Source organism: Cenococcum geophilum (assembly GCF_001692895.1).
Source record: "Cenococcum geophilum 1.58 unplaced genomic scaffold K441scaffold_6, whole genome shotgun sequence".
NCBI classification, from domain to species: domain Eukaryota; kingdom Fungi; phylum Ascomycota; class Dothideomycetes; order Gloniales; family Gloniaceae; genus Cenococcum; species Cenococcum geophilum.
The window spans coordinates 1624094-1696182 of record NW_027137564.1 but is presented as its reverse complement, the minus strand read 5'-3'; the positions used below and the strand labels follow the sequence as shown (position 1 = coordinate 1696182).

Below are 72089 nucleotides of genomic sequence, written 5' to 3'. Positions count from 1 at the left end.
CCCCTTCTTTAGATCCGGTCCCTTAAATCTGATCCCTTAGATCTCTTAACATTATTGTACTTTTTTATTTTTCCTTATACTAACTTTTTAATTCTATAAGGTCTTTATTTTTTTTAACTTAACTCTATTACTTATTTTCTTTACTTATTATAGTAATATCTTTATACCTTTCTATAGTATTATATTATATGCAAACTATATAACTAGTAATAGCAATACCTAATTATTCTATATATAGTTAATATAATGCCTTAGGTACTATTTTAGCGTCTAATTTAATCTTTCTGTTTAACCGTCTGTCTATAGATAATATACCATTAATATTACTGCATAAACCCCTTATTCCGCTAAGAATACCTTTTAAAATGCTACTATAAATCTTAGATCTCTGTCTAATATAATCTTTATTAATGCTCCGTATTTTATAAATACTTTTTTAATATAGATTCTAGCTATATCTTTTATTAAGATTTCTTCTATATATGCTATAAAGTAGCCCTATTTAGTTAACTTATCTACTATTACTAGAATTACATTATGCTCCTATTTAGTAATAGGATCTTTTAACTTTAGCAACTTTATAATAAAGTCCTATAATATAACCTTCTATAGTCTCTCTAGTATCTTAATAAGCTATAGCTTTCTATATAGCTTATACCTCATTAGCTTATTTCTTTAGCAATCTAAATATTCCTTTATAACTTTTCTTGCTAATCCTTAGATTCCTTAAATAATATACTCCTTTTAGAGTTATAATACTAAGCTTATAGCTCCATTATATCCTTATATTATTCGCTAATAGAAATCTTTAATAAATTCTTCTGCTATACTCTTTAGTATATACGTTGCTTTTTAGTTTTTATATTACTTTAAGTCTGGATTCTTATTCTATGCTTTTTGGATTTTTTATAACTATGTACTTTCTAGTGCCTTATAGGTCTATTCTTAAGTCGCTATAATCTTTAGATAATTATACCTAATTAATCCGTCTTTATCTTTTTATAATATAGCTCCTAATAGCTTCTTAATATTTTATAGTTTACCTTACTAAATATATCTACTCTTGCATTTTCTATTCCTTTAGTATATTATATCTTAAAATAGTATTTTATAAGCATCTCCGCCTATCTAACTTGTTTTTAATTAAGCTCTTTTATTATTAGGAACCCTGTTAGGTTCTTATAGTCTATCTTAACTATAAATAGTTTATCTATGCCTTATAAGAATACTTTCTATTTTTTTTAAGTGCTATAACTATACCTAATAACTCCTTATTATAGATATCGTAGTTTAGTTCTTCTAAAACTAAAAGAGTTTGAAGCCAAACTACTACACTAATACGAGATCCGTGTACTAGGGGACCTATAGTAGTTTCTAGGAATTTAAATCAAACGAGATTAAGTAAATAGAAAGCTCTGGCTCTACTAAGATTTCTATATTAAAAGGATAGCTAATTAATTTAATATTTAACCAGGAAGATCTCCTAAGTTACTACTTTCTGCTAAAGAACTAATTCCGCCTAACTGGCAGACGAACCCTTAAAGGACACTAGCCTACTAGTAACGGGTTAGTTCTTTTACACACCTCGCCGTATTTAGAAGGCCTAATATTACTAAGACGCATTCTAAACTGGCTAAATTCCTTACTAATCCAAATTAAAAATACCTTGACGTGGCAAACTAAGCTATTGCCTATTACCTTGGAATAAAATCAACAGCTATTAAATACTCTGGTAAAGTATTCGGAGCCTATATCTACTTTAGAAACCCTAAAGGAGAAGATGCTACCTCTTATAGAGCATCTAACGCAGTATTTATAGACTATAAAAAGACTAGACGGAGCTCTTAAGGATATCTATTTATCCTATTTAAAGGTCTAATTAATTAGAAAGCAACCCTACAGCGATCTATTATACGCTCGACTACTAAAGCAGAGCTTCTCTCCCTATCTACTACTGCCGTTAAAATTATCTGGTGGTAATAATTCTTTAAGGCAATCGGCTTTAATTTAAAACGCGAATTTACCCTACTATGCAATAATATACAGACTATATGCCTACTTAGACAGGACATACCAAAACTCAATACTAAGCTTCAATATATCGACGCCTATTAGCACTAGCTTAGATAGGAAGCCTAAGATAAAAAGATTAATGTACGATAGGTTCTTATAGACAAAATGCCTACTAACGGCCTTACCAAAATCTTACCTCGTTAAAAGCACGAAGCATAGATAACGCAGTTAAATTTGGTAGATATTTAACATCAGATTAATTAATTCTACTCGCAATATCCGCAATATCCGCGATATTTACAATATCCGTCACGGTTACCCTATCTTTTTACTACTCCCAAATTGTATCTAAATTTCCTATTTTGGTATAGTTTTAACCTTTACTTGTTTTCTATAGCTTTAACTACACTGTTAAATTTAGGGGGGGTGTAACCGACTACTGGTACTATACCGAGACATAAGACTGTAGCCTAAAAGGCTCTAAAACATTATTAGCACTACTCTTATATATCTTGCATATCTTATATACGGCTTAAATAAGTTAAAGATTAAGTTATAGACCCTATAGTTAAGACTCTACATTTATGTATATATTTCACCTAATTTTCATAGATTTAGAATTAAGTTGTTTACTTAATTCTCCTATACTGCAAAGCTTATATAAGAGGTAGTAGTAGCTGCTTTAGCTAAAACGGCGTTTATAGAATACCCCCCTAAGTTACTAGTTAATTTTATTTATAGAGTATAAAAAAGGGACGCCTTTATACGCTTTATATATAATTAGTTAACCTAGAAACGAGTTCCTACTAGTAATAAGGACTATACCCTTAATAATTAAGGACTCGTAAGGTAAAATAATAAGGTCTAGGTGCTAAATTATATACTACTATAATAGGAGATCCTTAAGCGGAATTATAACAATCCTATAAGCGGCCACTATAGTTTTAACTATACTTTTAAGGTAATTGCGCGAAAGTATACTTTAGAATAGCCTTACCTAGGACCTCCGTAAATACCTAGATAATTATAATACCTACTAACGTTTTAAATTGCGCCGCTATAAACCCTATAGTAAGCTGCAGCCTCTTTAGGTCCCTACTTAAGCCTAATAGCATTATTTATTTAACTTTATTACGGATTTCCTAAAGTCTAAAACTCCTAATAGTATAGAGTATAACTCCGTCCTTGTCCTTATAGACTATTTTATAAAGCTAGTACGTAAGATAATTAATACTACACAACTTGCAGAACTCTTATTTAGAGTCTTTATATAAATAGGGCCTTTAGATAATATTGTCTCTAATAGGGGTAGTATATTTATAGACGAGTACTAAAGCACTATGTGCTACTATCTCCGCGTTTAATATAAACTTATCACTATATTTAATCTATAGATAAATAGTTAGATAAAGCGTTAAAACTAGGAGCTTAAGGTATACCTACGCATATTTACAAACTGGGAATAGTCTAATTAGGCCTCCCTACTTAAAGAAGCAGCCTTTGCCCATAACTTTAAGGTCTATACTATAATAAAGCGTTTCTCTATTAAGCTTGCTTATAGTTAGCTACTAAACATCCTAGATAGAGTCCTAGATAGCATCTAAGACGCCTAGTAAGGTAGGGAGGGGTCTAAGTTAACGAATGTCCAACTTATAAAGACGTATTTATAACGCCTGCGCCTTATATATAAGGTAGCGGCGGCGTTAATAATATATGCCTAAAAGCTTTAAGTAAAATACTATAATTATTACCACCTGGCTAAACACTTCGCTGTTAATAAACGAGTCCTATTCTCCTTTAAGAATATCCATATAAAACGTCCCTATAAAAAGCTTAACTATAAGTTTATAAGACCATTTTAGATCCTAGAGCGCGTAGGGCAGCAAGTATATAAGCTAGAGCTCCCACCTACTATAGCACGGCTTTACCTAATCTTCTATATCTCCCTACTAAAGCCTTATAGGTCACGCCCTAGGTTTTAACCCCTAGTAGTAAAAGAGCTTAAGAAAGGCAGCTAGGAAGTAAAAGCAATTATTGCCTACTAGAATTATACTAGATAACTATAGTACCTTATTAAATGGCTAAAATGGCTAAATAAGTATAATAAATGGAAATACGAGATAGAACTTAAGAATTATTAATAATTATTAGACGAGTACTATAAGCGGAATACCCTAGCCTTATAGTTAAAGCGTGTTATAAGACGGGGGTAGTAGCTACAGAGCGTATATATTTAAGGAGTCTATAAGACATTACGCGATCAATCGTAAGGGTCGAGGGCGTAAGGAGGTGATATACCTACGCGTAGCTAATATAAGCTATATATAAGGTATATGCGAGAGCACGGGGCTCTCCTATAGAGGCCCCTATGGTAGGGTTCCGTAACACTACCCCCCCTCCTATAGAGGTGGAGCTCTAGCGACGCTATGGTTACTATATATATATAAAAGGGACACTTAAAGTATAGAAAAGAAGAAAGGGGGGTATTGCTAAAGGCTTAAAACAATGTTATATAATAAGGCTTGGCATCCAAGAATCCGACTAATTAAATAACTTTAACTACCAGTTAAAGTTCCTAAATATCTTAACAATATTCCGGTTACGTAATTACACTTTATTACAATCTAACGGCAATCTAATGGCAATTTGCCCTTACGTAATAATGTATAACGGTTTAACTCTATAAGGGCTCCTATAGAGGATTAAGTATAAAATCTCTGCTTAGGCCCAGTTTCTATAGGTTCGCGTAGTAAAAGTCGCTAATTAGATCCTTTGCATTTTTAAAGTCTTTCTATAGTTGCCATTCTGGCTAATCTATATTAAATCCTATATATATAGCTCTGTAGTAAAGCTATTATCCTCTACCTTTACTAAGGTATTTAGAGTTAATAATTTATTTAACAATCTACTCCTTAGGGTTCTTGTCTTCGTTCTTATCTCGGATTAGTACTAGTAGGGGTTTAGGCTATATCTACCCTAGTAGGGGGTTAGACTAATAGAGGTGTAGTAGCTATAGGTAAAATATAGGCTATATTCCGCGGGTAGCTAGGGTAGATAGGAGTTCTAGCTTATATACAGCTCCCCTATTAATAACTTATTTAATTAGATAGGGGCTAAGGTTCTTATAATCGAGTAACTTTATAGGCCTTTATATAGAGATATTGCGTGCATTTAGCTATACCTAGTTGCCAATACGTATCTCCGGTGATGGCGTTCTATAATAGTTAGCAAAGTAGGCCTACTTTACTTAAGCTTAGGCCATTTCTCCCTTGTAGTAGTTAAGTAGATTTTTTACACGGTCTATATACTAGTCGGTAAGTAGCATCTTAAGGCGTTTTCTATATAGCAGTTTCTTATTAATAGGTTCTAGTAGCTCTATACTAGATTAGGGGTAATAACCCTTATTCCCCAAAAACGGGGTAAGTCCTATAGTGGTTAAGACGTAGTTATTTACTATAAATTTACCTAGTAGTGTGGTGGTAGACGCGGTCCCTCTCAGATAGGAAGTCACAATGCTGTCTATCTGTCGGTCGGTTAATCGGTCGGTTATCAGTCGTAATCAATTAGTAGGAAAGCAGTCCGTAAGAAGAAAGGAAAGAATGTATTCCGGTAGGTCGTAATAGAGAGAAGGAAAGAAGCCGAAGGCTTAATATATATACAGGAAAATGCCAAGGCACTAAGTAGTGGTCCATTTTACCCCACTACAGTAGGAGGTAATCTATCCAGTTATCTTAACTATAGGTAACGACCTATTATAGGTACGCTTTTATATTAGTATTAGCGTTTTCCAGTTACCTAGTAGTTTTATAATAAAAGGATATAGACATTTTAACGGAGATGCTAAGGCGTTAGCAGATTTGTCTCTATATATTAGAGTTAAATTATATACCTTAGTCGGACGTAATTAAGTTAGGTAGCCTATATAGTTAGTAAATTTCGTAAAGGAAAGTATTAGTAATGTCGCTGACGGCTACGCCTTCGGTTAGGACGTAGTGGCGCTTTCTTATAAGTCGGTATATTATTATAAGGATGTTCTTATAGGTACGGCCATATTATTTATAGGGTAGTAGGTTAATAATGAAATCTATAGTAATATCTGCCTATTATTATATAGGTACTAGTAAAGGGTGCAGTAATCCTTAGTACTTTATATTAAAGGCCTTAGCGCGCTTATAGCTATAATAGGCGCCTATAAAGCGTTTAACTAAGTCTATTATTTTTAGCTAGAAGTAGTATTAGCTAAAAAGCTTGTAGGTTCCTCCTCTGTCTAGGTAGCCGCTTAATTAGAGGTCGTAAGCTATTTAGATTAGTTACCGTTATAGATTTTTTAAGTTGGAGATAAATAGGCGGCCTCTATAATAGAGCCTATTCTCTTTTACTTCTAAGGCTACTATATTAATCTAGCCTAAGCTTTAGAGGTTAGTAGGTAACGTATAAGCGCTAGCGGTCTTTACGGCAATAAGTTAATACAGTAATAGGTTAATAGAGGTGTTATATACTGTAGTAATAAGCTTATTAATTTTAGGAGGTAACTTTAGTTCTATAGTATAAAGCTAAGGTATAGTTAGCTCTATTATAGGTAGTATACCTAGGGCTAAATTTCGTGCTTTTAGAATTATCTATTATTAGAACTAATTATAGGGGTTATCTTTAAACTAAGGAAGGTCTTATAAGCGGCGTATTAGGCTATTAGGTTTAGTACCTTATACTCCTAGTTTATATATAATTTTAAAGTTAAAACTAGAGAGGAACTTGTTCTAACGTACTTAGCGTTAGTTTAACTACTTTATAGTTATAAAGTACTTAAGGTTATAATAGTCCGTAAGGACTTCTATTAGCTAGTTAGGCTCTACTAAAAAGAGTTCTAATTAGAATTTTTTTTAAACGCTTATATAATTGTAAGGAGTTCTTTATTATAAATCTTATAGTAATACTCTTATAGTATAAGCTTAGGTAAGTAAAATGCGACCAGGTAAAGGAGACCGTTACTACCTATTTAGGAAAGGATATCTGCGTTAACATAGTCTAAGGAGTTAGTTTTAAAATAGAGTTATTATCCTAGTGTAAAGTAAGCTAGGATAGGTGCTTTAGTAAAAGTATTTTTAAGGTCTTAAAACGCCTTCTCGTATTTAGGCGTCTAGATAAAGCGTAGGTACGTTTTTCTTCCTTTTATAGAAAGGCCCTTCGTTCGCATTATTGCTATAAGTAGTGCTACTACACCTAAGAAGTTGTATATAAATTTCTAATAGAAGTTAGCAAAACTAAGGAAGGCTTATACGTCCTTAATGCAGTTAGGGGCTTACTATTTAGTAATTATATATACCTTCTTAGGGTCTATATAGACACCCTTAGTAGTAATAATTAGTTTAAGGTATTTTATTTCTGTAACTAAGAATTTACATTTCTTTAAATTAATATAAAGTCCTACGTCCCTAAGGCGCTATAGGACCTTTTAAACATATTTAGTATACTTAGAAGGGTTATTGCTATAAATAAGTATATTGTCCAGGTACGTAGAGTAGAAGTCATTAAGGTAGTCCTATAAGGCGTTATTAATATAGCTTTAGAAGGTGCCTAGGCCATTATATACGCTAAAGGGTATAATAGTATATTTAAATTAGCCGAAGGGTAATATAAATGCGGTTTTCTATTTATTACCTTCCTGTATTTAGAGATAGTTAAAGGCAGCAATAATATTAAGCTTAGTATAGATTTTGGCTTAACTAAGCCGCTTAAGGGTCTTATGTATAAGCAGTACTAGGTATTAGTTTTTAATTATAATAGCGTTAAGTCCTCTATAGTTAATATAGAATTAAATACCTCCTCTTAGCTTCTTAGCGAGAAGGATAGGGGCGGCTATTAGTAATATACTAGAATAAATAAATCTTTTATTAAGGTGCTTGTTAATATACTTTTTTATAACTAAAAGTTTATCTTTTAATATTAGGTAGGGTCTCTTATAAGATAGCATTTTTCCTTATTTAATATTAATAGTATAGCTATTAGTTTAATATAGGGGGAGTATATTTACGCCCTTTTATAAGCATATATCAGTAAAGTTATAGTACTTCTTAGGGAGGAGCTTACGGAGTTCTTTATTAGTAAGTCCTTTTTTAAGCTTTATAAACTTCTTAAAGTCTAAAGATAAAAGTCCGTAAAGTTCTATAGGGGTGTCGTCTTCTAAAAGGTTAACTATGTCTATCTTATTACTATAAAGGACATAGTCCTATTCTTTATTAAGCTTATATAGTTATAATTAGGAAGCTATAGTAACGGTCTAGCCTTTTTTATATACTATATGGTAGAAGGCCAAGGCACTTATATAGTAGTAGTTAGTTATAGGTGGGATAATAAGGGGTTCCTTAGGTTAATATCCTGGGGAGTAAATAGAGGCGGTTAGGCTATACCCTAGGTAAGTCTCTTTATAGTATTTAGAGTTAAAGGTTACTTCTCTCTTCTTCTAGTTAATAGTGGGGTTATATTATTTAAGCTAGTTTATTTTAAGGATAATAAGGTAGTTAGTAAGTGGTATAATATAGGCCTAGAGTTCTTCCTAGTGCCTATTTATATCTAGGTAGAGTTATATTATATAGGTAATCTTCTATGCGGTATAACTACCGTTAGTAAGTTATAGGGCGCGGGCTTTAGTAAGGGGTAAGGTAGGTAGGTTATAAGTACATATAAATTAGGTATCTATAAATTTATTAATAGCTCCGTAATTAATTATAGAACGGCATTTATATTATTTTTTAGCAGTAGTTCCTATTATAGGTAAAACTATTTATTTCTATCTATTTATCTTTATTAAATTATCTATTAAGTAAGCTAATATATAGATCCCTCCGTTATTAAGGCGTTCTAACTTATAACTTAGAGTTAGGACTTAGCGTTTTCTACTTCCATATCTAACTCTACCGCTATTACTACGTTTTTATCTTAAACGGTGGTGGTATATAGCAACGTATTTAGTATTTAGGGTATTAGGTTAGGTATTAGGCGGCAGCTACTAAACCTAGCTATTAGGTAGTTTAGGTTATCGCGATAATAGCCTTTTTAATAGTATCTATAGTAGCGTCCTAGTTTCCGGAGTAGCTTATACTCTCTATCTAAGAGTTTTTATAGGAAGGTTAGTATAGAGAAATTGATATTAGCTCCGGTAGTATTTAAGGTAGTTAGCGTTAGTAGCTTAGTATATATAGGTTTAGTAAGCCCGGAAGGCTTCTATAAAAAGGTCTTAGGGTAAAGGTTAGTAGTAGTAATCTAATTTAGTTATCGTTTAATCTTCTATAGAGTTGCTACCATATTATAAATATTATTATAGTTATAGCTAGCGGCTGCGTAACTAAGGTAATAAGTAACTTCTTTAAGGAGGTTCTCCTGGTCTTTAATATTATCTTAAGTAAGGGCTCTAGTATATTCCTAGAATTTAATATAGAATTTATTAAATAATTTAGTAGGGCTTATCTTTAGGGTATGTAGTTTAGCTTAGCTAGTGGCTAATAGGTTATAGTTATAGTATATTAGGTTAAGATTATTAAGGACTTCTTAGTAAGACTGCTATTTTTAGGGGCTGTTAGTCTCCTATTAGGCGAAGAGTCTATTAAATAGTGTACTTTTTATTTGCCTAATAATATAACTAATCTTAGTATCTTCTGTAGGGAAAAGGTAGGCGCTCTAACTTGGTTTTTTGCGGATTTATATCTTCTAGTAGCTATATTTCTTACAGTCTCACTAAAAGATTAGAGGATTAGGGTAATATATATTAAACCCTACGGTAATAGCTTAGGTTTAGTTATTATAGCTTTTATTATTACTACTTTAGTAGGGGTTTCCGTTAGGTAAAGTTGCTAAGGGCGTAAAGACTTAGGTAGCGTTATATATAGTAAAGAGGTATTTAGCGTTATTATAAATATACTTATTAAGCTAAAATTATAGGTATTTAATTATACTATCTTTTTTAGTAACTATAGCAATAAGTGCTATTTTAGCCTTCTTTAACTATTAGACGTCGCGTTTAAATATATAAAGGTTATCTTTAGTCTCTTAGCGTATATTATTAGCAGGCGCCTTATAAGCTTATAGGTCTTAGATAATATCGCGATTTTAGGTAGTACGCATCTCAGCTTATATAAGCTTTAGGTAATAGTTCTATAAAAGGCGGTGGTATTTATTAAGTTCTTATACTACTATTTTTATAAATATCTCGACGTCTTATATTTTAATTTTAATAGGTAGTAGCCCTTTTACTTACTTATCCGTAGTTATATAGTTAATAAAGGATAAGATATTATTAATATCTACCTTATTAAGGTTATTATAATCTTTTAAGCCACTAGGCTTCCCTTTAGGGGTTAAAGCTAGGGCTAATAAATTAAATTCTTCTAGGGTTAATTAGCGGCGTAGGTTAAGTATAGGTATTAAATTTTTCTTTAGGTTTAACATAATAGCTAGTAAAAAATATTATCTTACTATTATAGGTTCCTTAAAAGTATAAAATAGGGTAATTTATAGACATACTACTTCTAGCAGCGCCTATAGTATTATAAAGGCGTAGAATTAGTTATAGGCTAAGTATTGGTGGTAAAAAGGCGCAACGTAATGTTATAAGATGGGGGCAGTGGCTACAGAGCGTATGTATTTGAGGAGTCTATAAGACGTTACGCGATCGATCGTAAGGGTTAAGGGCGTAAGGAGGTTATATACCTACGCGTAGCTAATATAAGCTATACGCGAGGTATACGCGAGAGCACGGGGCTCTCCTATGGAGGCCCCTGCGGTAGGGTTCCGTAATAAGCGTAGGTGAAAAGTAAGTACTGCTACTAAAATATAACCTATACTAAAGCGGGGCAGAGGATATCCTAAGGGATTAAAGAATAAATAATGTGTGTGGTAAGAACTATAGTATATATATAGGGTAAAGTTTTAATTTATTAATATCCTATATAAGCCACACTTCAATATAACCTAGCTATACTAGTAATCAATAGGCGACTCGTAAGCGACTTATAGGCGAGGCTATAACGTATACTAGTAATAAAGCTTAATTTAAAAAGCATACTTTCAAGATATAGTCCGTTACTCTATACTAGCTTAGTAGATTATTTATATTCGAAAATAGGCCTATTTATAACTAGGGTCTATTTAGCTAAAGTTTATAACTTACTAGTAACCTACTAGTAATAACTTATATTAATAACTTATATACTATTCTATATATATACTATATAGATAACGCGTAAGGCTAAAGTATAGGTTAGTGGTAGATTTGTAACCGACTACTGGTGCTATACTATTATCGACCTAGGTCGGACTTGCTTACTACCATCTTACTACCTTAGCTACTTACCCCCGTATATCTTACCATTTAGCTACTTACCCTTATATACCTTACCCCCTTTTATCTTATTACTTATACCTTCCTTATATATTTATATCACTTGATTTCCACAGATTTATAATTAAGTCGTTTACTTAATTCTTTGCACTGCAAAGCTTACAGTTATAAGCCCAGATCGTACTACCTGCTAAGTAATTAATCTACCTATTACACCATCAACCTACTACCTTATTTAAGAAGTTACTACTTTTACCACCTTTATAAGTGTTTTAAGCTTCTTTATTTGCTAAACGGACGGATAATAGAATATTAATTAAATTAAATATCGAATATATCGAACATTAATTACGTCAAACATCGAATATATTAAACATCGATTAAACCAAACCAGTGTGGTTTTTAATATCAATACTGCTAATAATATTGATCAATATTGTTACTAATTAATATTAGCGCGTATTGGCAAATATTGGCGTATTTATAATATTGGTACAGATATTCTTAGCACCTCTTAAAAAATTTTACACTGCAATATTATATATATAGTTATTATAATAATGGCTTCTAACGCGGGTTTATTACTTTTTATACCTATATTAGACTCCCTTAACATAGAGGAGTTATTAAACTCCTAACAAAAGAAGACCTCTAAGCTATAGGTATATACCCGGCCACTATATAAAGATAAGGCTATATACTATTAGAGAACAAGGCTTATATACTGTAAGCATTATATAGAGATAGTATATTGCTTAAAGTCTACTACAAATTTTTGATATTACTTAAAGTCTAAGTATAATATCCGTTCTAAAAAGCAAGAGGGCCCTATTCGTACAAAAACCAGTACTTAACTTTATAATCTCTATATACAGCTCCGCGATACAGAGTAGGCAAATAATATTAATACACTTATCCTTTAATCTGCACTTAACCGGGAAGCTATTACTATAGCACTTATTTTATTAATAACTGTATAAAGGCTACCATTTCAAATCGTTAAATGGCCAGAGTTCTACGCGTTTTGTTAGGTCCTTAATTTAAAGGTTAAGGGTTATATTATAACGACTTATTCTATAGTTAATAAAATAGTCTGGGATATATTTATAATATAGAAGGACGTTATATAAAAGAAGCTTTAATTAGTAATATTTAAGGTTTACCTTTTACTAGATATCTGGACGTCCCTAAACAGATATCTTCTACTCGGCGTTTGCGTATACTTTGTTAATTAAAATAAAAGACTATAAAGAGGCCTTTTCATACTTCGTACGACACTATTATATAGTAAAGAGGACTAGTTCTAAACGCTGCTTCTAATACTTTAGGACTACGGTATCGTATAGAGACTTGGTGCTATTGTCGCTAATAATATATCTATAAATAATGTCTTATGTTATACGATCTAAAAATATCTTTAGAAAGATTATAATATAGAGTAGAAATCTCTATACTAACGAATTTAATATAATAGCCATATTATCCACCTCGCTATTAAGGCCTTCCTCTTCTAAGACTTAGTTTAAAAAGATAAGCTTTTATTATACGATATTAAAGATAAGAAAGGAATTAAAGTTAACCTAGACTTTAGGAGAAACCAATTTTAAACCCTTAGTATACTTAGTAAACTCTATAATATTATTATATACACCTATAGCTCACTAGGTTATATAAAAGACTTTATTACTCTTACTTAAAGACAAATCCTATTAGATAATTATATAAGGTAGAATAGCTGGCACTAAATGCTTTAGGTGGTCTTAGAACTTAAATTAGTAATTAACCTTTATATAAAGAAGCATGCTAAGACCCCAGGTAAAGATTTCCTTACTTTATAAGATTGGACTACGCTTTATACAACGCATAATTTCCTTTAGATATTTAAGAGGGTTATATTAGAAACTTAGGGCTATAACGTAACAATCTTAAACGTTCTCTTTTTAATGGATATTTTTATAAGGTATTTTAAGCAGAGTTTTATAAGGAATCTTCTTCTCTTACTTTTAAAAGTTCTTCTAATATTATACGATAGGAACGTTATAAGAAGAATAGCTTCTTTTATTCTAGGATTTAAATTAGATAAAAGGTATTTAATAAATACTACCTTAAGTTAGATAAATCCCTATTATATACTACAGTAATTATCTTTTATCCTAAACGTCGTACGTAGTATATCCAAGCAAATTAGGAAAAGAAGTGGCAGAAAGCTATACTTAAAAAGGTTAAATAACTCTAGGAGGATTACTAATCGCAAGCTCTTAGGCCTAAGAGTCTTACTACTCTTTAGCTATTTAGGTTGCTATATAGGCAAGCTAGGCCTAAATAAGAACTTAATTTATATAAACGGATTATTAAGGATCTTAATAAGTTTACTCGACCTTAGAGCCAAGATAAGTACAACGACTATATTAGCAATCCTCTAAGTTATATTAGAAAGCTTTCTGCCCTTTAATAGTAGTGCTAAGAGCAATAGCGCGTACGATAGCCACGACTATCGCTACTAGTAATTACTATCTTATTAATTCTAGTAATAAGCAACGAACCTAAATAAACCTTTTTAGGAGCACATTATATGATCTTATAGGAGAGAATATAAATAGGTGTTAAGACTCTTAAATAGGTAGAGTATATAAAACAGTAGCACCGAACTAAACTCTTAGTTAAGGAAACTTAACTTATTCCTTATCCGAAGCTTTAAATTTAAGGATCTATCTATATACTAATCTATTTTGGTTTTATTGTATAAGATAACTACTAAGCTTACGCAGTATGTTAAGCCATAGATTATATATAAGTGCTAGTAATACCATTAACTAGCTAGGTATATATAGGTTGCTAATATACTAAATAAAAGCTTATATATACCTAAGCTAAAACAATAGTATTTTGGGGGTTACCCCCCAGCTAGTCTTTCTTCTTATCCTTAATTAACAACGGCGCCGCTGCCGTGCTATTACCACCAGCACTACTAGCCCCTACCTATAGTAAGCATAGAGGTCCGCCACTATTACCTTTATTCTCATCTTATACAGAGCAGTAAGCTACGTAGTTACGCCACTTATAATTCCTATATACTTCGCTAAAGTGCCTAGGTACCTAATAATATAATAGGAAAGGGCGATAGCCTAGGTAAGTACTAAGGCACGCAGCGTATAGGTTACCTACTACCTTACCCCAAGATTATATAAGGATGGCGTTAATGTATAAAGGCCGGTACGTTACTATTTAATAAGGGGAGATCGCGCCTTATATAAACTCCGTATCCTGCCCTAGAAGGGCTAGCAACGCCCAAGCCTATAGACTATAGCAGTAGGGAGCCAGCTGCTGCTATCCTACTATAAGAACGGGATTAATATTGGTACCGGCGGCGTTAGTAGCGGTAATGGCGGCGTTATAGAGAACGAGAGCCCTAAGTTAAAGTTAGCTTTATATAAACTTCCAAAGCTAGGGTATAGGCTGCTCTAAAGCTATAGCAAACCTATAAAGCTATAAAGGGCGCCAGCTTCGTACAAGCTGCCCGGAGGATATACTCACATTATTACTACTACTGCTGTTATTGTTGTTGTTGTTATTATTGCTATTGCTACTACTACTGCTACTGCTACTGCTGCTGCTGCTACTGCTACTAAGGTAAAGTAAGGTAGAGTAACGTTTAGAATTAATATTAAAATACTGTATAAAGGCGCGCAATTATATAACAACTAATCACGTAATTTAATTTAAAAACCTACCAATATATACCAATTCTTAATATAGTCTTTTATTTTTAAAATAAATACATCACTATTAGAGCTATTTTATTAAAAGTGTTGCAAATATTGGCATTTGCCGATATTTTATTGGCTAAATATTCGCTTATTAAAAACCACGCTAAACCGAACCCGACTAACCGTATAACCCTTAATTGTATGACCAACCGACTAACAAACGGACGAATCAAATCAAAGCTTTGGAACGTCAAAATAAGGTTCTGCTAAGACGCTATCTGGGCCCTAACCTAGACCCTTACTAACCTATTAAATTTTAAAAATAACGACCTCTACTAAATTAAAAATTAACCTTATCCTTAATTAGCCTTCTGATTGGACCTAATGGTTCTTTATTATATAAGACACTACTAAAACTAACAAGGTATAGGAGTATATCGACCCATCTAAAAATAAAGACAATCTTCTAAAGCTGGAACTACTGAAACGACCTACACCAAAAGACGTACTACTTACGGCTATATTAATAGCTCAACTAGACCAATACTAGCTTACCGCCTATAACCAGCTCTATTCCAAATATAAAGACGATCTCCGTATATACGAGAAGCGAGAATAGGCTATAAACGGTATTAGCAACTACATTGTTCGCTCTACATTGGTAGCCTACCTTCTACTTATTAACGGCCTTGATACGGTACACGAACGGCTCCAAGCACTTAAGAATGCACTAGCCCCTACTACCTTAGGTTAAAAGCACAACGTCCTCATTTAGTACACGGCTCTAAAAGCCTATAATATAATATAGAGTATTAACAAATGGTCAAATAACTGGCGAAATATCTATAAGCTTGCTAAGTAATTAAAGCTACTAGACCTATAAGGATACAGGCCACACTACGATTTCATTTAAGCAATTAAACCCATCTCTTCTAGCTTCGTAGGAGCACTAGAAGTAAATCTTATTCGCAAAAAACAGAAGGATAAAGCCGCCCTATCTATTATTGATCTAATTAAAGAATTTAAAGAACACTACCGCATGCAGTAAGTATCTCCTCCTACTACTACTGCCAATTACTCTGCCTTTGCAACTCTTTAAAATAACTCTAATTCAGATTCTAATTCCAATTCGACATAGTATAAGAAATGCATATACAGCCTTATACATCGACACGACGACTACTACTATATTATTAAGCAAAAGCGCCCTTAAGAATGGGAACTAAACCTAGACATTTAAAAGCAAATAGATGAAATAATCTTATTTATACCTTAGGTTAAACGCATAGTCGATTAAATCTAAAAAAAATATAAAAGAACTGGAAGTAAAGAAGGACGCAGAATCTACAATTAATTTTAACTCTAAAACCCTACCTTCTATAACACCGACTAGCCATACTGCCATGTTCAGTACTGGTTAAATTCTATTTAAATTCTATAAGCACGTTAATGCGATTAAGCAGCTTCTATAAGCACGTTAATGTAATTAAGTAGCTTCCTAGATCTACCTTAATTATAGATTAATTAACTACCTCGATTACAGATTAAAGATCTACCTTAATTACAGCTTAATTAACTACCTCAAATACAGATCAAACTACTTTACTACAAAGACTTTAAGACGATATCTCAGATACAATTAAAGCAATTTCCATTCAATTGGCGATATCCGCAACATCCGCGATATCCGCAAGATACTATCACAATTACCCTACCCCTTTGCTACTCCTAAATTGTATCCAAATTTCCTATTTTGGTATAGTCTCTACCTTTATTTTCTACAGCTTCGACTACACCGTCAAATCTAGGGGGGGGTGTAACCAACTACCGGTGCTATACTGTTGTCAACCTAGGTCGGACTTGCTTACTACCGTCTTACTACCTCAGCTGCTTACCCCCGTATATCTTACCATTTAGCTACTTACCCTTATATACCTTACCCCCTTTTATCTTATTACTTACACCTTCCTTACATATTTATATCACTTAATTTCCATAGATTTACAATTAAGTCGTTTACTTAATTCTTCGCACTGCAAAGCTTATAAGATTTAATAGGTATATAGCGTTACCGTTTATAAATATGGCTATATATAAGTAACCTATAACCTACCCATAAAGTATATACGGGGCTATATGTTATGGGACACCCCTATAATACCTTGTATACGTCCACCTATTTCTACTAACTTAGTAATTAAAGACTAACCGCGAAATAGCAATCTAATAGCATTCTAACGGCAATCTATGGCATTTTACTATATTCTGCTAAGTTCTACTAAATTCTGCTAAGTTCTACTAGAACTATAACCTAAACCCTATTCTGCCCTATATACGTATTAATTAAGTAACTAAGTTAACAATATATACCCTTTCTTCCCGTTTTCTACCTTCTCTCCTTATATAACGTCTTAACCTCCTTATATAGTTTATATATATAGCTTAATAATATCTACCTTACTATATATTATCGCCGCTTATACTTATTCCGTAACACTATATTGCGTTAACTACCTATACTACCGTTAATATATAGAACAAACCCAAAACTCCTATAATGGCCGCTGGTATTATATCTATACTCTAAGGACAATTAGTAGGGATACAGAAGTCTTTTATAGACGCCCTTATATAAAACTAAGCTATTTTAAATTAATAATAAGCTGAACAAGAAGTACGATACTAGTAATTAATTAAGGACCTTTAAGAAGAAATCCGCATACTTAAGATGCTTACGTTAGGGTCCTAAGACTAAACACTATCTCTAGAGATAAATACGCGGAACGCAAGCCCCAAACCTATAGTAGTCTATTATTCTAAGCCGACTACTATACTATAATAATCTAAATAACTACTAGATCCCCTAGTATTTACTAGTAAATAATAAGAGCTTTAATTATTTTTAAGCTAGCTTAAAAATAAGCTAACTAGTAATGCTAACTGCTACTTAACTAAAGCTAACTAACTCTATTACGCCCTAAGTTAACTAAAAGGAAAGGCAGCTAACCTTATTAAACCTTTTTAACCAAACTTAGTATAAAGCCTAGTTATACTTCTTAAAGCTATATACGGTAACCTAAACCGCTAAGCCACTACTTAGAGGAAGATAAACTATATAGCTTAAGGAATAAAAAGTTTACTAGTATACCTATCCTTCTTAGTAATGCTATTTAACTGTCTATAGTCGATATACAGCCTTAGTTTGCCATTTTTCTTTAGTATAAATAGTACTAGATAACCCGCTAATAATTATAATAGTCTAATATATCCCTTTTATAAGTTTTCCTAAACAAACTCTTTTAATACTCTACCTTCTTCTTCGGTAAGCTTATAGATTAAAAAGAACCTTAAACTTATTCCTAGTTCTAATTCTATCTTATAGTCCTATACTATATACTTTAATAGCTTTTTACTTTTTAGCGACTATAATTTCTTGCCATACTTGCAGTATCTCTTTAGTATATAACTTAGTCCTTTTTCTATTTTTTTATAGGTCGCTCCTACTTAGTACCATACTAACTTAGCTTGTTATCGCATTTTATGTTATTAAGTATCCCTAATATTAACCTAACCTATAATCTAATTAATCCTTAGATTATATTCCTATAACTAAGGCATTCCTAATACTGCCTTATTATTCCCTAATAGTAATATATTAAAAGACATCTTAATTTATCTCCCTTTAATGGTTAACTAAATAGGTCCTGTTTTAAGATTAATAATACCCCCTCCGTAGGCTATTAGATCTCCTAAAATTATTACTAATAGGTAAAGGTGCTCCTTTTTCCTATATGGTAACCCTATTCTTTTAACCGCTACTAGTAAAATATAGTTCCTTATTACTCCACTATCTATTAGTGCCTTAAACTATTAATCTTATTACTTAACTCTTAAATTTAGGTGTTATTCTTAAATTCCTTTAAGGGTCTAAGGCTCTACTACTGGTTCCCTTTAGTCCTATAGGCCTCTACTTTTCCTAATTATTAGCTGTTTAATTTTATTTATACTTAGTCCACTTTTAGTTAATACTTAGTTTACTTTTTATCTTTAATATACTATAGATATATATTCTTTAGGCATTCCTACTACTATTATCTATTTAGGTATTCTTCTATAAGGAATCTTCCTAGCTAAGCTTTACACTTCTATTGGGTGCTAACTATATATATACTTAGCGTTTTTATATTTCGCTTTATCTAGTACCTAATATATCCTTACTAGGTACTTCTGGTTCTTCTCTTTAGGTACTCTATATATATTACATATATTATTTATATATACGATCTATACTAATATATAATATACTTAGTGTCTTAGGTTAACTCTTAGCTTATCTTTATCCTTAAGTTTAAACCTTTCTCGTGTTAATCTAAGCGTTACGACTTTATTTATAGGTACTAAAATTTACCTCTCGCTTCTCTAGTCCTCTAATTACTCCTTTAGATCTTTTAATATTATAATTAAGGCTCTTTTAATGTAACTTATAGCCTTTTTTGTAATTAGGTGGTCTTAGACAACTTTTTCGTCTAGCTATATATAGAAATCTTCCTACTTGTCGTTATGTTGTTACCTATACCACTTTTAGTATAGCCTCTTAAGTGTATACGGCTTATCCGTAAGGAAGTATCTTCTTATTACTATGTTATAACAGCCTTTAGTATATTATTTTTTAAACCTAGTTAGAATCCCTAGATCCTCTTCTTGTTCTAGTTTAATAAGCTACTTAACTCTTAGTATGCCTATCCTAGGCCTATTAGTGATTCTTTATATAGGTGCTCTGTCCCTTATATAACCTAATATATTAAACCTCTTATCTAGTTTCTAATCTTACTATAAGGTAATCCTTACTCTAAATTCCTCTATAGTTTCTTTCTTTTTACGTCTTATAAGTGGATCCTTAAAGTCTTCTTACTTCTTAATCTTATTAATAGTTCTTATTTATATACTAAAGTCTTAGTCCTATAGGATTCTTAATCCTAAGCTTACTTTTGTCTTAAGCTTTACTCCTACCTTAGTCTAACTAGGCTTAGGTATTCTTATCTTATCTTAAGAGTCTTATACCTATAGGAAACTCTATCCTAAGCTTATTTATATATCTTTAAACTAAGCTAATACCCTACTCTATTAGTTTTCGTCTATTATAGGTCCTTAGGTATACCTTATCTTATCTTAAGAATCTTAGTTATTTTTTATCTCGTCTTAAGAATCTTAAGCCTTTAGCCTTTTGCCTTTATTAAGCAATAAATTAGCACTAGTAGTTGTCTGCTTGCTTAGTCTCTATAAGATACTTTTTCTTTTATCTTATAAGGTAATAGATGCCGTATCTAATAGTGTTATAACTCCCGTTACTAAACCTTACTTTATAGCGGTTTTAGTCTCTACTTCTAATATAACTTCTTTACGGTTTACACGCTCCTAGTAAGCTGCCCTTATTACCTTATTATCTGCAAATACTTCGCCTATATTAAACTCGTTATCTTTAATGTCCGATCTACGTAATGGTTTATTAGTTCCCCTATATTCTAAGAATTTTAGCTTCTATAGCCAATAGCTTACGCCATACTTAGCGTCTTTATAAATTTGGTATATGTTGTTATAACAAAACGTAAAACTTTTAATTAAATATTCCTTTATTCCTTATAGTATACTATTATCCCTCTATATATATGTCTTCTACTAGTCTGGTTCCCTTTATTATATAGTAACTTTAACTATCTTTATAATCCCTTATAAAGTAATCTTATTTTCCGCAATTTATATAAGCTCTATCTTTAAACCACTAACTTTACTATAGAGTTCGCCTAAACGTCTTCTGCTACTAAGATCCCTAGTTTAACCTTTACTCCTTAGTCCTATAATTACTAGATCCTTAACCTTTAAATTTTTATAGTTTCTTACTCCATCTTTTATAGGCTTCTTTAGTACCACTTAGGTCTATTAGCTCTGCGCCATACTATAGTTTTTAATTTAGCTTTAGTTATTACGTACTCTACGCCTTATATAACTATAGAACTCTATCCTAGCCTCTCTTAGCCTATTCCCTTTAGTAGATCTAATTATTAATCTTAATTACTTAATCTATTAAGTCCTATAGGGTATTTATATCTTCTATTAAGATAATCGCGTCTTAGACTTTAGCCTTAAGTCCTTGCTTATACTATACTATAAGCGCCCTATTATTTTACTTAACTTATATAGCTAATGTCTGGAACTACGTTATATACTTAATTACTAAGGTTTATTACGTAATATTTTAGAGTTTTCTTTCCGCCGTAGTTACTGCCTCTAGGTCTTTAAATATTTATATAAGTTGCTCTATAAACCCTTCCTAGCTTAAGAATATAAACTACACCCCCTAATTAGTGGTCGTTACTCTATTTACTTATATCTCTATAAGGTAAAGCTTAAACCATTTAAGTACTCTTTCTAATAGGAATAGTCCCGCATATGCTATTTAATCTATAGGTATTAGCAGCTTCGCTCCTTCTTATGTAACTTTAAAGTACATTTATATAAGAAATCCTTTAAGCTTCGCTCTTTCTCCTAAAAATCTCTTAATTAATAATAACTTAATCTTTACTGCTCCTATCCCATTAATCCTATTTTTTAGCATTATATTATTTTCTATTAACTAGTTAACTATCTCTTATAACTGTCCGACCGTCACAGGTTGCTATACGTTAGTATCCGCTATACTAGTATTGTTTCCTGACCTTAAAGTAGTTACCGCCGTTAATGGCGTTATAGTAGCCGCTTTTAGTGGTATATTGTTTAACTTTCTATATTTAATACTATAACTAGGTAGTAATTGTATAACGGAACCTTGTAGTAAGTACTATGGTAGGCTTATTAATAGGCTAGGTATATAGGTGATGTAAATTAAAGTTAACAATATAATAATAACTAGTGGAGTGGTTGCCTAATAGATTAACTCTAATTATATTCTAAGAATTACTATAAGGAAGGAACTATCTAAGTAGGGACTAAGGGTCCTTAAATACACAACCGTACTCCTATAAAATCCTTCTTATACGTAATATACGTGTTATACGTATTGTACATACATTCCCTTTATACACTACGTACACTACATACAACGTTATATAACCTTAGTTACTATTCCTCGTTATATAGCTCTATTAGCTCTATCCTAGACCGTGCCTAAATTAACTAACTAGCTTCTTCCGACTCTTCTCTAAGTAGTTATAATATTGTACTTAAAGCGTCCGTAATAGATACGCTCCTTAGTTTACATTTCTGTAGTTATACTAAATAATTATATACCTATTTATTTTAAGTAAATATAGGCGTATCTATATCTATATTTTATTCCTCTTTAGTTTTATTAGTAATTATTATTATTCTATTAGCGCGAAGCTAGAGCCTTACTTATAATTTATCTCTACTTACTCTTTTAATAAAAGATAGTTTACTTAGTCCCCATTTAAGTGGTTATTCTTAGGCCCCTAAGTAGGATATTTCCTATGCTCTTTTCTTATTAGTAATAATTATAAAGTTTCCTAGTATTAGAGATTAGTATATTATATCTATAGCTTTTTATATATAGAGCGACTACGTTAAAAGGGCTATCCTTTTTATTTAAATACCCTTAAAGTAGCTTTAAAAGGTCCTATACTCCTTTCTTTACTATACCTTATAGGCTTTACCGTAATTAACGCAAGATACCCTCTCCTTAGGGTAGTTTGTGGTGCTATATAGTGCTATATATTACCTATATTTTATTTACTTTCTATATACGCCTTATATATATCCCTATTAATTATAGTAATAGCATTGCTTTATAATTAGGCTATTCTTAAATAGCCTAGTCTTAAAAAGCTAGGATTTAATAACTATTCCACTTTTTATAATTTTTTGCTAAATTGCCTAGGTTAGGACGCTGATTATAAGTATTTCTCTAGTCTTCTTAGGTTCTCTTTAAGCACTACTAGGGTTTACCTAGCGTTTTACCTACGCTTTATGGTTATATAGCTATTAGATCCAGCTAATAGCTACTTTAAGTATAAGGCCTTTTATAGCTTTATAGATAGATTAAGTTAATTCCAAATTATTTATATATTTTTACTATTAATTAGGGTCTTAAGTGGGACCCTAGGTACTTTTAGAAGGTAATCTTTCCTTAGTATTTTAAGTCCTAACGTGTCTAGTCCGTTTAGGATTTAATCCTTTATTATTTAGAAGGGGATATAAATATCTATATCCCTACTATTAAGGGTACGTACGGCGTATACGCTTAGTATTATTCTCTAAATAGCCTTAAGAAGCTCCGATAGTTTATAGCCCTAGGGCTCCTTAAGCTAAACGCGTACAGTCGCTCTCTATAGTGCCGTAACTGCGTTTACCATACAGGCCGCCTGCGTAGCAATAGCTGCCTAGGCCTAGACCTATACTAAAGAAACTCTTAGGCTTAGGGGTCCTCCTTTACTCATTTCTATTTAAATTTTCTTAATACTAGCTTTAATCCGGTTAAGCTAGGCCTTAGTTTCCTTTTTTAGGTTATTTAAGGGACTAGACGCGTTAAAAGCGCTTTTATAAGGGTTATTTTGGCCCTTACTTAGCTGTATCGCCTAGGGGCTCTTAGGGGTCGCCAAGGCTAGCCCTTAGTACCTCCTTATAAGCTCCTCGGGCTTATAGCCCTTTCCTCCTTATCGGTTCGTCTCTCTCTTAGGCTATTACATACCCTTATTACTATATCGTCCTCTTTTATTAACTCTCCTTATAACTTATACTCGGCTTACCTACTCCCTACTATATACCCTAGCAATATACCTTATAGCTTTAATATGTTATATTACCTTTTAAATAGAGGTAAGTATTTAGTACTATAGAGTTTCTTCCTCCTCTTTTATAAGATCGTCTTTAATTTATCTAAGTATTTCTTTTAGTTTTTGCTATTACTAGTTGGGCTAGTAGCTATTCTTTTCGCGTTATTACCCACCTAGTTTATAGTTTAGCTCCCTTGCGTTACGACTCTCGCAGCTTTGGCGAGAAGCCTACTATAAGGTATATTACTAGGGTGTATAATAGGGAGCAGGTAAGCCGAGCATAAGTTATAAGAAGAGTTGATAAAAGAGGACGATATAGTAATAAGGGTAGGTAATAGCCTAAGAGAGAGACAAACTAATAAGGAGGGAAGGGCTATAAGCTTGAGGAGCTTATAAGGAGGTGCTAAGGGCTGGCCTTAGCGACCCCTAAGAGCCCCTAGGCGATGCAGCCGAGTAAGGGCTAAAATAACCCTTATATCTACGCCCCTCCGTTATCCCCCATGCTTTGCGAATAGGGGGCGATATAGTTTTATAGGTTTTCTTAGTACGGGGAATAGGATTCCAATATTAGATTGTTTTATTAAGTAGTTTTTAGGCTAGTTTTACTACTGCTATAGCGTCTAGCCTTTTAAGTATAGCTATTATATAAAAAATTTAAGAGTTAATAACTAAGTAAAAAATTAGACTACGTTAGACTAGGACTATTTAAGATCTTAATAAGGATTTTGAAAGTCATATATTAACTTAGCGTATTAGTAAAGATAAAGATCTACCCTATATAGTATTTTATAATACTAAAACTAGTATATAGGAACTTAAAACTACTAGTATATAAGGCAGATATATATAGAGGGTAAAAAGAAAACATATAGTAAGTTTAAAAGATCATTAGTTATAAGGATATAGATAATAAAATATAGTATAGGGTAAAGTAGATAGGCTATAATAAAGCTACTTAGGAACTACTAGATAACCTAAAATGCGCTAAAAAAAGGGATATAAGTATTAGAAGAAATTAAATTAGGTAGCATTAATAAGGAAAAATTATTAAAGAATAAGTTACTTAATAGGGACTTAAAAGGAGCACCTACTAAGTTACTTAGAGTTATTTCCTTCTCTATTAGATGGAAATCCGTTCTTTTACTATTAAGCCCCGTTAAACCCTACTATATACGCCTTTACTCCTTTAAATAGACTTTTTTTTTACAAACCCGCTTAAGATAGTATAGTTAAGCGTAAGTAGCTAGTTAAGTATTAAGTATTTAGGCTTCTTTACCCTAAAGACACTATACCTTAGATAACGTAGAGGCGAGCTTACCCTTAAGATATTTAGCCTTATATTAAATATAAGGCCCTATAATAAATTAGATAAGGCACTAAATACTTATAAAGAATAATAAAATATGTATATTTAGCGTTAAAGATATATTAAATATTATAGGACGATTGTATATTTAATTTAGTATACTTAGTATAGGAAGAAGGCTAGCAACTAAAGGAAGCTATATTTATAATATATACTTCTTCTCTATATAATAAGAATAGGACAGTGTAATTTTAATTAATAAAAGGATAGTAGTTATAAGCTAATTATAGTAATTAAATAGAGAAGATCTAATAGAAGGCATTATAAATTAAAAATGTTATTAAATTAAAGACGGAAATACTATACCTCTAATTAATAACTTAAAGATAAAGAGGAGTGAGGTAGTATTACAGACCTTATATTAATAGTAGAACGGCTATTAAATGAGAATAGGAATAAGTTAGTTATAATAATATAAAAGGTATTAGAACTGGTTATATTATAGAGTAAGGGGTAGCTAAGTTATATAATAAATTACGAGATATATTTAAAATATAGAAATATAATATACTAACATACTAACGTACTTGGTATATTTCTTAGAAATTAGATTATATATTTAAAGGACTATAGTCTCTACCTTAGATAGCTTCTCTCTTTATAGTAAATCTTTAAATATAACTAGAGTTAATCTATTAGGCAGTACTCTATAATTATATATTTAATTACCCCTAGTAACTTATACTTATTCTACCTATATACCTAGCATATTAGGGTATTTACCATAGTATTTCCTATAAGGTGTCGTTATATACACTGTCTATAATAATGTATAGTATGCTGGATACTTTAGGTTTACTTAGGGTTTATTTCCCTTTTTTTAATTTAGAACTATCGTTTTCTAGCCTATCCTATTAGATTATCCTTTACTAATATTATAATCTACTAATCTCTACGCTAGTCTTATGCTTAACTTTCTAAGTCCTTAGCCGTTATTATAATTGCTCCCTTAATATGCTTAACTTTTAAGGAATTAAATAGTCTTTCTAGCATAATATTCTCGATATGTTTTATTAAGCATATAGGGTATTTCCTTTATAAAGTAGTACCTCATTACTGCTTTATAATATTCCTTAGTATAACATTCTTCTAATCTTAGTAATACATCGTCTTGCTTTTCTTACTTAAGCTCTTTTAGCTATTTAGCCCTTAATATACAGTATCTTAACCAATTACTACTTTGTCTTAGGGTTGTCCTTTAACCTTTTCCTTTTAGTTTTAGGTAACCTCGTTTTACTTACTATGCTTTAATTTATTTGTTAAATCTCTTCTAGTGCTTCTTTAAAGTTTAGTAGCTTTTCCAAATTCGGGTTCTAGTGCTAGTACTAGATTTTATTAATCTTTCCCTTTTAGTATCTATCTTTTAAATGGCCCTCTAGCTCTTATCTAACCTCTTTAAAGTTTTTAGATTATTAGCGTCTTGCCCTTATTAATTGCTAGAGTAATTCCTTAATTATTTTGCTAATTATCTTACAAAGCAATTAATATTGTATTAAATAGAGTCTTAATACCGGTTACTAATTTATACCCTATAGTTGTCTTAATATCTACCTGTAAGTATATTTAGGTACTATCTCTTTATCGCTTATATATTTGGATTCTATAGTTTCTTTTATTATAACCTCTTTAATTAACCTTTAGCTATATATTACTCTTAAGTCTTTATTAAATTTAGTAATAGCAATAACTATATAACTATAATTAGCCCTATTGTGGTGGGGTAAAATGGGCCACTGCTTAGTGCCTTGGCATTTTCCTGTATATATCGAGCCTTCGGCTTCTCTCCTTCTTCCTATCACGACCTACCGGGAATACATTCTTTCCTTTCTTCTTACTGACTGCTTTCCTACTGATTGATTGCGACTGACGACCGACCGACCGACCGACCGACCGACAGACAGCAGCATTGTGACTTCCTATCTGAGAGGGACCGCGTCCACCACCACATATGGCATTCCACGTGGGGACGACGGCAAGCTCTTTAGATTAGAAGTCTGGCATTCTATACACAACTATATACACAGGANACACGCAGGAACATACTACAACTATAGAAGAACCGCCAGCTGCAGAAGAACCGCCAGCCAGACAGACAAGACAGCAGAACCAGAGAACCAGAGAATCAGGCAGTATCGGACAGCAAGGGGAACCAGGCAGTCCCTGAACAGAAAGACCGGAAAAGATAGAACAATCAGACTCAACGCATAGGCCAAAGAGTGGCAATAGAGTGTCTCGGAAAGTTACGAGCAAGGACGTCAAGCGAACCAGTGAGCCAATCAGACGACTTCGACCGTTACCCGATATTTCTACTACCCGCGCACGAGCATGGCCAGAGCTTTATTGAGGATACAGAGACGACAGGTAGCCAAGGGCCAATTAATCAGATAGAAATGAGATCTAAGACATCTGGCGGCAGAGGAAGTCAGCACTGCCCTTTAAGAACAGAGACAATACCAAGCAAGGTCGCAAGCACACGAGATCGGATCTATCCTTAAAAGCTTCCTATTCTAGCTCAGCTTTATCTTCTTTCGAGTTATCCGGATTGTGTCCGTAGCAGCTTTAGAGGCATTCCGTGAAGAAGCAGATGTAGGCAGGAGCGTAAGGCTTAGCAGTACCCTACCGCGCGGAGCAACGGCAGGCCAAAACAGACGGACGTATCGAGACCCGGCAGTAGTAGAAGATGGCGATTCTGTGCTCTCCCAGGAAGACCGACCTCCAGGCGTTAAGAAGCAGCCAGAAGGAACCGAAGCCTATACTTCTTTTGCTAAGTATAAACCAACACCAAGACAGTCATCTAGGACACCCTCTGTTAAGACTACGGCCATGCAAGCGGACCTACCGCAGCGTTCACCTAGGACCGATGACCCTTAGCAGACGAAGGATAAGAGCCATAAGGATCACCTGCAAGCTCCCAAGGAAGCCCTAGATGCACCATCCTATGACCAGCAGTCAACGGCTCGAGACAAGATCTATGTTATGGTTTAGCCTATGCCAGCCCCAGGAACTGCTAGAGCTCCTTACTTTGCAGGACAGAATGTATCACAGTTTATCAAGCAGTACGAACGGCTATGCGCCCAATATCACATGACGAGTATAGAGAAGCACTAGGGCCTTCCAGAGTACTGCGATTACTGGATAGGGATGTAGATCCAAAACTTGCCTGAATTTACAGCTGGCAATTAGACGGAGCTTGTGAGAAAGCTTAGGGCAGAATACCGAGAAAGTGACCACTTTCGGCAGATGGAAACGGTAGAATTCTTGAAAGCCTATATACGGCAGCGTAGGGACAATCCGCCAAGCAGCGTACGCGAGTACTATAGACAGTTCACATTAATCTCCCAAAGAGTTGCGGAGGCAGGTAACCTAGAGAACGGTCAGCGAGGATACTGGTTTGTAAAAGGACTTCCGCTTAAATATTAAAGATATACTATGGCTAAAACGGGAGCTAATCCCGATAGACGAGAGTCCTTTAACTTTAATCAGTTACAGAGAGCCGTAGAGGACAGGCTTAGTTCATATAAGGGCGCAGATTGTCTGTCAAAAATGGACCCCGAGGAGCAGAGCCTTCGTCAGCTAGTTAAGCAGTTCTATAATCAGCAGCCAGTCATAAGCAAAGATGCTACCCTTCGACCGCCTGCGATCTTTCAGCCAAATAAGACAGCCGACGCCCGTCAAGCCAGCCAGAAAACGGACCCAGTTGGGCCAAGTGTACACGGAGGAGCCCTAATGCAGCAGCAGTCACCCGCCACAGATCAGGTTGCAGTTCAAAGCCTAGCACAAGGATATGGCCTAGCACCAGGATACGAAGACTGGCAGAACAGCACCCGACCTCCGCAGGACTCTCGATATCCGCAGGACTCTCGACCTCCGCAAGGCTTTTGATATCCGCAAAGCTCTCAATATCCGCAAGATTCTACTACCTTCAGACGGCCGCAGCGGGACGTACGAGGTCAGCAAGGTACGCGAGGACAAGGCCAGCGGACATGTTTTGGATGCGGAGGAAGTCACCGTTTCACCGAGCACGAATGTCAAGGCTTAAAGGATCTTATTCAGCGAGGACTTGTACATCTGTCTGATCAAGGAAGGCTAGTAGCGGGGACGCGTAATCGGCCTGGACCTGTACTTCCATGGCTCGGCAATGAAGGACGACTGAAGGGTATTAAGGACTGGCTCCGTACGTACCAAGGGACAGACCTAGATTGGCCAAAGGAAGGACAGACGCAGCAACGGGCCCCTACGGTACAAACGGATTTTACTACTTTCCATGACGGGGTAGTGTTGAAGAACAGTGACGGAACACGTACGAACTGGGAGGACTACTGTCAAGTACGACCAACGGACTCAGTAGTAACACCCAGCCAGCAACGTCCGCAGACCCTTAGAGACAGCCATACAACCAGGACAACCGTTGAGCAGCAGCAGGCACCGCCACAGGAGAAGAATGTACGACCGGGAGACTACATCCAGATTAGATCACGGCCTGCGGATGAGACAGCTGAAGCTAGGAAGGAGAATGAGTCGTCCAATCCTTGGAGACGGTCTTGAAGACGGACGCTTGACCAGCAGGCTCCGCAGCAGGCTCCGCAGCAGGTGTAGGATGTTTGACTAGGGGACAGTTAAGTTCTAAGGTGGGGGAGGGGACGCAGGTGACGGCCGTGTAAAAGATTTCTATTTGTTTGCTTATTTACTGTATTTCCTAAAGCTCCTTTCTTGTTTACTTTCTTGATCGCGACGCGTCAGTCGCGACGACCTACTGCAGAGATGTCAGTTTAGCTCACCGCCTGTCACCAAGCCAATAGCGATTTTCTATACCGGGCATGGAAAATCCTAATTGGTCCATTCATTAGTAGAACCGGCAGAACTCTACACCGCCCCTGGAATTCAATGATGCGCCAGCTGCACAACGAGAACGGCACCAAGAGCCTCAATTGATTGCACGGATACAGAACCGATTATACAATACAGAGCCAGATGCAGAGCTATACGCAGAGCCTTGGTCGAACGACTGTATGGAAGCCTTAATCAATCAAATGACTGCACAGAAGCCGCGACTGGTCGAGGAATCGAATCAAGCCAGAGTCTCGATGTCAGCACGTCGCCGTCACTGAATCAAATCAGTCGAATGTCGTCAAATTAGAGCCTTCGATCGGGCCGACCTTATTCCTTATTCAAACGACGAATGATCGCAGCACGACTGTCACTGCCATCCGAATTCAGTACTGCGCCAGCTGCACGACGAGAACAGACACCGCAGCAAGGAAGGGACCTACACAAAGGCAACAGCACGATATCAGTGACAAAGCACCGCGGAAACGGTAGGGCAGTATACAAAAAGGCACAGCAAGAGATCGTACACAGGGCACAGGTGACCACGTTAAGCCCAAGCCATCCTCATGCGACTGAGGACAGGACAAAGCCGTATCTGGCTAAGCTAGTAAAGGGCCTTATCAAGGATTACAAGAGAACAGGAGTTAGACGTACAGGAGTCAGCGCTTTTCCTCAGAGGTCGTTATAATAAAGGACTGTATTGTGGACACAAGGGCAAGGGATATACGATGGAGGTAGTCACAACAGCCAAAAAGCTGCCACTGGATGACCTCGAAGATATAGGTGACGGCTTAGGTGAAGCGCAGAAGCCAATAGGACAACGATAAGGGACTGAAAGCAGAAGGCAGTTCTAAGGAAGGTTCTTAAGACGGAAGAAGATTAGGGCCTACAGCAGCAGCCGCAAAAGCCAAAGGATGCACCGAAGAAGCCAAGAACAAAGGCAGCCCAAAAGGGGAAGAAAAGCAGCTGTAGAAGACGTCCTACAAAAGCGCCGGGCCTGTGGTAGTGGTTCAGAGGAAGCTGCCGTTAGTGCTCGCGAAGAAGGAAGTCTTAAGACAGGTCTCTAGATTGGACGTCTGGTGGACACTAAGAGCCTCAATCGACTACGGATGCAGAGCTCCAATCGATTGACTACATGGATACAAAGCTTTGACAGAACGACTGCACAGCCAGAGTCTTGATCGATTGTCCGCAAATGCAGAGCCTACGGATGCAGAACCCAGGTCGTACGTACAGCAGAAGACACCTTAAGTCAAGCCAGGGCCTCATTAAGTCTAGATCAGCTAAACGCTGTCTCCGCATTCAAATCAGGACAATCAGGGCCTTCGACCGGGCCGACTTTCTACCTTAATCGAACGACCGAACGATCAGTTACAGCACGTCGTCGCCGACCAATTAGACAGTCTTCGTCCGGCAATCAAAGCAGGCATGCAGGCACGCACGCAGACACTAGGCCTATATAGGAAATCAGTACACGGTCAGTAGATCGTCGGAAGCATCACTGGTCGACGTTTTAGAACCACGGACGCAGCCACGGACGCAGCCACGGACGCAGACACGGACGCAGAATATGCAATGCAGAGCTACTAATGCACAGCCAGATGCACAGTCAGCCGCACAGTTAGATGCAGAGCTAGCCGGACATAAAGCCCGGCGATGCAGGGCCTAATGCAACGCCACGGATAGAGCCTTAATTAAGAGCCGTGTACAATGCAGACCGATGCAGAGCTAGGTACAGAGCCTTGATATCAAACGGCCAGCCGAACCACCGAGTCGGGCCGTAGTCTCTGCCATTTTGATCGACTGGCCTGCCGTCGCCGCTGCTGCTGCCGCTATTCCGTTCGGCTATTTCGTCCCTACCGTCTCAACCGACTGCTATCTCTACCGTCCTAGATCTGTACCGCTGCTAAGTCTATTTACTGCTGGATCTGCTAGGTTTATCATGCCGTTCTATACTGCTATCCCAAACAATCTATTCTACTGCTGCCGACCAGCTGTTCTACCGCTACTACTACTGCCATTACTATTCCGACTGTTCCGTTCTATTGTTCCGATTGTTCTACTACTACCGTTCTTACTAACTGCTACCGACTAACTGCTACCGACTGTCTGCCGCTACCGAGATTTCTACTACTAAAAGTTCTGCTACTGGATGTCCTACTATTTACTAACTGTTACCGAATTCTTCTACCGAGTATTCTACCGCGCTAACTGTCTGCAGTATTACTATTACTACTACCGTTACTGTTGCTGCTGTTACTGCTATTACTGCTGTTGCTACTGTTACTACTACCGTTATTGTTTCTAGTTTACTGCTGTCCTAGTTGCTAGGTTAGATCTTAGCTATAGGTAACGGAGGGGCACTATAGAACAGTTCTATAGGAGAGCTGAGGATAGGGTTATCTAAGTTCTTTTAGGGGTGTGCTTTCCTTTTTCTATTCTGCTTTTGCTTTACTTTCGTTTAGCTATTCTTCTATAGTATAGAACGTTAGGGGACAACGTTCTTAGTAGGGGAGGTATATAGTGGGGTAAAATGGGCCACTGCTTAGTGCCTTAGCATTTTCCTGTATATATTGAGCCTTCGGCTTCTCTTCTTCTTCCTATTACGACCTACCGGGAATACATTCTTTCCTTTCTTCTTACTAACTGCTTTTCCTACTAATTGATTACGACTGACGACTAACCGACCGACCGACCGACCGACCGACAGATAGTAGCATTATGACTTCCTATCTGAGAGGGACCGCGTCTACCACTATACTATAATTTGGATTATTATATAATTAAAGAAATTGATTCTAATTTGGTTATATAGTTATATCTATATAATATAATCAGCAGGCGCGATTACAATTAGGTTAGTTATATTTATATATAATATAATATAATCGTAACTAACTAACTAATTATTGCCATTACTAGTAAAAATTAGGGAACGCTTAGTTGCAAATCGCCTCTATTTATAATCTGTTAATCTATACGCTTTTTAGTGTTACCTATTTTGTAATTAATGGCGGCTATTACCATAGCTTATTTAAATATGTAATTAAGTTAATTGTTTAATAAGGCTCTATATTTGGCTCTATATTTAACTTTATATATTACGCGATTAACGTTAGTAAGCGATTTAAATAAGCCCCTCTCTGCCACTAGGCCTCTATAGTGGCTCCCTACTTTAGTATAGTAATAGAGCCTCCTTAGCTAATGCCCTCTCTATAATTAACGCTTTCTATACCTTTGCCCACCTCCTATAGGAGCCGTGGTAGAGTTATAGTGATGCCCGCGATATTCGCGACGCTCTAAAAATAAGCTTATTGCGATTACAAAGATTAAGATATTATTATTATTATACAAGGCTTGTAAATGCGATAGCAGTATCGCAATTAGGGTGTGTGGAGTTGCTATATATAAGAGGCCAGCCTGACCGGAACGTATGATTATCTAATCGACAGTGTCACCAGTAAGTAGAAGGTAAGTCGAAGGTAAATAGAAGATAAGTTAAAGGTAGAATAAGTTTCACGTATTAAAGGACAAATGCTTCTAACCACTTCTATTCAGAGACTAATTGCTGGTTCTTCTCTAGAGGAGAACTAGCTCCCTATATGATTTTTCTAAGACGCCAGTAAAACCCTTTGCCCCTTATCTATCTAACTATATCTTCTAGGACGTAGATAGAATATAGGTAAGACCTCCTTCTAGAACATAGATGAGACGTTCCTCTAGAATATAGATAAGACCTCCTTCTGTCTCATCTAATATGTACCTTCTAGGGAATTCCGTTACAATTGCCTCCCCTTTAAGGGTTTTGGTCCTCCAAGACTTCGCCTCTACTAAGCTTTTATAGAGTTCCGGCTAAAACCACTGGGGAAATTCTTAGTGGAAAGGTACTTTATAATGCGGCTTATAGCTAGTTCTTTACTAGCGTGGAACCTTACTTTATCCTTAGTTCCTCTACTCTTTTTCTACTATAGTTCCTTATAATGCTTTTATAATAGAACTAAAATAATAATAATAAAAATTGGATGGGATTTACCTTTCTTATTATAAGAGTTTGTTATAAGTTNATNTANAGGTTNTNCTATACAACGCGTCCANNAGCTACTATCCCTATTNACCTAAAATNGATTCTAATAATAACGTCTTTATTTTAATTTTCTTCCAGTTTATAAGCTGTCGCCTCTTACGCGTCTTTTTATTAATAACACTATTCATCTCGTCTTTTAGTAGACTGTTTCCTCTATATCTCCGCTTTTAGCTTCCGTATCTCTAGCTATTCTTTCACAGCTACTTTGTTTTTTTCTTATAACACGTTTATAAGTAATAGGATCCCTACCTTATCTTCTTATAATAATACTGACTTCTTAGAGTATTCTCTTATAATAGCTTATGGTCCCTAGACCGGCGGCAGTGTTGTTAATCTCCCGGTGACGCCCCAGACAGCGTCTATTACTCCTACAGCAGTTTCCCTAAAATGCTGTCATCGCTACGTTTATACTCTTATATAGGATCCTTCCTATATCTATAAAATGCCTTGCTCTAGTAAAAACAAATCCAAGTGCTCCTATTATCGCAGCAGAAGAAAGACCTGCGTCCTAGTATTTCCCATTCTATTCTATTCTAGATTTCGCTAATTATACTAAATCCCCGCTGTCTATACGCATAAGACTTGTAGGCTCCAACGCGCCATCTAAGATTTCCGCTAATATCCTAATAGTAACAGGCAGGGACAGAAGGTGTCTTCCCTTGCTTACAGACTCTTTAATTCTATAAGGGTTTCCACCGCTATGGAGATATAACATTCTCGGACATATAGTATCTAGGAGCGTATATGCAAATAGCTCGTCCTTATTAATAATAACATTTATACTCTTACGCGGGCTACTCTAGCCAAGTAAGTTTCTCTAGTAACTCGCTTAGGAACTATGCTAACTCCTTTAGCTAATATCTCTCTAATTCCTACTTAGACGCCGATTTAGAACCTAAAAATACTAAGAATAGCAACAACGGTTAAAATAAACGTTCTCCTTGCCAGTCTCCCGCCCGTGCTGGTTCTTCCAGTACCCGTTATTCTAAGAAGAATATTAGTAGAAGTGCTAATACTTCTGGGGATAGAGGAGCTAATAATACCGTTAATAATAACGTTAAGATGGAAGAGGAGGCTCCTATTACTGCTGCTAGTGTTTAAGTTATTACCTAGCTCTTTCCTTCTTTTTATAGAATAGCTTTATATAGCGCCTCTTAGGTGCCTTTAGGATGCCCTATTATTAGGAATTAATTTTATACTTTAGGGATGCCTTTATTCTAAGCTTCGGTGACAATCTATATAAATGCAGTACACTACTATAATCCCCATATATAATAAACGGGTAGTGTTCCTATAGGTGCCTTATAATTCCTTAAAATTTCTAATTCTTTATAGGCTGTCCTTTTACTCCTCTTTGTACCATTAACTCTACTGTGTATCTCCAGTGCTAGGCTAGATACTCTCCTTTTATCCCTAAGGGATCTTTCTAAATCCCTAAGGCCACTTCTTATAGTGCTACTGCTCCTTCTTATACAGCGTCTTCTTCAAACAGTATCCCTAGTAGTTCTCCTATAGGTCCCTATAGGCTTCCTCTTATAGGATTTTAGGATCCCTATTATAATAGTAAAACATTTCCGTTCTTAATGCCTATGCTTACTCCTATAGTTTTAATTTATAGGGTCTTCCCTATTACTTTACCTATAGTATATCCAGAACCATTTCTAAGTCTTTACCTTTAGTTCTCAGGAAGGTTTTAATTGCGGTATCACATCCCAGCTGAAGGTACTCCTTAGGTTCCTAACTATTATGCGCCTAGAAGTATCCTTCCCAACAAACTAAAAATTCGCGCTTCTTTTAGCGCCATCTTTAGTCTAAAATGTCTTCTATATTCCATTCCAGTTCCCCATTAATTTTACTAGGTAGGGGCGGTTCCACACTATCTCTTCTCCGGTATAGCTCTAGCAAGGAAACATAAAATATAGGATATATTAGATAAGATTTCGGTAATTCTAATTTATAGGCTTAGTTTCCTTTAGTTTTCTTAACTATCTTAAAGGGTCCAAGCCACCGGTAATCCAGCTTTTTCTTAATACGTTTTATTTAGATATTTTTTATAAATAGTAAGACTTCGTCTCCTATCTTAAATTCTTTTAGCATATATTTTTTGTTATAGTACCTTTTTTATACGGCCTGGGCATCTAGTAAGTGCTTTTTAAGTTCCTCTTTGCGAATTCTTATTTACTTAATTCTTTTGGACGCCACCAGTGCCTCTCTTTCGGGAACGATATCCTTAATATTCTAGGGGTTATTTGCTTTTACCCCAAACAATGCTTTATAAGGGGTCATTTTTATACTGCTATAGATGCTTATATTATATATATGCTGCGCCAGAGCTAACCACAATGTCCAATCATCCTATTAATAATTGATATAGCAGTGGAGGTAGTGTTCCAATAACGCATTTAGACGCTCTATTTACCCGTCTGTTTACGGGTAAAAGGTAGTGCTTATCCTTCACCGTATTTTCAACAAGAGACAGAATAAAGACTAAAATGCACTATTAAATACGGTGCCTTTATTAGACACAATTCCCCTTAGCGTACTAAACAAGAGCCACCGTTCTAAAAACAGGTCTGCTAGTTCTGCTGCTGTAATCATTATTATAACAGCAAAGTATCCTAAAAACTTTATATACCTATTAACAATTACTAGAATAGCGTTAGCAACCTTTCTAGTTCTTATCTTGGCAGGGGGTAAGCCTATAATAAAATCCATTATTAATTCTAATATAGGTCCCTACGGAATAGGAAGTACTAATAACTCGCCATATAGGCGATACCTAGATATCTATATTCTTTAGCACATATTATACCTTAATACATAGTCCTTAACCTCTTTAGACATTTTATCCTAAAAGTATTTCCTTTAAACGGCCTTAAGGGTTCTGTTAGCACCGTAGTAACCCCCAAAAGGGTCGTTATAGAAGACCTTTAGAATTTCGTCTCAAATTACTTGGTCCTTCGGGACATATACAGCACCCTTAAAGCGCAACAGACCCTTTTAGTCTTGCTACCACAGCTTCTTAATAACTCCGGCCAAGTCGGTCTCTACTATATCTTTCCACCTCTCCCCAGAGGCGAAGGCGTCCCTTTATTAAGCTTAAAGAAGAAGATCCGAAAAGGTTTTGTATAGATCACTTACTTCTATTTTACCTGCCGCCATTATGGACTTAAGGCGTGGCATAAGACGTTTTAAACTATTAGTACTAGCAGATTCTCCTACCATTATACAGTATGCCACGCTATAGATAGGCATCTCGCCTATCCCCCTTAAATCCAAGAACTCGCAGCTAATACGCCGTTAAGTCAAAGGTGCCGCAACACCTCTAGCACATCCCGCAGAATTCTCACTAATTCTAGGGTACGCCAACTTTATAACGTCTGCTTAGTCTATAACCTAGTCTATAACCATATCCTACAGCTCCACAATTATATCGCTTCGTAGCTACATCGCCGGGACCTCTACCCTACCGCGAAATTCTGTAGTTCTAGGGAAAGAGTCTTTTTTCTTCCTAAGCAAATTTTGCAATGTGGGGATCATTTCCCCTATACTGTCCTAGATCCTCCCTGTCTTATAATCTAGACATCTTAATAACCTATTAGCAGGATTTATCTTTCCTAGGCGGTATATAATCTTAAAATTATACTATAATAGTGCCTCTACCTACCTGGCTTATTAACCGCTTAACACCTTTATAGTTATAAAGTATTTTAGGTTATTATAGTCTATAAGGACTTTAATAGGATAATTACTTCCTATACAATAATGTCGCCAGTACTTTATTACTACAATTATCGCAAGCAGCTCTTAGTCGTGCGTTATATAACGCTGCTTTATAGGGGTCATTTTCCTTAACCAAAACGCTACAGGATACCATTTTCCGTCTTTTAATTAAGATATAATTGCCCCTAGGGTAAAGCCGGATATATCCGTTTTAAGGTATATACGTAGCTCCTAGTAGAAGTGTATTAGAATAGGCGCCGATATAAACAAATCCTTTAACCAGTCTATAGCCTACTTAGCAGCTTCCCCAAATATAAAGGGTCCTAACTTCCTACCATTCTTAGATTCTTTTAGTAGATTAGTAATTAGGAGTATTACTTATAAGTAGTAAACAATAAACGTTTGGTAGAAGTTCGCCGTACCTAAGAAAACCTATACTTCTCTAAATGTCGTAGGGTAGGGCTATTCCCTAATAGCGTCCACCTGACTTTTCTCTATTAACACTCCATTAACGCTAACAATAAAGCCCAAAAAATTAATGCTAGTAGCATAGAATATGCACTTTTTTAGGTTTATATAGAGCTTATATTCCCGCAGTCTTTCTAGTACTATTCGCACGTAGTACATATATACTTCGTAGTCATTAAAGTAGACTATAATGTCATTAAGATAAACCATATATATCGTGTCTAATAGGCCTAATAATACCTTATTAATATAGGCCTGAAATATCACTAGTGCGTTAGTGAGCCCGAATGGCATCACTAGGTATTTAAAGTGGCCGTACTATATTTAGAACGCCGTTTTCCACTTATTGCCGGCTTTAATCCGGATTTAATAGTATACATCTTTTAGATCCAATTTCGTAAATATCTTTACGCCTAACAGCCTATTAATAAGCTCCCCTATTAAGGGTAATAGGTAGCGATTCTTTATAGTAATCTTATTTAGCGCCTAATAGTCAACACAGAGGCAAAGGGTCCCGTCCTTCTTAAGTATAAATATAATTGGTGCCCCTGCTAGGCTTATAGAGGGCCAAATCTATCCTCTCTAAAAATTATCCACTATATATTAACATAGTACCGCCAGCTTATTTTCTAACAGGTTATATAGCGGTCCAAAAGGAGGTTGTTTATCCCCTATATCTATTTCATACTCAACTAATATAGGGTTAGGTAAGGTTTATACAGCCTCTTTACTAGAAATATCCTCTAAGTCCGTATATTCCTATAGAATCTCTAGTTCCTTAACTATATATAACCGGACATCCGAAAATAAATATCCCGTATCCCCGTTCTTAGTGTTAAGAGTGGCATATATAGCATATACCCACCCTTCTTCTTATATATAGTTTAAAAAAGTCTCTTAATCTTCAACTATAATGCGCGGTTAAGACTTCCAATATCAATACAAGGCTAAAGGCCAATTAATGTCCGGATTAACTTGGTAAAGCCATAGGTATCCTAAAATAAGGTTATACCCCTTAATTTCTACGGCATAGAAGCGCATCTCCTATATATCCCATAGACCATCACGGTCCTAGCTAGCCACGGAAAAAGCCTATTCCCTATAGCATGGAATCCGGTAGCCTCTAATGCTTTAAACAGTGCGCACCTGCAAGCCGCTAAGGTCCAAATCTAATTCTTTTACCAGTAATTAAGAAATAAACCCTATACTCGCGCCACTGTCCACAAGGCAGTCTCGCGTCACCTATTCATTATTAACTTAAATAGAGACAGGAATAACCATATAGCAGTTTACTCCCTTCTTCTCTTGCTAGCCTAGTATAAGGAAGTAAAGATCCACTAGGCTGTCTCTTTTCCTAATTAGGCCGACTCTTACTTCTTTTGCCGGCAGAAGCGGCTTATATAGCCCTTCTTGCCGCAGTTATAACAGGTACGTATTTCCCGGTTCCCCTCCTACGGATTAGGTCTCTACCTATTATTATTTTAAGGTTAACCAGCGTTGCTCTAAGGCTGCGAGGCCTACTCACGTTATCCTTCCGTAGAGCAGTTAGGTCGAAATCTACCCCTGTTATTAAAGCTAGGTCTAGTCCTACGCTCTTTATTATTAGCGTCTCGCTCCTTTCACTTGCCTAAATGGTCTCTTTTAGCACTCTTAATCCAAGTAGCTTTAGAGATAAGCTTTTCTTAAGAGGTAGAAATTTCGCCCTTCTCTTATATGGCCTATTAAATCTTAGGTCATAGCTTAGCAAGTAGCTAGTAAAGTTATATAGCGTCATCCCATAGATCTAAGTAGGGTATATTGTCTTCTAGTTCTTCTAAGTAATTTATAAACTAGACCACAGTCTAACCATCCCGCTATTTAGCGTTATGGTATCGCTAGTTATAGTCCATCCCTTAATTAGTAGGGTCTTAGACCTAATCAACCAACTAGGTCCTAAGTTCGCTAAATTTAAGGGGTGTAGTAAGTTTCTTCTCGTAGCGTATCTATGAACTCTTGACAGTGCTACGCAAGAAGGTAGAAGTAATTAGTGTCTAATTATATTCGTTAGAGTAACGTTTTAGATCTAGCCGAAACTTAGTTTCGCATTATTGGATAAAACAATTGCAGTTCCAAAAACTATCACTATGGTACTTATTAAGTTCCTTTATACGGAATTTAGGTTTTTCTAATGTTATAGCATAGTATGGCGTTACCCCTTTAAGTCCACTTCGTGTCTAGGGTGTTTATACTTCCCCTAATTATCCTTACAATTGTTCTTAGTAGTCTTAATATACTTATCTTAATTATATCTCCAACTCCTTTATTTTTTTATAGGGTCTTATATAGCGACCGCTCCAATAACTCCCCAGCGGTAATCGTTCCTAAGGGTCTTATAAGGTTAGACGGACCAACCGTGGCTTCTTTATAGGAAGAGGGAATGCGCTCCTCTAGGGAGACTCTTTAAGCCTCTTACGGTGAGGGCGTTGCTTTATGGGGTATAGGAGTATGGTTTGTTATCGTTAATTAATAGCCGTACGTTCCTAACGGATTGTAAGCGATTAGAATTATAAGAGGCTAGCCTAACTGGAATGTATAATTATCTAATTAATAGTGTCACCAGTAAGTAAAAGGTAAGTTGAAGGTAAATAGAAGATAAGTTAAAGGTAGAATAAGTTTTATATATTAAAGGACAAATGCTTTTAACCACTTCTATTTAGAGACTAATTACTAGTTCTTCTTTAGAGGAGAACTAGCTCCCTATATAATCTTTCTAAGACGCTAGTAAAATCCTTTACCCCTTATCTATCTAACCGTATCTTCTAGGACGTAGATGGAACATAGGTAAGACCTCCTTCTAGAACATAGATGAGACGTTCCTCTAGAATATAGATAAGACCTCCTTCTATCTCATCTAATATGTACCTTCTGGGGAATTCCGTTACACTATATTATTACTTTAGCGCGGATTTAAAAGCTTTATATTAAAATAGAATATAGAATAAGAGCTTAAGGCTATATATTACAATGGTGCTAAGAACCTTATTTTAACTACTATATATAGTATAGCTTGCAAATTTGACGCGCTTACTAATATAGAGGAGCTCTATATTTAAAAGTTGCTAGATTTACTAAAGGACATCCTTATATTTATATTTAAGCTCTATTTCGGTTATAATATAAAGGCTCTATATTAAATATAGAGGTGTAAATAAACGACCCCTTAATATTTCCTCTTAGCTTTGCTAATTATAGCTCCTATAGCTAGTAGCTCGTACTATACTTAGCTTCCTTATAGATTTGGTATATATTATTATTATAAAAGGTAAAGTGCCTTATAAAACACTCTCTTATATCCTTTACTTCCTCTATACCCTTACTTTAGCAATCTTTAATATAGTAACCCTTCTTTCCGCATTCTATATAAGTGTTACGGGACACCCCTATAACACCTTGCACACGTCTACCTGTTTCCACCAACTTAGCAATTAGAGACTAACCGTGAAATGGCAATCTGATGGCAATCTGATGGCAATCTAATGGCAATCTACGGCATTCTGCCATATTCTGCCAAGTTCCATCAAATTCTGCCAAGTTCTGCCAGGACTACAACCTAAACCCTATTCTGCCTATATACGTGTTAACTAAGTAACCAAGTTAACGATATATACCCTTTCTTCCCGTTTCCCTACCTTCTTTCCTTATATAACGTCTTGACCTTCTTATATAGTTTATATACATAGCTTAATAATATCTACCTTACTATATATTATCGTCGCTTATACTTACTCCGTAATACTACGTTGCGTTAACTACCTATACTACCGTCGACATGTAGAACAAACCCGAAGCCCTTATAACGGCCGCTGGCATTATGTCCGTACTCTGAGAATAATTAGTAGGGATATAAAAGTCTTTTATAGACGCCCTTAAATAGAACTAAGCTACTTTAAACTAATAATAAGCCGAATAAGAAGTATAATACTAGCAATTAATTAAGGACCTCTAAGAAGAAGTCCGCGCCCTTAAAATGCCTACGCTAGGACCTTAAGACTAAACGCTATCTCCGGAGATAAATACGCGGAACGCGAGCCCTGAACCCGCAGTAGCTATTTACCCTAAGCTAACCACTACACTAAAACGATCTAAACAACTACTAGATCCCCTAGTATTTACTAGTAAATAATAAGAGCTCCGATTATTTCTAAGCTAGCTTAAAAATAAGCTAACTAGTAACGCTAATTGTTACCTAACTAAAGCTAACCGACTCTGTTACGCCCTAAGTTGACTAGGAGGAGATATAGCTAACCTTATTAAACCGCTTTAGCCAAACTTAGTGCAAAGCCTAGTTGTACTTCTTGAAGCCACGTATAGTAACCCAAACTATTAAGCTACTACTTAAAGAAAGATAAACTACATGACTTAAGGAACGAAAAGTTTCCTAATATACTTCTCCGAATTTAACCGTTACGTAAAGGAAACAGGCTAGAACGACTCCGCACTAATTAACAGCCTCATTAAATCCCTAAGCCCCAAACTAAAAACCTCCCTAATAGGCGTAGACCTACTAGGAGCCCTTAATGCCTACGCAAACGTCATTAATAAACGATATAATGATATACTACGCCTAATACCGAAGCCCGCTCTATAATATAATACGGCAACCCCGCAAATATTTACTAAGTTATTATCTTAGCCTAAGCACCCTAACGCTATGGATATTAATACTAGGACCCTAGGGTACGCCTTACTAGGGTCCTTTAAACGAGAATAACGTATTAAGCTAGGCCTCTACTTTAAATATAGAAGTAGCTCTTACCTCTCTAACTACTACTCCGTCCTTATACCTAAACACAAATTATAAACGGCTAATACTAGCAGCCGTTTACCGCATTAATCTTCTAGTTACTATCCCCAATCTCTACCTAGTTTTAGTCCTGTATCTAGCAAGCACCATTTATAAGGATAAAGCTATAGCCGACGCCCTATAAGAACTCCACCCTAATTACCTCTAAAAGGAAGGTCTTAGAGCTAAGTTACTCTCTGGGACGGCTCTGCTATAGGGTCTTGTTAAACGTATTTAACATTATAAACTCCGACTTTTGGGACCGTAGCATAACTATTAACTGCCGTCTTCGGCAGAATAATTAATAGGCTAATGCTTAAATCCTAATTAACATAGGAGCTAGCGGCATAGGATTTATTAATAAGATCTTTATGTAAGATAATAGTTTTACCCTAATCCCCCTTAACCGGCATATTAACGTATTTGGATTTAATGGTAAACGCACCGTCTTAGGCCGTATTACCCACGTAGTATTCCTAAGACTCTAATACCTAAACCATAAAGAATTGATTAAACTTTTTATTACCACCTTGGGTTACTCGGTAATCCTTAAATAACCCTAGATAAAGCTATATAAGGTAATTATCGATTAAAACAACCTTAAGCTTCTATTTACCGCCTCCCGTTGCAAGTAGAAGTGCCTTACTACTCGCTACTTAGACCTAGAACTAAAATCCAAAAAATCCACCATGATCTACTAGTCTAAAATTTCCATAACTATTCACCCTATACCTAAGGAATCCACCAGATTCCACTAACCCAGGAATTCCACTAAATTCTACTAATATAAGAATTCCACTGACATCTACTAAGGATCCAAAAACTCTACTAAATTCCATAAGTTATTACTAAGTACTGCACCGCCCCAAGCTAAGTAAAAGCTTAAGCTCTATACACAAAAATACTAAAAGGACTAGTATTCTACCATAAAAAGGATTCTTAAAGAACCTAAACCCGAATCTAATACTAACTCCGTACCCAATACCGAACCTAAACCTAAATAAGAAACTATGGATAATCTAAGCGAGCTCGGCACCCTAGATATCCGTATAATTAGAGCTACCCTGCTAGCGTAACTTGCTAAGAAACCCGAGTATACAATCTTCGCTGTTACGATAGCCGATATTAAGAAGGCCTTAGCACTAAAGAAGCACACCAACCCTGCCATAAAGGTACTAATAGAGTATTATTATCGCCTAGATGCATTCTTATAAAAGGAAGCCAATAAGCTACTAGAATACCAACTATACAACTATAAGATTATACTCGAAGAAGGAAAGTAGCCTAGATTTAGACCCTTATACGGGATATTCTAAAATAAACTCCAAGTGCTATAAAAGTATTTAGACGAGAACCTAAGCAAAGGATTTATTAGAGTAAGCTCGTCGCCTATGGCCCTACTAGTAATCTTTATTAAGAAACCCAGCGGCGGTCTGCGCTTCTGTGTAGACTACTAAGCTCTTAACGCCGTTACCGTTAAGAACTGATATCCGATCCCGTTAATATAAGAGACGCTAAACTAACTAAGTAAGGCTCGTTACTACACAAAGCTCGATATTATCTCTGCATTTAACCGTCTCCGCATTATAAAAGGGGATAAATAGCTTACTGCATTTCGTACACGATATGGACTATTTAAGTACTTAGTAACACCCTTTGGCCTCGCAAACACTCCGAGCTTGTTTTAACATTATATAAATAATACCCTGCGCCCCTACCTGGACATCTTCTATACTGCTTATATTAATAATATCCTAATATACAGTAATAACCTGACTAAATATTGGAAATATGTTAACCTTATCCTATAAGCCCTACACGGAGCTAGTCTATAATTAGATGTAGATAAATGCAAGTTCTATAAAACGGAAGTCTTATACCTTAAACTCCTTATTTCTATAAACGGTATATAAATGGACCTAAAGAAAATTAAAGTAATTATAAACTGGCAAGAACCTAAGAATATTAAGGACGTAAGAGCCTTTATAGGATTTGCTAATTTCTACTAATAGTTTATTAATAACTTCTCCGCCCTAGTTTTACCCCTTATAGCTCTAACCTAAAAGGATAAAGTTTTTATCTTTAATAAGGAATGCAAGAAGGCCTTTGCCTATTTAAAGGTTATATTTACTACTGCGCCTATACTCTAACACTTTAACCCGAACTAAATAAGTGTTATAGAAGCCGACTTATCTAACTATATTACTAGAGGCATCCTATCTTAATATAACAAGGATGGAGTATTACACCCTATAGTATACTTTTTAAAATAACTAAGCCCAGCCGAATATAACTACAAGATCTATAATAAGGAATTATTAGCTATTATTAGATATTTCAAATAATGGCGACCCGAACTAGAAGGCGCTAGATTTCCAATTAAGGTCCTTAGCGACTATAAGAACCTACAGTACTTTATAACCACGAAACAGCTAAGTTATTATTAGGCCCGCTAGTTAGAATATCTGTCTTATTTCCAATTCTTAATTATATACTACCTAGGCGTTTAAGGCCAGAAGCCTAATACCCTAACCTAACGCTCGCAAGACACGCCAGCCTTAAAAGAAGCGCGCTCTTATTAAAATCAGACCCTGCTTTACCCTAAACTATTTAACCTTCCTACTAAAGATCTTACGGTATACATCCTTAAAATAACTAATTAATTAATTGAATAGATTATAGTTAACGAATACCCGAATAATGAGTTTATTTAAAAGACGCTTAAGCTAATATAAGATGGCATTAGACGCTCTAAAAAGATTTCTCTAAATAAATACAAAGCCTGTGGAAACCGCTTATATTACCGGAACCGTCTAGTTATCCCTAATTACAATAAGCTTAAGCTTAAACTCCTTAAACATATATATAATCTACCTATCGCCAGCTACCCGGGCTAAGGAAAGACCCTAAAACTACTTTAACGGGAGTATTATTGGCCGAATATGCATAATATAACACGAAGGTACGTCTCTAGCTGCTATACCTGCTGACGAGCTAAAGCCTTGTATAAGACGTATAACGGTCTTTTAAAGCCACTACCTATTCTAGACCGAAGATAGAAGGATATCTTAATTAACTTTATTATTAACCTTTCTAAGAGTAGAGGCTGTATAAATATTATAGTAGTTATAGACCAACTATCTAAAATAAGACACTTAATCGCCTGCCCCGATATATTAACGCCTACCGTCGCCCAACTATTCCTAGATTACGTATAGAAACTCTACGGACTCCCCAAAACAATTATCTCTAATAAAGGTAGCTAGTTTATCTTAGTATTCTAGAAAGAACTAACTACTTAACTCCGTATTAAAGTACTATTATTTACCGCGTATTATCTAAAAACGGATGGCTAAATGGAATGCGTAAATACTATAATGGAACAGTATATTCGGATATACACGTCGTATTTATAGGATAACTAGATTAACTGGCTTGTATTCGCCGAGTTTACTATAAATAACTCCGTCTTAGAAACCACGAAAGTCTCCCCGTTCCTAGCTAATTACGGCTAGCACCCACGAATAGGCTTTAAACCCTTTAGTAATGTTCCTTACCCCGCTTATTACGCCTTATAAGTCACAGAAGTAAATAAATTTATAGAGAAGATAGAGGAACTACAACAGTTTCTTACTGATGAGATAATATGGGCTTAATCTGTCTATAAAGCCGTAGCGAATAAGAAACAAACCCTAGCACCAGCCTATTAAATTAGTAATTTCGTCTGGCTAGATATAAGAAATCTAAATACAAAACGACCTATTAAGAAACTTAATTAGAAGAACGCTGGCCCTTATAAGGTTGAAAAGGTTATCTCTTCTTATGCCTACCAATTAAAGCTCCCTAATACGGTTAAAATCCACCCCATATTCTATACGTCAGTCCTCCGCCCTACTGCCCCTATATTAGACGCCCTGCCTAGACAGATATAAGACCTTCCCCCACTAGTTAAAGTGGATAGTAAGAACGAGTACTTTGTTAAAAGAATTAATGATATTAAGTACGATAAACGGAAACGCTAATATATGTATCTTACGAAATGGAGAGGCTTTACTAAGTCCTTATAGGAACCCGTTAACTCTATAGGACTTATATAAGCCGCAGAAGACTTTTATAAACTCCACCTAGAACTACTACAGCCCTATCTCGCAGAAGCTCAAGTTTAAAGGGGGGGTACTGTTACGGGACATCCCCGTAATACCTTGCACACGTCCACCTGTTTCCACCGACTTAGCAATTAAAGACCAACCGCAAAATGGCAATTTAACGGCAATTTAATGGCAATCTAACGGCAATCTATAGCATTTTGCTATATTCTGCCAAGTTCTACTAAATTCTGCTAAGTTCTGCTAGGACTATAACCTAAACCCTATTCTGCCTATGCACGTATTAACTAAGTAACCAAGTCAACGATATATGCCCTTTCTTCCCGTTTCCCTACCTTCTTTCCTTATGTAACATCTTAACCTCCTTACACAGTTTATGTATATAGCTTAATAATATCTACCTTGCTATATATTATCGTCGCTTATACTCACTCCGTGATAATAAGCTCTTTCTTTAAACGATTTCTTCTATTATAGGATTTGCTTAATTGTCTTTTTCTTTTAAGATCCTTAGTTTAGCCTTCTTTTTCCTAATCCTTTTTCTTTAAATCCTTGCCACTTTAGCTTATATAGTTTCTTATATCCTTTTCTAGATTCTTTAAGACTACTTAAGTCTATTAACTCTAGTCTACTACACTATAGTTTCTAACTTTATTACTATATTGTCTACGCTTTATACAACTATAGTGTCTTATTATAACCCTTCTTGGCCTTTTCTCTTTAATAGGTCCTATTATTGATCTTAATCGCTTGCTTAACTAATTCTCTTATAGTAGTTACGTCTTCTATAAGTATTAACACGATTTAGACTTTTGCCTTAAGTCTCTAATAATACTATACTATAAGCGCCTTATTATTCCACTTAATCTATATTATAAATATCTAGAACTATATTATATAATCTATTACTAATCCCTATTAAACTAACTCTTAAAGTTTCCGCTTTACTATTACCCTTACTTTAGGGTCCCTATATATCTAGGTAATACGGTTTATAAACCCTTTCTAGCTTAAGAATATTATAAGGGATCTTTTATTTCTTACTTAAGTATATACCTAAGAGCTCTTAGGGGCTACCTAGGCTAGCTTTTAACTAGCCCTTAAGGCCTCCTTATAAGCTCTTTAGGCTTATAACCCTTCCATTTTTATTAGGTTGTCTCTATACTAGGGTATTACTATACTTACTCTTTACTATATCGTCCTCTTTTATCGACTCTCTTGTAACTTATACTTGGCTTACTTACTCCCTACTATATACCTAGGTAATATACTTTATAAATATATACCTAATATCTTAGTTAGTAGTTATTATCTCGTTTTTCTATATCTTAGTAAAGTAAGGCTTAAACTATTTAAGTACCTTTCCTGCTAAGAATAGTCCTATATACGCTACTTAGTCTATAAGCATAGCTTCGGTCTTTCTATTATACCTTAAACTTAATTTACGTAAGGAATTCCTTTAATTTAGACTTCTTCTCTAAGACCCGTTTAATTAATAGTATTTTAACCTGTCCTAAGCCTATTTTATTAATCTTTACTTTAAGTATGGCTCTATTGCTGGTTAGCTAGTTAACTATCTATTAAAGTTATCCTATCGTAACTACTTAAGAGTTAGTATCTTATATACTAGTATCCTTACCTAATTCTAAGGCAGTTGCCTTAAATAGTGTTATAGTAGCTACGTTTAGTAGTATTTTATTGACTCGCGTGTATATCGTAACTAGGTAGTGAATATATAATAAACACTTAAGTTTAAGGCTTAATAGTGTTCGTTAATAGACTAAGTATATAGGTAAATAAAGAGTTAATATAACTAGTTAAGTGGTTGCCTAATAGATTAACTCCGATTATATTCTAAGATTTACTACAAAGAGAGAACTATCTAGGTAGGGACTGTGGTCCTTTAACTGTATATCTAAACTCCTAAGAAATCCCTTTGTGCGTAAAGTACGTAAGGTACGTGTTGTATATGCCCATACAATCCATATACCGCGTATACTACGTATATTATTATATAACTCGCTTACCCCTCGTTATATAGACTCACTAGGTCTATCTCGGCTAGTGATTTTATTAAGACACTAATATCCTTAAGCCCTCCCAAGACTCGTAGCGTCTGTGATATAAGACCTGTAATAGAGGATAAGGTTTTAAACTTATTTATTTATAAGAGACAAAGGACGACTAGAACGCTTATTAGGAGTAATGCGTTTTATAAGGGTAGTATATTGAGCTTAACGCTATGTAATATTTAGGAGCTATATGATCTTTTCGTAGATATAGCCGGTAGGGCGTAGAGTCTAAACTTAAAGGCGTTAATTACGCGTAAGCCGCTTATGCTAAGGGATTAAAGGCGCTATAATAGATTATATAGGATAAAGGTATAGGGGCGTATATACGCGACGACGAGGCATAATAAATAATTAGTAGAAATCCTAGTAAGAATCCTGGCTAATATTTTCGTACTAACGAAACTTATGCCTGATACCGTAGTAAGAATACCTCCATGGTTGCGTTGGTTGCGTCATGCAGCTGCTCTCAGCCTTGTTCATGCCTCGGGGGGCGCTTTCGAGGCTGGAACACTTAGCCTTGCGCACCCCTCTGACCGCCCCTATGAGCCTTTTTTCTTTTTTTCGGCCTCCTAGGCGGCAGTATAATACATATTTAGCGCTGCGTAGCCGTGTGAGCCTGGTCTTCCCATCAGGCAATCTTTTTTTCTGGTTCATTCGCTTTTGCTCCCCCCTGCCGCGAACCAGCTCCAAGAAATCGCAAAAATGGGTGATTCCGCAGTACCGGATCCCTCACAAGCTCTCAAGGACAAAAATTTAATTGAGGAGTTCGTCAAAAATTATAAGAACACAATCCAGACCTGGCACGAGGTCACCAGGCTTGCCCGCGACTTGTGCTTGAAAAACCAGAGGCCAGGAATCCAAGCTAGATTCGAGTTCCGGGTTAAAGACCCCGAGTCTCTCAAGAACAAATTGATCCAGCGCGACGAGGCCAAGCGAAAGGAGCCAGGGCGGAATGGCCTTGGCTACCGGGATGAGGACGAGATTTGGAACGACGTTTACGATCGTGCTGGAGTCCGTATTCTGCTGTACACATCTGCTCAGCCACAGAAGGATGCGGTGAGAGAGACCATCGAGTCGACCTTCGTTCAGGCGATGCTGCCAAAGCAGTTCCCAGAGTCCGAAAATGGAAACGGTCAGACGCATGAGAAGGCGCACGCCAGGCGCTTTCCGAAATATATAGCAACGCACTATCGCGTCTATCTCAAAAAGGACCACATCAAGCAGCTGGAAGACAACAACGTAAAGGACCTTTGGCAAGGCAAATACATGGTCGAGATACAGGTGGTGTCAGTATTCCAACATGCCTGTGCCGAAGTCAGCCACGACATCTTGTACAAAACCAAGTCGGGGACCCCGTCGGCGCACGAGGAGCGGGTCTTAGATGCCCTGAACGGCGTATCCATGATAGGCGAGTCGCTTCTCGAGCAGCTGCATTACCACTATGTTACGCGCATTGAAAGCACTAACCAGCCCTTCACAAATAAGTTCCAACTAGGAGACTTCCTCTCCAAATGGACTTCGCAGAAATCCGCTACCTCAGATCTTGTGCTGGGCCCGATTGAAGTGCTGCGCAAGCTTTTAGTATCCCAGGATAAGGCCACGCCTAAAGAGCTGGAGAAAATTCTACTCCAGCTCGCGTTTGGCGACGAGGTACGCCAGAGCGAGGCGGCGGACGGCAGGGTTTCCATTTACATCATGGAACAAATGTTCCGAGAAATCCCAGACACGATCATAGCGCATGAAGATGTCGAACTGCAGGGCAAGATCATGGCCAGCACAATGATCTGGCTGGATGAGCTGTACTCGCCATCGACGAAGTGGGGGACAAATTTCCTAAACAAGAACCATCCAAAGAACGCAAAGCAGAGGGAAGGGTTCATATGGCTTATGAATGAAACCGAAGGAGGCCAATTCCTTGTGTATGGCGTGGAGCCTTCTCCGGAGGAAAAGGAGAATCTGGCGGAACTTTGGCGGTGGTTCGAGGGGCACCCAGAGGCTATTGTACAGTTTGTGCTGAGAGTGTCCAAGTTGGACCAAAGAGACCTGAAAAAGGACAGCGAGATACTGGAGAAGATCGCGCCATTACTAGGTCAGCTTGATGGGTCCAACACTTCCGCAATGTCGCAGCTTTAAGAGTAGTTCCACAGCCTCGAATTCGCCTATTGTACACCTTTTTGAATTCCCGTAGTGTAGTAGGTTATAGCTGCCCTATTGCAAGTTTGGAGATGGAAGGACTGAGCAGCCCGGCTTTCTTTTGTTTATGTGCTTTCTTTCTTCATGTAACGATAGAAAATAGCATACTTCAGGCTTATACTTACGCGCCTGGCGTCATGCTGACAAGACTACTTGATCACGCTCTGCTAGTGAAACATTCAAATTTCTGCATCATGATTTCTAAGAAGCCGTCACGTTTAAAAAAGCAGGGCGGCTCGCAAGGCTGCTGCGGTAGGCGCAGAGGTGCCGGCTTCTTCTGGCCTGTCAAACGCATGTAAGCGCCCTTTAAAAGTCAAGCGTGCTGTATCCGACACCGTGGATCCGGCTGAACGGGTGGAGACGACTTGGCTACGCCACGTCCGCAAGTACATGTACACGTACAAGGCTGACAAGCCACCTCGCTAGGTTGCACAGGCGTTCTTCGGAGCTTAGCCTCCCCTGACCGGATGATCAGGCCCCACCCTCATTCTCCAGCGATCCGTCACTACAAGAACTGCATCCATCTCAAGGGCGATAAGGAAGGAGCTTCGCATCGCCGACACAGTGCGAGGAGGCCTCTTTGGGAGCAAGGAATGGAAACATATCGACAATACGTGGACACGCGAACAAAGCACAACCCGTGCGTGGCGAATCTGGCCAAATTTTTGTCAAACCCACGCCCAAAGGGCGGAAATGTGGCGATCACGTCCTTGGACCTCTATGACGGAGAGTCTAGTCCCGAGGAGAGGAATGTCCTGTTGAAAGAGCTGCCGCAACTGCTTGATGAATTTCGCCAGGCTCACTCCCCGTTCGAAACTGTCGACAAGAAGGGTCGCGAGGGGTCGAGTCATTACCTGGAGATTCTGATCGTGCAAGATCTTACAAAAGATGTCGTTGAACTGCTGGGCAGTTCCCTGAACATCGATCCTATCTTCTTTGCCTCTCACATCAACACCTCTTTCAAGGGTGGGGACATTCAAACGCCCGACTTGGCGTCGTTACCTTCAAGGATAAGGACGCAAAACTACATAAACATCCACTACCACCGGACAATAGCCGTTAAGGACGTGCCGCAGCCTCCTAAGAAGCTGATACGAGAGGGAAACTTGGATCGTAAAGTGGTCATCCTTCCCTGGACTGAGAGATCATACATCGGCCTAGCTCAACACTGTGTTTCCATTCTTCACGTAGAAGGCCGTCAATATGACTTGGGTACCGTTTCCCTCAGACTTAGCCGTGATTTTACTAACGTTTTTCAGGTCTAATATTAGTAGATCCGCCTATAACAAACCGCTATTACACCGAAGCAGAAGGCTATTTGAAGGAAGTTACCCTTCCAACAAAACTCTTCCTCGGAGGTTATGAGAGCTTTGTGAGCTCTCCAGCTTTCTCTACGGAAGAGAGCACGCTCATACACCCGGATCGAACGAATCTTATGAATGACCTTGTTTACTACTGGTTACGAACTCCCAACCGGCCCTCTTTCGGGCCAAAGAGCAACCCGCTTAGCTCGTTATCTTACTTTCCTCTCAAAATCGTCGCTGGCGAATGGGTTAACTACGTATCCGTCATGCACAAAAGTGTTAAGACCTATGAATATTCTAGTAATAAAACCACAGGCTTTCTCAGTGAGCTCAACAGACTCAATGACGATCTACGGGCGTTGCAGAGTTGGCGCCGCCGCAGCATGTCATCCCAACAAAAGATTCGCACCACCATCAGTTGCATGCGGTGGTGGAAGGATGCCGACCTCGATTCTCTAATAGAAGATTATGAATACCTCGCCAGAAGCATCGACGAGTCCGGCCGAAGGCTAGAGAACATGCTGCCGGTCGTTGCGTCCCTCGTCCAGGTCGTCGACAGCCGGCGATCGTTTGCAGAAACGGCAAACGTAACACGGTTGACCGTCTTAGCACTTGTTTTCGTCCCCCTGACGTACGTCTCGAGTCTGTTCAGTATGAATTCTGAATATGGCCCTGGCGGCGCGAGATTTTGGATTTACTTCGCAGCGGCCCTGCCGGTCACGCTCTGTGTTTTCCTCATTGCAAGGCCGCCTTTCACGGAGATTCGGTGGCTATTAGGATATTTGAACTTGTGGAAAAGGAGGATAAGGATGCGGAAATCAACAGTTAAGCTGGAGTCGCTTCCGGTCTCTAGAGAGGCGAAGTCGCCGATTTAATTCTTGAAGTTTTGTTTCAAATTCGGTATAGAATTATCGATTTATCTTGGACAAGTGTCGATCGGGTGGCAATGACGTAACAGCCTCAAATCGTCGTCATTGTCAACGTCAGCCTTTGCCACCTACCTCATGTGTATATAGTCTATTTTTCTTCATAGATCAATCTTCACACGAGTTTTCCTGACCTGCATTTTCCGGTCGACAACAAGTGATGGACCCGTAGCATTTTGCAGTCCTTATTAAGCGATCGTGTTCCTAGATTTCGCGAAAAGGCAATTGGGTCGGAACACAAAAGAGGAAGACGAGGCAGACGGAAGGCCAGATGTCGATCGTGGTGGCTAAATGCTTTAGCCTAATGTCGGCTATATCAGGGAGAGATTAAAGGGTACCAGTGACCCTTATCTCGGTCCCAGACGATCAACCAATCATAAGCTGCTTACATAACAGATTAGTCATCTTATGTTGTTGTCGTCTGGTACACGGTTCGGAAATTTGTTAGTCCCTCGCGCCAATTTATATGTAATTCTCATATAAACTCGCGCGCCATACTAAATATTTTAGCTATTAATTAATAACGAACTAACGCCTTTATAAATAATCGGCCAATGTTATATTCTAGAACTTTATAGGGCGATTCTAATGCTGCCAAAATTATTGCGAACGGCCTGGTGGTTATTACTACATTTTACCTTAAATAAGCGAATCTCCCCTTTAAAGCTCTGCTTAAAACTCTATTACTATTAATTAATAATAAACTAACGCCTTTATAGATAATCGGCCAATGTTATATTCTAGAGCTTTATAAGGCGATTCTAATGCTGCCAAAAATATTATAAACGGCGTTATGGTTACTGCTACATTTTACCTTAAATATTACTACTAAAATAGTAAATATTTAGCCAGAGCTATTAACTATTACCAATCCTTAATATTTAACCTCCTATATTAATATTTATAGTAGATAAATACCTAAATAGCTAATGTATTGTATCTAGACTAACTCTGGGCCTTATTACCTGCTTTATTGCTCTTCCGCTGCCTGCATAAACGCCTGCACGAAAGCCTGCACGAAGCCTGCACGAAGCCTGCACGACGTCTGCACGAACGCCTGCATGAATACAAACTCTATATAAAGCTCTGCACAAGGCTCTGCACGAGGCTCTGCTTAAAGCTCCGGTCGAAGCTCTGGTCGAAGCTCTGGTCGAAGCTCTGGTCGAAGCTCTGGTCGAAGCTCTGGTCGAAGCTCTGGTCGAAGCTCTTGGTCGAAGCTCTGGTCGAAGCTCTGGTCGAAGCTCTGGTTGAAGCTCTGGTCGAAGCTCTGTCGAAGCTCTGGTCGAAGCTCTGGTCGAAGCTCTGGTCGAAGCTCTGGTCGAAGCTCTGGTCGAAGCTCTGGTCGAAGCTCTGGTTGAAGCTCTGGTCGAAGCCTGGTCGAAGCTCTGGTCGAGGCTCTGGTCGAGGCTCTGGTCGAAGCTCTGGTCGAAGCTCTGCACGAAGCTCTGCACGAGGCTCTTCTCAAAGCTCTGCACCAAGGCTCTGCTCGAAGGCTCTGCACAAGGCTCTGCTCAAAGCTCTGCTCAAAACCTTATATGGAGCTTTAAAGCTCTACTAANANACAGCACTAATATACTAGGAAGGTTCTATAATTAGCTATATAACCACCTATATAATTATTATTATTAATTCTATTTATTACCCAATTTGGTCCCTTTTTAAGTCTATATAGGGAAAAGCCCTATAAGGGGAAAACCCTAAGTATTTTCTTTTAGCTAGTCCTACTCGTTCTATCTTTACCTAGCTAGTATATCTTTATATCTTCTAGTCTACCTTATATACTATACTTTCTAAGTATATTAGAAGATCTAAAGGGGGTAGTAGGAGGGTCTAGNAATTCGCTAGTAAGCNGCCTATAGCTAGNCGGGGGTATTTAGTCCTTAAGGGGCTANAANAGGGCGTATTATTTAGTGTCCTCCTATTAGATCTTATATGCTATTTAAAACTACTAAAGAATTCCTTTACCTATAAGCCATTTTACTACTGCCTAGCCCTTACTTATAATGAGTATTTAAGTAATATAATTTATACCTATATTAGTAAGTAGCTAGTTCCTTACTAAGCGGTAACTGTAAAATAGTAGTATATAGTATACTAATTAAATAGGCCACCCGTATATATATTAAGGTAAGATATTTAGAATATAGATATTAGCTATATATTTAGACCTAANACCTTTATCTATAGTAGAAAGNCGGCNATAGATTTTACCTTTATTAGTCCTTTATATAGGGAGAGAGTTAGTATTAACTATAGGGTATTCTATATAGCTGCGTTCTATATTTTTACTACCTTCTTCTATTATTACTTCTATTTAAGATCTGCCTATCTTATCTATATTAGTAACCCCTTATCCTCTATTACTATTATAGCGCTCTACTAGTATAGCGCTAGGTCTCCACTTAGTAAGCTAATAGTTCCTATATTCTTTTTCTCTCTCTATTACTTATAGGTAGAGGGCTTCCTAACTAGTATATTTAGGCGTATCGCCCCTTTAAGGGGCTATTGCTTTATATATATATCTCGTTCCTTATATATATTTTCTTCTACTAGGTAGTCTTATACTATAACTACTCTCTATATAGTAGTTAAGTTAATATATATTGACCTGGATCGGACTTTCCTTACTACTATTATACTACTGTCTAACGACCTAGATCGTCTATACAAACTATATCTTAGTTATCTCTTAACTTATAACTAAATATCTTATTAAATATCTTATTACCTATTTCTATTACCTATTTTAACTTACTTGTCTAGACCTACCTAATATATATAAAGAGCTTCTAGAGCCCTCTTTAATAGACAGAGTTCTTATTCTTAATTAACTGTTTAGTAATATATAAGTCTAGTAGTAAAACTAATGCTTTATATTTTAGTATAGCGCGTAGTATTCTTCTATAGGCCCCTATAGTTCTATATAGGTACTAGTTTTATAGCTTAGCTAGTAGCGCTAAAGAGCTTTTTATTAATACCTTNCTATTTAGTCTTAGGCCCTTAATTTAGGAGCTNTATAGTATTATTAACCTTATTACTACTATATATAGTAGGCGTATATATTTAAAAGAGGGTCCTTATATTAAGGTAGTTATTTATAATACTACTAAAAGTACTACTCCTCTTTTATAAGTAGTCTATATAATATACTTATTTTAGTTTAATCTAGAGTTTACCTAAACCCCTAGGACCTTAAGGGTAGCTTCTAGTTTTTCTTTATAGCCTTAGATATTTACTATTAAGGCTAGGTTACTACTTACCCTTCTTTTCCTTATAAAGTAGATAAGCTAGTGTAAGGGCGCGGAGAGACTTTAGGAAGATTCGAAGGAACGATATAAATTCTATCTATTGGGAATAAAGGCAAATGGTCACCATATAAGGCATATTGCCGTCACGTGTGGCAAGTTGCCGTTACGTGCGGCAAGTTGCCATCACGTGCCGCCGCGGCACTAGCGTAGTGAGGAACCTTAGGTTTCTTACCCCTTTCTTTAAGAAGAACACAGAATAATCATTATACTATCTACGAACCGTAGCTACGTGATATCCCCTTATGAGTCCAACACTGATTAGTGGTTAACTTCACTGTTATACTATAAAATAGCTAGGTTTTTACCAAGAAGAGACAAGCCACTGTACCAGTACTACTCGTGCTAGAGGAAGCTGTCTTTTTAAGGTTAGAACTGGTCCTAAATCTTAAATAGAACTCTTCTATGAATCTAAGGATTTAAAGGCCAGAACTGGTCCTGAGCCTTTCTAAAATTACGGATTCTTGCGTTTATTACGCAGAACAACACGCTTTACAAGTCTTCGCGATTTAAGGCCAGAACTGGTCCTAAGCCCTATAACCGCAAATACACGTTATAAACGCGTACTAAACGACAAACGCGTACTAAACAACAAATATATATCACAAACGCGTACTAAACAACAATCCCTACACTAATAATACTTCCCTCCCTCCGAAAACATAGCTACGCCTACCTTAAATAACTAGAAAGACTCCTTACCACTAGGGGTAGCTAAGTACGCGAAACTTATCGATAAAGATTGGGACGAATTCGCCTTTAATATAATAACTTATACTGCAAAATAAGTTAACGGCTTTCTCCTATACTATATTGTATTCTACCAAAATAGATACTACGCCAACTTATAACTATAGGAGTATTTTAGGAAGGATTTTATAGGATGGACTGCTGATACCTAGGCACTTAGCAACGTTAATATTATTTAGGACTTTTAAGACTTCTTCTATAGGAATAGGGTATATATTACTAAGAACGGTAACCCAATTATTAGTAATATTTAGGCCGTTATTACTAGTGCAGAAGAACTAATATAGACGGAAGCTGAGATTATATATTAACTACGGAAACCTAGAAACAACCCATATTCTTTAAAAGGCAACTTTAATTCATATTAAAACCCCTAGAACGCTGACCCCCTACCTAAAGCTGCTCTCCCACCTAGAGGTGCTCTCCTACTTAAAGTTGCTCCGCCTCTACCTCCTCCACTTTAGCCAATTGGTGAGCCTTTACTATGGGAAGTCACAAATCTAATAAAGGTATATTTGGACGAAGAGAAGAAGTTTAGAGGAAAACTGTATAATATACTCGGAGCAAAACTATAGGTCTTTTATAACTATTGTAATAAGGTCAGAATTTAACGCCACTAGTACTATTACGCTTTCTCTGTTATGTTAAAGGGATAGGCGGCAACATTCTATTACGACCATATTATAGGTAAAAACTATAACTTTAATGCAATGCTTTAGCTCACCAGAGCCCACTTTAAGACTAATAAAAATCGCCAACTTTATATGTCTAAATAGCGGGAGACTATATTTTAGAGAGTTATTGCTTCTAACCTAATAAAGACTTATTTAGAGTGCCTTTAACTACTCTTTAATAAACTTTAGAAAATCTAATATGGCCTTACCAAAACTTACTAAAATAAGAATAGCCTAAGGGACTAGGTTATCTTAGCATGCCGTGGCGTTCTTAAGTGCAACTTAGCGCTATATAAACCTGCGGATACGTTTAAAGGAGTATATACTAAGCTACGCTCCGCCGTAGGTACTATAATACGAATATAAGAATCTTAACAGTTCTATACCGAAAACCCTACCTAACTAAGTATTCCTAACTAACACGATTATAACTAGACTGATTAAATATATAGTGGCCGCAGTAGGGAATACGGAAGAGGGTATAATTAATATTAACTATAAGGTAATTATGGAGGTCCTTATGGAGGTTTATTTCGAAGTAATTACTAAAAGAAGTGCTACGTTTATAAGAAGCCAAATTACTAGTTAACTAGACACTCCCTTAATAAGCGAAAAGAGGCATATAATAAGTTCCGTTAGAGTATAAGAAACGTTAGAAATTATAAAGTTACTATGGCCTACTTTTAAAGCTTCCTGGTTTAATATAAAGGCATAAAAGACCTTAAGGGTAAGGTTAATGAGACTAAATAGCTCCTTATAGATATAGAAATTAAGGACTACTTACCTAACTAATACTTTACTAAGTATGGTGAGGTAAATGGTATATAAACCGTCGCTGTCCTTAATAACCAATCTACGCTCTATTCTATTATGAAGTTAAATATCTTTAATAAGCTAAAGGAGAGCTCCGCGTTTTCCTTTAATAACAGATACTTAGCAAACGTCTTCTATGGTATTATACCGGATACTAGAGCCGTAGGAGTATCTACAGCAGGAGAACCTTAAGTTTAAGCCCTTTAGCAGCTTAATAGCTCTATTTAGATTAACTATTTAACGGCAGGCTAGCATATAATTTATTTTAGCAAAGGTACTATAATCTCTCTTAGTATAATTAGGGTTTAAACCCCCTTAGGGTATATTAGTTTTCACATTATTCCTATAAATACCCCGTTTCTATTTTATATTAGAGATATAAACAAATTAGGTATTAAGCTTAATAACCTTAAGAATATACTTATCTAAGGAGATAATTAGGTACCTATTATGCGCAAATAAGGTTACCCCTAGTTACTCCTTTATTAACTAGAAAAGAGTATTACTTAAAGCCACTTAACTAAGTTAGAGTTACGCTAACTATACCGTCGTTTTGGCCACCTATCCGTTTATTAATTACTTAGGGTTCTTTAGCAAGCAGGCTATAAAGTTAAGGTTAAGGCAATTAAGCATCTTATAAAGTATTGCTATTACTGCTAAATAAACCAGAAGTCCCCTAGCCAATTTAAGTTTACCCTTAGAAATAACTATAACTTTAACTTTTATATTATTATTAACGTTATATATTTTAGCGGCAAGCCAGTACTTTAAGTTATTAACTTCTTAACCTCCTTCTAAGCCGCGCGTTTCTTAAAAGATATATTAGCTAAAAATGCATAGGAGACCCTTTAGTTATACTAAATTAATATCTATTTAGGACCCCCTAATTAAATNATNTATAANATANGAAAGAACTTCTTATNTATAGAGTTTTNATAANAGATAAAGGNAATAGNAATTAAGGTTAAGGAAGTCCCTATTAAGGCATATAATAGTATTAGAAAAGTGGAATAATATTACACGCTATTACGCCGCGTATATAAGATTATCTCTTTAAAACTAAAGGATGCTAGCAAAGAACTTACCTTATAAATAGCTGTTAAAGCTATTAACGATTCTGCTAGCCCAGATAGACTCGTACCTACGTTACTAGTCTTTAGCGCCTACCCTTAAATAACTAACAATTCTTTACTATCTCCCTCCGTTATATAATAAGCTAAGGCTATCCGCAAGGTAATAAAAGAGGTGCGACGTCTCTACGCTATATGCTAGGTCAACAACGCACTAGAAATAAGAAATAGCCTAAATACCTTAACTACGCTCAACCTACCACTCCAGTCTAAGGTATGCGTATAGCGTAAAAAGGGAGGATAGTTAGGCCCACACCAATTTATTACAATTAATAGTTAAACTTATACTATTTAGATGCCTTATAGACCTACTTAATTCCGTTTAACTATTATTAAGCCTTACTATAAAGATAACAATTCTAAGCCTTTATAGGATGCCCCAGAAGATGCCCTAAAAGAAAACCACGATTAATATACTTTAGAAGGCGACTACAATCCTAATACAATTGTAGTAGATATACTATAACTATGACGCGGTAGAGGTCGCCCAAAGGGATCACAAAATTGCCAACATCTTGTTAATTTTAAAGAACAATTTGTTGCCGCCATTAAGAATGGAGTTGAGTTATTAATAGCCTTTTTAATAGCTAAGGAGAAGGCTGACTTTAAACTCGCAAAATAGCTCTAAAAGGAAGGTTATATTATAACTCTAAAAGCTCCTTTCTAAGTATCTAATAAGCAGGAGATCAATAGTTTTATTATAAGAGGAGTCTTTAAATTTAAGAAATATAACCCTACCAAGTTCAATAGAGTTCGCATCTTTAAGTTAAGAATAGTTAATAAGATTAAGGGCAAAGCTACTAACGCCCCATTTAAGAAATTAAGGCTTATTATCTAAGGTTATAACAATAATAGCAAAGAGATGATTTTTATATAATCTTCTATAATTTAATAAGCTAGTCAGCGAGTTATTATTATATTAGCTCCCTCCTTAATAAAGAATAGAATAGTAGTTTATTTATAAGATATCACTTAAGCCTACACCCAATTAGAGACGCACCTTTAGTGCTTAATATTAGCATACCTTCCGGAGCAAATTCGCCACTAGTATCCTAAAGACATGATTATAGTTATGCTTAAGCCATTATATAGAATTACAGAGGTAGAAACTTACTGGTGGGCTACCTACAGCAAGCACTATAAAGAGAAGCTTTTAATAACTACTTCTATATTTAATCCCTACTTCCTTATTATAACCACAAAAACCCTATTTAGAATTGTTAGTATATAAACTAATAATATAATTATCTTAGGAGACGACCAATTCTTAGCTCTTAAAGAGGATAAGCTAGTAAAGGTAAATCTTATAGCAAAGCCAAAGGAAAAGCTTAACTTAATAACACTATTACTCTTTAATAGATGCATCCTCTCCCTAAACAAGGATTTTATTGCTTTGCGCCAGAAGGGTTAAGGTAAGAAAATTAACGTTATTAACGTTAATTCCCTAAAGTAAGGATACGTGGAGCAACGCGCTTATAGAGCTTATGTTGCTTTTATCTGTTAACCCAAGGCTTTATTTAATCTCTTTATTGCCGCCTAACACTAGGAACTAACTAAGGATAATATTCTTGCCCTAAATAAACGTCTTTTCTAGCAAATAAACCATCTTAATTGGGGACTACTCTACGTGCCTATTAATCTTCCTACTGCTAAGCTCTTTATATTTGTTAATAGATCGTTTATAAATAATAAAGATTTTAGCTCCTAGTTAGGATATAAGATTATTATCACAAACGAATTTACTGGAGAGAATAACTTCACAATTTATGGTAATCTTATCTATTAGAGCTTAACTAAGAGTAAGCGTATTACCCGAAGTGTTTTAGCGTTAGAGATATATGGAATGGTTAGCGGAGTTGATATAGTAATTGCAATTAGAACTACCCTAAAGATAATTATAGATTAACTCGAACTTCCCGTTATCCCTATAATTATATACACTAACTTATATTCCCTCTATAAGTATTTAGTTAAGCTCAGTACTATAAAGGAAAAGCGCCTTATAATTAATATTATGGCACTTTAGCAATCCTACAAGCGTTAAGAACTCTTTAAGATTTAATAGATTAATGGCTAAGATAACCTAGTAGATGCGATAATAAAGGCGAACCTAAATAAGGCACTAGAGACGTTTATTAACACAAATACTCTACATATATAAGTTAAAGGTTAGGTTAAAAGGGAGTCCCTAGAAATTTCTTAGTTATGTAAGGTCTTAAGATATCTAGGAACTTTAACCGGCGGTTAAAGTTATCTAATTGGTTAGATTCTGCAGACCCTAACTTAAACCAGCTAATTAGGATTTTTTATCCCCGGGATAAAAAATTGCTATTAGCTCGCTTACCGCTAGCGCCTTAGCGGCCCTAGTAATAAGATACCTACCCATAACCTATAAGTAAGAAAGCACTACGTGTTAAGAGGCAAATTTTAAAATAGCGAGACTTATATTATAATGGCAATAGTAAGTAAGGAGGATTAATTTTTATTTTACTAGTTAAGCGGTATATATATATAGATAGCAACCATAAAAGAAGAGTTGCTAGTGTTGGGAATAAAGGTAAATGGTCACCATATAAGGCATATTGCCGTCATATATAGCAAGTTGCCGTTACGTGCGGTAAGTTACTATCACGTGCCGCCGCGGCACTAGTGTGGTGAGGAACCTTAGGTTTCTTACCCCTTTCTTTAAGAAGAACACAGAACAATCATCATACTATCTACGAACCGTAGCTACGTGATATCCCCTTATAAGTCCAACACTATCTAAATCTAAGGGTATATAGCTCTCGCTAAGAACAAGACGTTACGTAAAGAAGAGAAAGGAATAATAAGAGAATCATATAATTAAATAGTTAGGGGCTTGGTGGTCGATGCGTGCGTATATACGCACGCGGTCTTCGACGGACTTCGGTAATTCGATTAATCTAGTAGATTTTGGTCAAAGCGTTGGAATTTATCTGTTAAGTGTTTCACTAAGACATTCCTACTATAACTAGGCTAGTCCCGTTATAATACCCCCCCTTTTAGCCGAAGGTCTAAATAATTTAATTTTAGTTAAGACTTATAACTTATTACGTGTTATATTTTCGCGTTAGGTGGCGGTATAGGGTTTTGCCAATTCTATTGTTAAATAGACTAATTAGGATTTTCTATCCCCGGGATAGAAAATCGCTATTGGCTTAGTTAAGGCGGTAAGCAGAACTAATATCTTTATAGTAGGTCTTAGCAAGGCGGGTCTAACTAATTAGATAACTTTAACTAGCGGTTAAAGTTCCTTAACATCTTGCGTATTATATAATCGTATTATAAACGTTATAACGTATTTTAAGTCTTTTTTAATTTTAAGCTTTCTACTATCGTGTTTTATGTATTTATATTAGGTGGTAATTATTTACTTTTATGTCGTGTCTATCTAGCTAGAGTAGGCCGCGAAGGATAGTCCTTATAGAATTCTTTTACTAGGGAAGGCGTATTAGTCTTAATCTGGTTATAGGTTTCCTAAGTTTATATTTTATATCCTTCCTATTTAACGAGAAGTTCAAATTATTTAGATTATGTTTTTTATTATATATCGTTAATTAAGTTAATAAAGTAAGAACTGTTGCCGTTATTAATAATTATAGGAGGTAGTAGTGGTACTTCGCGAGTTATAGGTTTACCCTTTAAGGGTTATAGCAAGTTTACGTAAAACGTTAAATATATTTTTATCTTAGTTAGTAGTTTAAGTTTATAAGCGTATAGGTTTAGTTTTTTCTTAACTTAGTATAGACCTATAAACTTCTAGTCTAGTTTCTTTAAAGGTTATTAAGTCTTTAGATTTTGTATATTTAGGTAAACTATATTACCTTCCTTAAAGTCCCACGCGGGAGCTTATCCTTTATTTATATACTATTCCTATACTATTTAAGCGTACGCTAATTTACTTTATAATAGTTCCGTTAACTACTTTATTTAATTAGCGAAGTTATACGCGTTAATTAGTTAAATCCTCTTAATTATAGGTCCTATTATATTAATTTTGGGTTATAGTTTAAATCTAAGTTAAGGGTCTTATCCGTAGGTTGCGTAGAACGGCGTTACGCCTATTAATTCGTTTCTTATATTATTCGCAGTAAACTTAGCTAATAGTAGCCATTTTTCCTAGTTATTTTGCAGGTAGGAGTAGTATATTTATAGGTATTATTCTATAATTGCGTTCGCAATTTCGGTTTAACTATCTATCTCCAGATAAAATATAGTCGAGAGTTGTATTTATATACTTAATTGTTTATATAGGGCTTACTAGAAGTCTAAAACAAACTAGCTTCCGTAGTTAGATATTATTAAATTAGGAAGTCCGTATAGCTTAAAGACGTACTTAATAAAATATTCGGCTACTAATATTGTATTAATTAAGTCTATAGGAATTATATGTCGCATTTTTATAAGATGGTTAACAACTACCATAATATTCGTGAACCTATTATTATTAGGTAGGTTAACTACAAAGTTAATTAAGATATCTTGCCATCTTTATATTGGAATTAGTAACAGTTAGAGTACTCCTTACTTCTTTATATAAGAGGTCTTCCTACGTACGCACATTCTGCATACTTAGACGTATTTTCGTATATAGTTATATATTATAGGCTAATAGTATACTTATTAGATAATCTTATAGGTCTTTATACGGCTAGAATGCCCTACTATAGGGGAATTGTGTACAAATTCGAGTATCTTAAATCGTAAGGGTTCGGAATTTAGGACTACTATCTTCTATTAATAGTATAACCGATTATTACGGATTTCGCATTTAGCGAGTATAATATCCTTATATTACCGTTTCCCTATTTAAATCGCTTTTATTATATTGTAAGAGTACATATATTAGATCCCGCCGCGCTTACAAACAAGTTCGCAAGCACTCCGTGTCTTTTTGGCCAAATGGCGACGTTAGGGCGGGAAACGTTACAATTATACTTGCGAACTTACTGGGGCTAGGTGTCGTGGATTCAATCCCCATTAGTTACTTCGCTCTGGTACAGTCTAACGCGCATCTATGTAATAAGGCGTTGGTAAAGATTCCGATCGCTTATATTACTAGGGACTCCTAATATATAGTGCGACTCTTCGTGTGCGGACCCCCTGTAGCTTGGCGTTTGAGGACGAATGCGCAGAGGGGAGGGCAATTGTAAGAGTATATATATTAGATCCCGCCGCGCTTGCGAACAAGTTCGTAAGCACTCCGTGTCTTTTTAGCCGAATGGCGACGTTGGGGCGGGAAACGTTACATATATTTACTATCCAGGGGTTATTTTTATATTTGTGTTTTATTAATTTATTAACTTTTATATCCCACTTATCGATTTCTAATTTATTCCTATTAAGTTCCATATTTAGGAATATAGGGCGTAGTTTCTTAAAGCGTTTAGGGGGTAGTAGAATTTGTAATTAATTTATAATCTATTTATTAAAGGCGTTTATAGGTAAGTCCTATCATTCTTATATTAATAAGTTAGGCTTTTAGTTAAGTTTGCCAGATTAATACGTAATCTTAAAGTTAAATTATAAAAGGTATTTGGCCCAACGAATTTAGCACTATATTAATTACTTTATAGTTATAAAGTACTGCAGGTTTTTATGGTCCGTTAATACGCGTATTAGGAATAATAATCCTTTAAGTTCTGGGCGCCATTATTTAAAGCATCTAATAATTGTAAGCAGTTCCTTATTATATATCTTATAGTTTAATTTAGTAGGGGTAAGTTTCTAAGAGAGAAAGGCTACTAGGCGCAGCTCGCCGTTCTTATCATACTGCAATAACACCCCTCTTAGTGCATAATTAGACGAGTCTATTTTAACAATGCATTTAAGGTCTAAATTAAAGTAGGTGAGAATCGGAGCAGTTATAAAACGATATTTTAGGTCGTTAAAAGCTTGTTTATATTTAGTAGTCCATTTAAATCTTATATTCTTCCTTATTAAGTTTACTAACGGCTAAACAATTTTTAAGAAGTAATTAATAAATTAATGGTAGAAATTTGCGAATCCTAGAAATCCTTAAATATCTTATATACTACTAGGACTTTCCTAGTTTATAATTATAGCGATTTTCTTAGGGTCTATTTTAATTCCGTTACGGGATATAATTAGGCCTAAATACGTAACTTCGGACGTATGGAACTTATATTTCTTAATATCGCATTATAAGCCCGCGTCTCGTAGGCGTTTAAGAACTATTTAAACGTATTTCTAATATTTAGAAAGCGAAGACGAATAGATTAAGATATTATTAATATATACAGTAATAAATATATTAAGGAATTCGCGAAGCGTATTATTAATGTATTACTAAAACGTACTGGGACCGTTCTTTACGCTAAATAGCATTACTAGGTATTTAAAAAGTCCCTATTGTGTATAGAAAGCTGTATACTTTTTATCTCCTTCGCGAACACGGATTTAATTAAAGGCAGCGACTACATTAAGCTTTATAAAGTATCGTGCTTTCGCTAAGCAGTTAAGCGTTTTTTAAAGTAGAGGAATTAAATATCGGTTTTAAATTATAATTGTATTTAGGGCTTAATAATCGATATAGAATCTTAAGCCTCCTTTAGGTTTCTTAATAAATAGTATAGGTAAGGCGAATAGTGATTAACTAGGGCGAATAAATCCTTTCTTTAGGTGCTCTTTAAGGTATTATTATATTATAAGTAGCTCTTCTCGCGATATACCGTATAATGGGCCGAACTTTAGCATTATACTAGGTTTAAGTTCTATCTTAAAATCGTGCTCGTCTTAATACGGGGGTAGTTAGTTTGCAAATTATCTCTTAAATATATTAATTAAATTGTAATATTCTTTAGGTATAAGAGGTTAGGGGTTAATATATTACTTCGGTTCTAACGCCTTCTTAATATCTTCTAGTATTATAGTAAAGATCTTATAGTCTCGTTTTCTTGCTAACGAATAAAAGGGTACGGCTTGTATTATATAAATTTTAAGAGGTTTTAATATATTATCTTCGTATTCCTTACTATAATTAGCAGTTATAACTTTATCATATTAGTTTAAGGTTTATAGTAAGGGCAATTTGTATTATATTAAATTTAAATAGTTGTATATATGTTTATAGGGTAAGTAGTATTTTAAGTAATAACTTCGGTAGTAGGTTATACGGAATTTTAGTGTTTCTTTAACCCAGCTAATTAAAGGGTTATATTGTTTCAGCTATCTATATCTAAGTATTACCTTATAATGCTTTAAGGGTATTATAAATAGGGAAACGTATTTAAGGTGTTCGCTTATTCGCATCTTTATAAGAGCGTAGTACGTTAGTTCGCCGTATATTAAAGGCTTACTATTAAAGCCTTATAGGCCTTAAGGCTTATTAAGTTTCTTTAAATTTAAGTGTTAAGTTTTTGCGTAGTTTATATTAATAAAGCCTATACTAATAGCTCCGCTATCTATAAGGATTTATACTTCCTTCCATTTTCTAAGTATTTAAATTTCGCTAAGTATATTAAGGGAGTTGTGTTATATATTAGCGCTAGAAGAGCCTAGACACTTATACTCTTCTACTTCTTATCTTAAGGCGCGACTTAGCCCTAGAATAATTCGTTTTCCAAATTAACTGAAGGCGAGATACTTTATAGCGACTAAGTATAATTTATAGAATAAGTACGACTTAAGGACTAAGAGGAGCTACGGCGGACCTTTTTAAAAGGGTAAGTTCGGCAATCCCTTTAAATATATCCCTTTTTTCCATATCCAAAACATTCTCCATTTATAGCTTATGTTCTTTATTTGTTAGTTCCTAAGGGTGCATAGGATTAGGTAGCATTAAGGTCTATAGGGTTATACGTAGGGCTTTTAGGTCTTAGAGACAGATCGCGCTTTAGGGTATATACCGGTTTCGTGAAGTTTTAAGCGCGAGGTGTAGTTGGCTTTAGGGAACGAGTCTGTTTATTATATTAAAGGTCCTTATTAATTCGTTAATATATTATAGCAAATTTGGGTAAGTCCTTTGGCAGTTCTCTACCTACTAACTATGCTTTAATTTTATCTAAAATAGCTTGGCGGAGAGCAGTAACTCTAGCGGCTTTATTCTAATCTAGTTTACTAATAAGGCCTAAAAATTCNNAAAAGAAGCTAATNAAGTCTCNGTTNCGTTATTATAGGTTTTTAANTTTAGTNANAGCTGTATATTCGCGGCTNGCGTTATTATACGTTCGTTCTAGTAGAGAGATAAAGATTTTAAAATTAATAAAGGTACTATTACAGAAGAATAGGTCCATAGTTTATGTAGCGTTTTTATTTAAATGGGACATTCTATAGCTAATCTTACTAGCTTTAGTAGGGTATTAGTTATAGTTTATTAAAGGTTTAAAACGGAGCTTAGTTATAAAGGGACGTAGGTTATTTTAATTTCTATTAAACATTAAAAGGTTAGGGAGCTTTTTAGATTTTATAGTAGGTATTAGGTTTATTATAGGTATAGGTTAAGCTACCGTTACTAATTTAGTGTTTATATTTAATGGGTCGGGTTTATATATAGTTATTTTAATTTTATTTATAGGTGTTACTATTAGGGTCTCTAACGCGAGTACTTTAGCGTTGTGGAGTTCTTTATGTATTGCTTTAATTAATTGCTAATGCTAAGCTTCTAGTATAGTTCGTTACTAGGCCAAGGCGTCCATAAAAGGCTGTTGTATTATAGTCATTTATTCCCTAACTAGGGCCATAATAGTTAACGTAGCGGATTTAAGTTTGTTTACCATTTTAAGGGTATTGGTATTAACGCAACGTAATATAAGGGCGTGGAGAGACTTTAGGAAGATTTAAAGGAATAATATAAATTCTATCTAAATCTAAGGGTATATAGCTCTCGCTAAGAACAAGACGTTATATAAAGAAGAGAAAGGAATAATAAGAGAATTATATAATTAAATAGTTAGGGGCTTAGTAGTCGATGCGTGCGTATATACGCACGCGGTCTTTAACGGACTTTGGTAATTCGATTGATCTAGCAGATTTTAGTTAAAGCGTCGGAATTTATCTGTTAAGTGTTTTACCGAGACATTCCTACTATAACTGGGCTAGTCCCGTTACAGCTAGTAATTATCTTAGACTATATACCTATATGGATAACACTTAATATCGCNACATTAGCGTAATAAACCCGCTAAAGATACATTACTAAGAAATTTAACTTAAAAAAGTATACCTAGAAAGTTACTAATAGGCTAGTAGCTATACCTTAGGTATTACTAGAGAATATCTAAAGGATTATAAGTAACTACTTAAAAAAAAATACTACCTAAAGGCCTAGCCTAGAAAATACGTCTACTGTAAATAGTCGCTAGAAATGGCCCAACTACTTATAGGCGTAAAAAGGGTAAGGTAATAGTATAGCGTAATTAATAAAGCCTACTACTAATAGAGCTATAAGGCCCTAAAGAATATGCCTAAAAAGATAATATAAAGGAGGATAGAAATAGCTAGCGCTAATTCCTAAAAGAAATTACCTTAAATTCTACTAAACTATATAATAAGAGGCTCTAGCGTATATTAAAGTAAAGTAGGCAAGCTGCTAAAGAGACGCTAGGGGACTTTTACCTATTTATACTTTACTAGATAGAATAGGACTAGTAAATAAATAATAATAAGGAAAATATTAAAATATTAGCAGAGGTTCTTTTTAGGCGCAGGCTAAACAGACCTATAGAATATTAGTAGCTAATTTTACCCCTTATCTATTAATATAAGTTATATAATATTAGTAAAAGAAATAAAGGACGCTATATAAAAGCTCCCTACTAGTAAAGCGTTAAGGCTAAATAAGACCCTAAATAAGGCGATTAAAGCTGTAGTAAAAGTAGTAGTAATATAATTTGCTAACGTCGTAACTACCTACCTTTAGAGAGGCGAACTACCTAAATACTTTAAAGTAATAACTATAGTCGTCTTATAAAAGGTATAAAAAAAGACTACTCTATTTTAGAAAGCTACTAACCTTAAAAAGGCTTTTAAAAAAGATAGTTATAAAATGTATATAAGAAGCGGCAGAAGTATAAAAGCTACTACCGTAGATATAAATAGGCGTAAGAAAGAAAAGATTAACCCTTTTAGCCCTCTTTCTAATTACCTTTAATATTTAAACGGTATAGTAAGCTTACCTAGGATATATTATATCTATACTAAGCCTAGACCTAAGCGGAATATTTAATAATATATTATATAAGAGACTTTTATAAATCCTAAGAAATAAAGGCCTNNTAAANTAGATAATTAAGTTTATCTAAGCCTTTCTAATAGGGCGTACTATAAAAATTATAATTAAGGGCTATAAAAGCGAATTAATACTAATACCTATAGGTATTGCCCCTATTTCTATTTCTAATTCTTTTCTTTATATTTAAACTACTAGAGATATATAATAATAGCTAGAATAATAGCTATATAGAACTATAGGGGCCTATAAAAGGACACTATATACCGTAATAGAACGTAAAGTANTANTANTACTACTAGACGTATATATAGAAGCAACTGCTATATAGAGGGCATCTATAGTATAAGGCCACCTAGTAAAGAAGAAGATATANTAAATAGTAGAGCGTATATAAGGAGCAAGGGCCCTATAAAGAAGCATTACGCCTAAGCTTATAAGTTAAAAAGCCCTCTATCTATAAGTGGTAGAAAGAGAATAGGAAATATAAGAGCTACTATAATACTTAGAGCTACGCTAGTAGAGCACTATAGTAATAATAAAGGATAGGGGGCCACTAGTATAAGTGGAGATCTACTATATATATCGCAAGATAGGTAGATATTAAGTGAAAACAATNCTAAAAGAAGGCGGTAGAAGCGTAGAGAGAAACTACGTAGAGCACCCTATAAATAATATTAATTTTTTTTTTATATAAAGGACAGATAAAGGCAGAATTTATAACCGCCTTTCTATTATAGATAGAGGTCTTAGGGCTAAATGTATATCTAATAAGTATTTATAATCTAAATACTATACTATACTATACGTGTAAATAGCCTATATAGTTAGTACGCTATATAATACTCTTCTATAACTACTATATAGTAAAAGACTAGCTATTTACTAGGGCGGGNATAAATAATATTACTTAAATACTATTTATAAGTAGGGGCCTATATAAAACAGTATAATAGTTTATANGTTAANAAGTNCTCTAGTAGTTTTAGATAGNGTATAAGATCTAATAAGAGGATATAGGGGATAGGCCCCTTTTTAGCCCCTTAGGGACTAAATAACCCTATTAAGCTAAAGGCAGCTTATAGGCAACTTACTAAACCCTCCTACTACCCCCTAAACCTTCTAAGATACCTTAGAAGTATAGTATAAAAGGTAAATATATTATAAAGGTAAATAGGCTAGGTATAGGCGGAGCGCATAAGACTAGCTAAAAGGAAACACCTAGGTTTTTCCCTTATTAGCGATTTTTCCTATAAATAGAAGGTAGAAGCCTATATAGACCTAGTAAAGGGACTAAATCGGGCAATAAATAGAATAAATAAATAAATAATAATAATAGTTAGGATATAATAGTCCTAGAATATATAGATAATATAAGCCTAATTATATAGGGAAATATAGTAGTAGAAAACTATACTAGGCTAAACTAGGCATATAATAGGTATATTATATAGGCAAACCAATATAGCGCTAAAT

General features: G+C 35.7%; 4 protein-coding genes across 4 annotated transcripts; 3 read left to right on the top strand and 1 right to left on the bottom strand.

Annotated features, from left to right (window-relative positions):
• Positions 1 to 7315: 7315 nt before the first annotated feature.
• K441DRAFT_542636 (uncharacterized protein) lies at positions 7316 to 7552 on the bottom strand (the record flags this gene model as incomplete). Its single annotated transcript, XM_067642702.1, is given in 2 exon segments — positions 7316 to 7453; positions 7472 to 7552. Coding segments are annotated over 2 exon segments (219 nt in total), but the record flags the coding sequence as incomplete, so codon positions are not given.
• Positions 7553 to 27499: 19947 nt separating this feature from the next.
• On the top strand, positions 27500 to 28323 carry K441DRAFT_289224 (uncharacterized protein). Its single transcript, XM_067640971.1, has one exon. It carries the CDS (start codon positions 27887 to 27889, stop codon positions 28130 to 28132), a length of 246 nt encoding a protein of 81 aa, XP_067508117.1. The 5' UTR covers positions 27500 to 27886; the 3' UTR covers positions 28133 to 28323.
• A 21641-nt stretch (positions 28324 to 49964) lies between these two features.
• On the top strand, positions 49965 to 51554 carry K441DRAFT_653869 (uncharacterized protein). The gene has a single exon (XM_067647600.1). It carries the CDS (start codon positions 50011 to 50013, stop codon positions 51439 to 51441), a length of 1431 nt encoding a protein of 476 aa, XP_067508116.1. The 5' UTR covers positions 49965 to 50010; the 3' UTR covers positions 51442 to 51554.
• Positions 51555 to 51998: 444 nt separating this feature from the next.
• On the top strand, positions 51999 to 53868 carry K441DRAFT_628752 (uncharacterized protein). The gene is made up of 2 exons (XM_067646208.1): positions 51999 to 52713; positions 52761 to 53868. Exons 1-2 carry the CDS (start codon positions 52095 to 52097, stop codon positions 53678 to 53680), a joined length of 1539 nt encoding a protein of 512 aa, XP_067508115.1. The 5' UTR covers positions 51999 to 52094; the 3' UTR covers positions 53681 to 53868.
• The last annotated feature ends 18221 nt before the right edge of the window (positions 53869 to 72089 follow it).

Coding starts and splice junctions, on each gene's coding strand:
- K441DRAFT_289224 (XM_067640971.1), top strand. CDS start 27,887: ATGGCGATTCTGTGCTCTCCCAGGAAGACCGACCTCCAGGCGTTAAGA.
- K441DRAFT_653869 (XM_067647600.1), top strand. CDS start 50,011: ATGGGTGATTCCGCAGTACCGGATCCCTCACAAGCTCTCAAGGACAAA.
- K441DRAFT_628752 (XM_067646208.1), top strand. CDS start 52,095: ATGGAAACATATCGACAATACGTGGACACGCGAACAAAGCACAACCCG. Junction 52,714..52,760: donor AGGCCGTCAATATGACTTGG/GTACCGTTTCCC, acceptor AACGTTTTTCAG/GTCTAATATTAGTAGATCCG.